The 67385-nt window shown below is 32.2% G+C and overlaps 2 protein-coding genes across 2 annotated transcripts in view; both read right to left on the bottom strand.

Annotated features, from left to right (window-relative positions):
* Positions 1-7102: 7102 nt before the first annotated feature.
* LOC145265391 (S-crystallin SL20-1-like) lies at positions 7103-39095 on the bottom strand. The gene is made up of 6 exons (XM_080121207.1): positions 38921-39095; positions 35057-35152; positions 33875-33990; positions 21316-21351; positions 13142-13249; positions 7103-7307 (listed from the first exon to the last, which is right to left on the bottom strand). Exons 1-6 carry the CDS (start codon positions 39051-39053, stop codon positions 7143-7145), a joined length of 654 nt encoding a protein of 217 aa, XP_079977333.1. The 5' UTR covers positions 39054-39095; the 3' UTR covers positions 7103-7142.
* Positions 39096-57328: 18233 nt separating this feature from the next.
* LOC145265732 (S-crystallin SL20-1-like) overlaps positions 57329-67385 on the bottom strand; it is a 22987-nt gene continuing 12930 nt past the window's right edge. Inside the window, exons 3-6 of the mRNA XM_080121787.1 lie at positions 65207-65322; positions 63869-63904; positions 61963-62070; positions 57329-57686 (exon numbers count right to left, since the gene is read on the bottom strand). Of these exons, the coding sequence (XP_079977913.1) occupies positions 57522-57686; positions 61963-62070; positions 63869-63904; positions 65207-65322 (425 nt within the window). The 3' untranslated portion in view covers positions 57329-57521. The remainder of the gene's footprint in view (positions 57687-61962; positions 62071-63868; positions 63905-65206; positions 65323-67385) is intronic.

Genomic DNA, 67385 nt, shown 5'->3' with positions numbered 1-67385 from the left:
TTTTAACTTAAATAGGGATGGTATAATAAAATTGTGGGGTCTACGTTCGCGCCTGGCCTCCATAGAATGGAAATAGGAACAAACTTTTGCAAAGACTTTTGATATCTATCTGCGTAAGAATACTTTGATAATTATGTTTCAGTTTGAACAAATATGGTAAAAGAAAAGTACTAAAATACTTCAGTTTGATCATTTCGCTAGTGAGAATGATTAAGTGGATTCCATTCCAACGTTTTAAAAATACTAATTGCCTGCTAGCAATCAGACTTTCGGGGCCATATCACCGAAGTTAAGCAAAGTAGATGTTGGTCAGTACTTTAATGAGTAACCTCTTGATAAGACCAGGAGCTGTAATCAGTATTTTGCAGGTGCTACAAAATCCGGCTGCCTGACCTAAAAGCAACAAACCTTCATGTTATATTTGTCTCCCCTTTTGCGAAACTCAAGCATATTCTGCAAAGTCAAAAACCAAAAGATTTTTTTCTATACAAAGCCACCAAACCAAACACCATGAATAAATATTTTAAGATATAAATAACTGGAAGCGTTAAATATTTTAGCAAAATGTAGTCCAAATGATCTATTACTCCAGTTACTAACGTGTAAACTTTCAACTCTTCATATTAAAAACTTTCGTTTGCATATATAACAGGAGTTAGAGACAACTTTCACACCCCCTAATATTTTCATGCAAATGCGATCAATACGCACACACATACACAAAACCAACACTTTTTCTGTTTCTTTTACAATAGCTGTTTATCTTATTTCAGTTGTGTGTTTCAATTTGTGAGCAATGCTAATTTCGTGTATTATACAACTAGGAGGGGTACCTTGCGTTGCCCGCAGCAAAAGTGTAATCCATTTCTATTAAAACATCTATGTCTTTACTTCTGTCTATCGATCTTCCTATCTTTCTCTTCAGCCTAGCCTATTCCTCTCTAGCTGGACATGCACAGACAACTCTCCTTTATATTCTTCGAGTAATAAATCATCATTTTCTTCCAATTGTTTTCTTTTAATTTTACATATTATTCATCCGGGTTAATGACGATTTAATTTTTTTATCCAAACAAGGCACAGTGACACTAAGTTGCTACTATATATAACAGATTTGCAGGTATACTATATACGTTCGCATTACATTTGAACTTCTGCATTTTAGTACAGTCAGAAAAGCACTGATGGGATAGGATTTTGTTGCTTGTAAGGTTTGTCGGATTTCTCAAGGGAATTTACAAGGCCGTAGTAGTGCTTTGAGTCCGTTCAAGCGCTTACTATCAATCAATCAGACACAGGGATACCTCATTTCGGTGAAGGGGCAGAGGTTAGAGTTTAGCCAACCTATTAGGTCAGTGACCTTTTTTAACTATATCTAAGAGCGAGAGACTAGTGGCAGATTCACAAGTCAAGATGTGGCAGCAATATTTCATACATGGGTGATTTAGTGGGTTTGTAGACATACAGGATAATCTCAGGTGTGAGTAATCTTCTAGCACGTTAGAGAGAGCCCACTTTCTTTGCAGCAGCCTTGGCAATTACTTCAATGTATTTGTTCCAATTCATGATGTTTGTGGATGTTAAGCCTAGGAGCTTAAGGGAAGTACTTTCATAGCAATCCGTTGTTGAGAAGGTTTCTTGTAACTATTAAGGGAAATAAGTTTAATTTGGGCGGCATTGAACGCTACCATGCAGTTTCCGTCCCATTCCACTACGGACTGAAGCTCTTCCTCTAGAGTTTTTATTATTTCCTTTGATATGTATTCTTTCGTTTTTCCCTCGAGTCTTTTATAGAGCAAGTGTCATCAGCAAATATGCCCATCTCAGAAACAATTGTATCAGGGAGGTCGTTAATGAATATCAGGAATAATAATGATCCTAGGCTGGAAAGAATATACCACCTGTAAGTGATCATTTTGTATAATAGTCTCGAAGAGTTATCTGGTATTGCTTGCAGCCATAAAAGCTAAATAAAAAATGTTAAATAGTTTTAAGTTTCTCATACTCCCACAAACAGGAAAATTTTTATATGAGGAGTAAAACTAATAAAAACTAGAAGACCTTCAGAGCGCTACTAAAAGCATCAAATGAAATTTAAAATGCCCATATAGTACTACTTAAAAAACGTTTCCGTTTTGTCTGTAGAGAAATGAAAATAGTTAAGAATCGATGAATGAAATGCTGAGTTTGTATTGTTTCAATTTCAAAAAAGAAAGAAAGAGCCAACCAATTTCCTGAGCGAGGCTAGGATCACAGTGTAGTATTTGTTCTGATGCTACACTTTACCTTTTCTGTCCTCAATCAGAGGAGGAGAAATTCTTCATGACAGAGACAATTTTTATTTTTGTTTCCTAATCAGAGTGTTCTTTTTTGGGGAGCTGGATTTTCCCCAGATTAAAAACCGGCCTCATGTTTAGCTCTGCCCTCGTGGGGAGGCAAGTAAATAGGAACGTTAAAAATCATGTTTAATGCTTGATATTCAAGGATACAAATGCCAATTTGATTTATAAATAATTAATCTTTTTTCTAAATTTTAATCATTATTTTTCTGGAGATATCCTTATTAAAATACCAATTTGTAGACGTTTCTTGTGTATTTTTTAAGTTTTAGCTGGGCATAAAAGCATACAAAACTATAGCCAATTTCCTTTTTATTAAATAGACCCTTTGCGACCAAGACCGCCAACCCCCAATATTTCCTCCTGTATCAGAAAACACGCTATGTGATATACGTATATCTGTACGTGATGTTGCGAAGCTAATCAAAAACCTTGATTCGAGTAAAGCAACTGGCCCTGATGGTATTCCAATTATAGTACTCAAAAAACTTCAACCTGAATTAGCGCCCATACTTACAAAACTGTTTAAACGTTGTCTTAAGGAGAATAGTTTCCCATCTCCCTGGAAAATCTCATCAGTATGCCCTGTATTTAAGAATTCAGGTGATCGCTCATCCCCCTCTCAGTACAGGCCAATAAGTCTCCTGTGCGTCATGAGTAAGTTGCTAGAATCTGTGTTAAATACAGAAGTAATCAAACATCTCAACAAAAATAACCTTCTTAGTGACACTCAATATGGTTTCCGTTCTGCTAGATCTACAGCAGATGTCCTTACAGTTATATCGCATAGGATTAGCAAATCTCTCGACGGTGGCAATCTTTCTAGGGCAATTGCTCTTGACATATCTAAAGCCTTTGATAGGGTATGGCATAAAGGTTTACTTCATAAGATCGCTAGCTATGGTATAGCTGGAAAAGTCTTCTCAATTATTAAATCATTTCTTTCTGATAGGTTCATAAGAGTAGTAGTTGAGGGGCAAAAATCAGAAGCTCACAGTATTAATGCCGGTGTCCCTCAGGGATCCATCCTGGGCCCAACTCTTTTCCTGATCTACATTAATGATCTTCCAAATCATATCCTTACATCATTTGTAGACATTTATGCTGACGACACTACCATTTATGGTACCACATCTAAGACAGTAAACGACCAAGTTCTCTCCAATTCTCTCTCCTCTGATCTTGAGCACGTAGTACAATGGGGAAAGAAGTGGCTGGTTACTTTTAATGCATCTAAAACCAAGCTTCTCTCTTTACATCATCAACATTCTAATCCACATTTGTCATCAATTGAAATGAATGGCTCTCGTCTTCAGGAGGCCTCAAGTTTTGACAATCTTCTGGGCTTGACCATTACTCCTGATCTTAAATGGAACACGTATATCAAATCTGTTGCCAAGGCCGCTGGAAAAATGGTGGGATCTTTCTATCGATCCAGTAGATATCTCACTGCTGATGCTATTCTCTACCTATATAAGAGCCAGGTACGTCCAAGGATGGAATACTGTTGCCACATCTGGGCAGGAGCTGCTAGAAAGGACTTGTCCTGCCTTGATAGAGTTCAAAATAGACTTCGTAGCCTCGTAGGAGATGTCCTTTTCTCCTCCTTGCAACCTCTATCTCACAGAAGAGATGTTGCGAGTTTGTCTCTGATGTATCGTTATTTTCATGGAAAGTGTTCAACTGAGCTTCAATCTATGGTCCCCCCTCGCCAAACTTTCACAAGAAACACTCGTCTAGCTGTAAACACTATCAATAATTTCCCCCACTCTTTATCTGTGCCTAAACCTAAACGTAGATTCCATGAACAAAGCTTCTTTCTTAGAACTGCACGCCTGTGGAATTGTCTTCCGTTTTCCTGCTTTCCGGCTGACTACAATATGGTTGTGTTCAAGTCTAAAGTAAATAAGTTCTTGATGAGCCGTTCCATATAAGTTATTAAATTTACCAAATTTTCATTACTAATGATTACTATATTGACCAATTTCTACTGTACACTCTTTAACCCTTATCCTTGAGTGGCCTCTGGGCCTTGATAATGTGGTGATGCCTATGTAAAAAAAAAAAAAAAAATAGACTAACGAAGCAAAATATAACATTACCTATTAAAACCGCTACATCTCTACCTTTTTCCTTTTCCCCCTCATTTTGCCTTTCTACTCCCACATTCTTGTTTTCCCTTTGCTCATCCAATTTCCTTCTAGCTAGACAAACATACACACAGCCGCCTCTCCTTTATAGATTATACTAGACTACATATGACCCGTTGTGTCAGTATATGTTATAGTTAGTGTTGTGGTAGGATCCACCTAATTAGGATACGTGGAGTGTCAACCACATAAATATGCTTGGTACCATAAAGACAGGGAGACCCCACAAGAGACCCAACGAGAGACACAGATAAAAATAAAACTCCTTTATATAATATACTAAACTACCTATGACCCGTTGGGTCAGTATATGTTATAGTAAGCTATGGAATAGTGAGTATATTTATTATACCAAAAATATGCGTGCTTGCGCGTACAACAATGGTCACCACTTTTAGTTATATTACTTAGTACCCAGTAAAGTACTTATTTGCAGCAAATTTAAATGCGATATTCGTTTTCAACATACCCGAAAGCCTACAAAAATCGTAAATTTGATAGAAAATGTTTAGGTGGAAAACAAGTAACAATTCACTAAAGATTCTACTTTTATATTTGCTTTTAACAAAAAAAAAAAGCTACAAACAATTGTGTTGGTTATTTGTACCGTAATATTTGTCTGACGTCACTTCCGTCTAATGGCATTGTAAATAAAGAAGTGCGGCTTTTAACGAAAGCCAGTATGGCATAAAGCATTTATCACAAGTCAACGACTAAAACTATTGCATATTTCTTACATGCATGACCTTAAACGTATTTAAAAAAACATTTGCAAGTAATTTTAACGCATTTTCACTGCCAATTACGGGATCTAATGCAATAAAAAAAAAACTTGGGCAATTATTTTTAAATCGTAAAACACTAAAGTAAATATGTAAGAAAAGTAACTCTCTTGCGTTTGGTTTCAGTTACAGTGAGAAATAGGATTTACCAGTTCAATGGTTTTAATTTCTTCGGTGTTTTTCTTAACCAACCAGTTAACTATAAGAGGTCGCCTTTATTGCATTTGTAACAGTTACTTCTTGTACGAGTTTTTTTATGTTCTATTTATATAAAAAAAGAAGGTTAGATGTTATCATGTGTTGATAGTTAAATAGTTTCTTTTTATTAGTACACTTTCAACGACGGGGAACACTGAATTGAGTAATTTTAACGTCTTTAAACTGTCAATTATAGAATATATAAAATACTTTAAAACAGATTAAATCGTAAAAGCATTCGTTTTTTTTTTTTAGTGTTTGAGAATTATTCCAACTTGCAATGAAAAATACAAATAAAATTCGTAAAATGTTGATGTAAAAAAGTAAAGTTTTGTTTTTATTTGCATATTTTAACCGCGAAAATATTGCCGATTAAAAAAAATCATGAGATTGTTTTTATTTAGTTACGCATGCGCAGAATTTTTCAAACCGAAAGTTTTAAACTGGATGGATAGTTTTAACGCCTAAGCAAGACAAATGTTGTTTTATGATATAATAGATTAGATATATTTTATTTTATACTAGCGGCTGCGCTGCGTCAGCACACACAACGCCGAGTCCAACACAAAATCAAATACACACAACATTAAATACACTCAACATCGTCTTACTATCAACGTTTACCCTGCGAACTCGGAGTATGGGAAATTCCCATATGCATAAAACAAATCACTGAAAAAACAAAAAACACCCTAACTAAGGATAAGGATAATGATTAAACGTTGAATAAAATGATGGTTAAAATTATTACAAACTTGCCAAGATTCGAACCTGGAATCGGCTGATACGTAGTCAGACGCGTTATCCATTGCGTCACAAGTCTTGTCCGTATTCCGAAAGATGTGACCGCGACTGTATACAGACAGTGTTAAATTCCGTTTACATGAGCAGGTAACTTTTTCGACGATTGTAAGAAACGGCCCAAAAACCTTATTTCGGGCTTTTTGTGTGAATCGAGGTTGTACGTTACAGACCATATATAGATCAGGTCAATCTAGGGACTCAGACCTTTCAGGGAATAAAAGAATTTTTCTGTTCGGTGCATCGGTTCGAAAGTTTTATTGGTATAAAGGCACACACACACATAAATAAATAAACATTTAGAATTTTATCAATAGTATGGTTTCCCGGTTCAATTATTCGGAATTCTCTCCTCAAATTTGTACATTATAACACTGACATTTTTTTATGACGAAATTCGGTCCAGTTGACCCTCATATAATTTATATGTTCTTCTAAATTGTACATATTTATCTGGGGTAATACTGATAAAGATGAGAACATTTTGCTTTTTTGTATTCTAGTTTTTTATTATAAACTGGATATACAAACATAAAAACACAAAGACAACTGTCCTTAATGTAATAACCAACTAGATTTTATTTAATAGATGACCCAGCAGCAGTTGACATCCAATACCTGTATTTTAGATGACCAATTTGAATAGCATCGGTTTTATTAATTAATTAGATTCAAGAAAAGTAAAGAATAAATAAAGGCATTTTAAATTTTCAAATGGAAATGTTTATTATTTCGTATAAACATTTTTTTAATAAATTTTTCAGAAGAGAAATCTTGCAGGATCAAAGAAATGACAATGTTACTCGAAAATGAGTATCTTTTCCAACGGCATAAATATTGAACCGATCCAATCCTTCCGTGATAGGTACTGTCTACCAGTTTGTGTTAGAACGCTTCTTCAGGTAACCAGAGATCTTAGGGTGGGCAGCGACACGCTTCCACATGGCCATAAGTTTGGGGTAGCTGTTGAACATAGACTGGTCCTCCATCATTGGGCTCTCCAGGCAACAATAGCACATCATATCGCACAACATCATCTGCAGTAAAAAAAAGGAAAGCATTATATATCAAATAATCTTAATTATCTCCCTTTATTATAACTGTTTAATACATATGATATTAAAAGCGGGTTCTCTTTAATTAAACCGTAGTATTTAATTCAATTTTATCGGTACAAATAACTCTTGCATTATAAAGCACAGTTATTTAAAATGACATAAATGGTCATCCGGATTCTGCATCCGCTTGCAGCTTGTAATGACATATAAAAAGCCTTCTAATTGTAACTGTACGAACGGTCTAAACTGACGATGACCCGTGTAAATAAAATACATATACAGTTTACCATACACACACACACACACACACACAAACATACACACAGATATATATATATATATACACATACATATATATATGTGTGTGTGTGTGTGTGTGTGTGTGTGTGTGTGTGTGTGTGTGTGTGTGTGTGTGTGTGTGTGTGTTTTATTTTTTATTACCGTTTTATCTGTTTGGTTGCATATGTTTAAGATGTTGGACCGTGTTTACGATCTAACAGCCTCGTCGCATCTTATAGAAATGGTTGGTTAGTATTAGGAAGAATTGTTTTTAGGAGGAATACGGAAAAGGGGGGTAGGAGATAATAGAGGGGGAAGGCGAGTAATGATAATATTTCAGTTTTGAAGTTTAAAGTATATTAGGTTGTATTGTGTGGGGGGTAGCAGATTCAGGCAGGCTTGGGTGGATATAGGGAAGGGGAGGGGGAGAGAGGATGGTAAAGAGAAAAGAAAAAAGAGAGGGGGTAAAGAGAGAAGGGGGACGTTTCAATTTTGGGGTTTTTAAATTTTGACTACTTTTTTCCTGTTCGATAAGGTATATTAATAAGGGAGAGAGAGAGAGAGAGGGGGAGAGAGATAGATGGGAGGAAAAGGGGGGAGACGGAGAGGGAGAGGGAAGGGGGTTATTACGACTGTCATTTTTGGCCGTTACAGAGTTACGTGGTCGTTGTTCATTTCATAGTGGGTTGTTTTTAAACAGTTAAGAGTTAATACAGACGTTGACGCACGCATAAGAGCGCATAATACATATACATACATATTACAGACCAATGTGTAGACACATAGGTACATACATATAAAAAACAATGCCTATGCAGATGTACCTGGGTCTACGTGCAGACATATACACATATACACGCAACTCTTGTACACATATATATATATACTCGCATATATATACAGATATAAGTACATGCTCACACATATATAAACATACACACACCCATTCGAGTACATATACGTGGATGTACAGATTTCCAGTAAGAAGTAGATGCATACATACACATACACAGACATATACATACAAGTACACACATACGCACAGGCTCATGCACACGTATACATAATTACCTAAAACTATATATTTATAAAATATAAATATGTAGACCCATATAGACACATATATATACATAATAACACAAATATATGCATATCCACACATGTACATATATACATACGCATACCGGCATGCATACATCTATGCCTAGTAAATAAACTAAAGTTAGGATAAATAAATAATAATAATAATAAATAAATAAATAAGTGTACATGGTTTACAGGTTTTTACTAATTACCAGTTTTACCAAATATATATATATAAATATATATATATGTATATATATAAAGCTTTTTAAAATAGTTAACGCGTTTATTTTTTATAATTTTTTATGTGCTAATAATATAGTTATTAAAATAGTATCATACTTTTTATTATTATAAATTTATTTACTTATATATATACATATATGTATTTATATATATATATATATATATATATATTTTAATAATTATTTGTTTTCATATGTTAGTAAAAATAATACCAAGATTATGTTTACATTTCTGATTGAAGAAATAATATTTTCCATTAGAAACTATGAATTTAACAGTTGCCAGTTTTTTTAAACTTCCGAAACAGCGATATGGTAAACAACTGATGATCCTTGTATCCGATTTAAGAATTTTAACTCAATGTTACATTTTTTACCGTCATTACTTGCACAAAATCGGATTATGTATCTGTCATATATTGTATTTTATTAGAATTTCGAAGAATTTAAGCTACGTTTTTTTTAGTAATCTTATATAAAATTTTTAAAGCTTCTTTAGACTCTCTCTCTCTCTCTCTCTGTATATATATATATATATATATATATATATATATATATATATATAGTTTTTTTTTCCATCCGACTTTTCTTTAATTTCAAATATGAACAAGTAAAGTTATAGAAGAATAAAAGGACACTCAAATGAGGTATAGTTTGTTACATTAAATTTGTGAGTTTGTGAAAAAAATACAAGTGCGGACGTTCTTTTTGCCGCCTGTGTATTTGTAACGTTTAATTGCGTCTATGGAATTGTGTTCTTATAGATGTGTCTCCGAATGTATGTATAATGTTTTCTTTTCTTGTTCTGATAGTATATAGTGTTTTGTGTAGTGTACAGTGACGGCTGGTTTTTGTAGGCAGATGTATATTAACAGCCACGATAAATGATTTATGCACGACAGTTTAACATGACGAATAAACATTTTTTACGTTAAAAAGAATACATCTTCCTCCAAAATGAAACACTATAACACCAAGATATATTTTGCATTTCTAATCTAAATATATTCAAAATCAGTTATGTCTATTTTTCTTCGAAATACCAATGTTTGCCCTCCTTTTTCGGCCCTGTCGGTGGGGCATTAGAATACGCCGACTGCCCCCTTGCAGAGGGTAAAAGTCCCTCAATGGGGGTCCTGGATATGACCTTAAACTTTATCCAGTGGTGAGGCCCCAGCTTGTGGGCTTTGGGGAGTGTGGAGCCACCCTTTAATTGCCATTGCTCCCAGGTCCACTCTGACCCGGAGTGGTAGTACCTGTTAGGGTTCCAACTATGGGTTAAATAGAAACCGACGTGAAAACAACAAATATATTCTATTAAAAAAGTTTTCTTCAAAATCTTTGGATTCGGCATTAAATAACCCGAAAAGGGTTGATATGCCGTAAAACAAAAACAACCAACCAACCCTCCTTTTTCCCTGTTCCCGTACTTTAACAATTTTAAAACCTTATTGGCATGATAATGTAATAAAGATTCTTATGTAACTAATAGTTTGTTTGTTTTTTTTACTTAACAGAAACATTTCTTTGAAAATATATTAAAATGGAAAAAGAATATAGATAGATTTCTATGAGTCGTTCTGTTTATCATAATTGATTATTTTAAAAAATATATACAGTTACTGAATTATAAGTGCTTGGCCATACTTATAGGTAAATGTGCACTGAACAGATACTATAATACTTATAATTAAGTTTAAATTTTGATATATCTGCTTTTAAAAAAAAAAAAATTACATCGTTCATTTCTGTATTACGTTTAAGTTATTTTAACCCCCACTCTTCCCATGTTAAATAATAATTTCGTAATGATAACGTTAATATTTCAGCGTCCCAATTGTTCTTTTGTTAGTTTGTTTTTTTTCGCGTTTAAATTATCCAAATAAACAAGTGTTAATACTGTCTGCTTTTTTTTTTCATCGTTCATCTCTGTATTAAGTTTAAGCTATTTCAAACCCCACCCTTCCCATGTTAAATAATAATTTCGAAATAATAACGTTAATATTTCAGTGCGCAGGTCATGCGCGCATGCGCAACCGAATATCGTAAACCGGAACGTGGGTTACATACATCGTTACAAGTTCATTTGAGTTTTATAATTATATATATATATGCACACACACACACACTCACACACACATATGTATATATATATATATATATATATATATATATATATATATATATATATGTATAACTACTTAATTTACTCACATAAAATTAATATACGAAAATATAGATTTATGCGTTAACTTTAAGTATTTACTTCAAAAGTGATCAATACGTAGGCAGAGCTAGTTAGTAAGTTATAAAATGTATATGGCGATTAGGCGCATAAGCCTGAAAAGTCCTAGAGTGGATGAAACGTGGAATATTCAGTGTAGCCATATGCATTTTATAACTTACTATATATATATATATATATATATATATATATATATATATATATATATATATATATATCATGCGTAATCCTGAACTATTATTCTAGATTGACACGATATACTGAATCGTTGAATGTCTACCGAATTTCCCTTATTAGAAACTGACATGTGCACACACACACACACACAAACACACACACACACACACACACATATATATATACATATATATATATATATATATATATATATATATATATATATATCATATGTAATCGTGATTGACACGATATACTGCATCGTTTAATGTTTACCGCTTTTCCCTAATTAGAAACTGACAAGTGCACATAAACACACACACACACACACACACACACACACACACACACACATATATATATATATATATATATATATATTATATATATATATATATATAATTTTTACTATAATAATACAATACCTACAGACACGAGTGTTTCATCCTTTCGGGAATCTTCAGTACAGTGCGTCACGATTAACACCACTCGACAAATTCGAACCCAGCAACACGAGCTATTTCTGACTCGATTAGCAAGGACCGCATCCAATCGGCTACCATTAACCGTGTGAAATAACGTTGAATTTAAACATTTTAATTTTAAATGTTCTTTACACCAGAACAGTGATTTAATCGTTATACGATGATCTATGCATAAGAGTAAAATTAACCGACTTAATTCAACTGAAAGTGCTCAACGATAAGAAACGGGTTTCTTAAAGGGACTGTCATAATTATGTTTTACTATAATAATTAAACACCTACAGACACTAACGTTTCATCCTCTCGGGGATATATATAGGTATATGAGTCGTAGACGACGAAACACGTGTCAGTGGATAATTATATTTTAAAAAACAATATATATGCCGCTCCGCATTTGAGAGTTTCGAATTGGTTAAAGAGAAAATCATTCCCAACTCGCATTTAGGTAAAACAATACCGATCACGTGAAAATCCGTCGCCTCTGTCGAAAGTTTTAGGTAAACATACATACATACATACATGATGATTGCAACGTCTTGTCAGGCGAGTGCCACTCCCTCAGACATTTAAAATCCAGGAGCCCAAATGTCTGAGGGAGTATCTATACAAATATGATGTTACAGAGTCTAAGCTTTGTACGACAGCTAAGTCTCTCTCTCGGTTCAAAATGTTGAGATCCAGCAACAAGCAAGAGCAAGATAGCCAGCAACAAATTAAACTGCAGACCAGCTTAATGCGGGTACTGGTCTTCCTCTTTATGGTTTTTTAAATCAGAGATTTGCTTCTCCTAGAAAGGTTGCCTTCACCACGGCTTACGGGAGCCCTCTCTACCCCAATACACATATACACACACACACACACACAAATATACACGGTGCTAGTTGGCCGTTGACCCAGAAAAAGAGTTCATTCGCCCTTTGGAAGGTCTTGTTTTTAATCCTTCAGGGAGACTAGCCGCCCTCCTCACCAAACAAGTCTGGTGGGGGAACCAGTTTAGTCGCCGGTGACCCGACCATGAGGCAGGTAGTACTGGGTTACATGGTACCAGTAGCATATGACATGACCTGACATACATACATACATATGACATGACCTGACATACATACATACATACATACATACATACGTATAAACAGACAGGTGAGATTTATATTATAGATGTTGGCAATTTTCACGTCGTCCCACTCGTAATCTTCGATGTCTTTCTCGAAATAAGTTCATACGATATGTGTCAATATTTTCGTTTAAGTTCCCGATTGTGTTTAAATAAGATTTTCTAATGCACTAAATACTTACTTGATCACCCATGAAGAATTGGTTTCCACCGTTGCGCATTTCCAAGGTTCTCTCCAAGAAGGGAAGGATCCTGCGGCAGGTTTCCATGTACCTGCTTTGCATGATAGGCTAAAAGAGAAGATGACAGTCACACATTATATTCGAACAAAATCGCCATAAATTTAAATGCAATTTTTTTTTCTAAAATTAATTTATCAAATTCAAAATGATATGAATATTTGAATAATTTTTAAAAAATGTCAATTTCTTCATCCGTATAAGTAATTGTCATTTTTAAGTAAATATTCCTTAATAAATATTTATGGTTGTGCATTTTTGAGATGAGGATTGCTTATTCGTATTATTTGGATTCTGTGGACTACTGTTCTCATCTTGGGACTTCAACCCGATCATGGCCGAAGGAACAAGAACATGCTACTCTCGTGGATTAAAATTATAGTTCCGTTCAGAATTCCGTGCAGATTCCAACATCAACATCAATATTCTTAAGTTCGAGAAGATACACCTGAACAACGAAACGTTGTGCAGAACAGCAATCGAAGAATACAAATAATAATAAAAAAAATATTTATTTGAAAATAATGTATCTATTTAAAATAACTGAATATATTTAAAATTAAAGTATATATTATAATTAATGTATTTATTTAAATTAATGTATTTATTTAAGCTTACTCTATATCTTAAAAAAAATATTTATATTTAAATTAATGTATTCGTTTAAAATTACTGTATATATTTAAAATGTATGCATTTATTTAAATTAAAGTATGCATTTAAAATTAATGTATATATTTAAAATTAATTAATTTATTTAAAATTAATATACATAGTTAAAATTAATTTATATATAAAAAAACAATGTATATATTTAAAATTAATGTATATATTTAAAATTAATGTATATATTAAAAATTAATATATATATTTAAAATCACTGTATATATTTAAAATTTCTTCATATATATTTAAAATTGATGCATTTATTTTAAATTAATGTATAAATTTAAAATTAATGTATTTATTTTTAATTAATGTATATATTTAAAATTAATATATATTATAAATTAATGAATTCATTATATATTGTTTTATATCTTTAAAATTATTCCATTAATTTCAAATTAATGTATATATGTAAAATTAATATATGTATTTAAAATGAATGAATTTATTTAAAATTAATATAGATGTATAAATTTACTGTATATATGTAAAATTTATGTGCGTATTTAAAATTAATGTACATATTTAAAATTAATGTACATATTTAAAATTAATGTGCATATTTAAAATTAATGTGCATATTTAAAATTAATGTACATATTTAAAATTAATGTACATATTTAAAATTAATGTGCATATTTAAAATTAATGTGCATATTTAAAATTAATGTACATATTTAAAATTAATGTACATATTTAAAATTAATGTACATATTTAAAATTAATGTGCATATTTAAAATTAATGTGCATATTTAAAATTAATGTACATATTTAAAATTAATGTACATATTTAAAATTAATGTGCATATTTAAAATTAATGTACATATTTAAAATTAATGTACATATTTAAAATTAATGTACATATTCAAAATTAATGTGCATATTTAAAATTAATGTGCATATTTAAAATTAATGTACATATTTAAAATTAATGTGCATATTTAAAATTAATGTACATATTTAAAATTAACGTACATATTTAAAATTAATGTGCATATTTAAAATTAATGTACATATTTAAAATTAATGTACATATTTAAAATTAATGTACATATTTAAAATTAATGTGCATATTTAAAATTAATGTGAATATTTAAAATTAATGTGCGTATTTAAAATTTATGTGCGTATTTAAAATTAATGTACATATTTAAAATTAATGTACATATTTAAAATTAATGTACATATTTAAAATTTATGTGCGTATTTAAAATTAATGTACATATTTAAAATTAATGTGCATATTTAAAATCATTGTGCATATTTAAAATTAATGTGCGTATTTAAAATTTATGTGCGTATTTAAAATTAATGTACATATTTAAAATTAATGTACATATTTAAAATTAATGTACATATTTAAAATTAATGTGCATATTTAAAATTAATGTACATATTTAAAATTAATGTGCATATTTAAAATTTATGTGCGTATTTAAAATTAATGTACATATTTAAAATTAATGTGCGTATTTAAAATTAATGTACATATTTAAAATTAATGTGCATATTTAAAATTAATGTGCATATTTAAAATTAATGTGCATATTTAAAATTAATGTACATATTTAAAATTAATGTACATATTTAAAATTAATGTACATATTTAAAATTAATGTACATATTTAAAATTAATGTGCATATTTAAAATTAATGTACATATTTAAAATTAATGTACATATTTAAAATTTATGTACATATTTAAAATTAATGTACATATTTAAAATTTATGTACATATTTAAAATTAATGTACATATTTAAAATTAATGTACATATTTAAAATTAATGTGCATATTTAAAATTAATGTACATATTTAAAATTAATGTACATATTTAAAATTAATGTGCATATTTAAAATTTATGTACATATTTAAAATTAATGTGCATATTTAAAATTTATGTGCGTATTTAAAATTAATGTACATAGTTAAAATTAATGTACATATTTAAAATTAATGTACATATTTAAAATTAATGTGCATATTTAAAATTAATGTACATATTTAAAATTAATGTGCATATTTAAAATTTATGTGCGTATTTAAAATTAATGTACATATTTAAAATTAATGTGCGTATTTAAAATTAATGTACATATTAAAAATTAATGTGCATATTTAAAATTAATGTACATATTTAAAATTAATGTGCATATTTAAAATTAATGTACATATTTAAAATTTATGTGCGTATTTAAAATTAATGTGCGTATTTAAAATTTATGTGCGTATTTAAAATTAATGTACATATTTAAAATTAATGTACATATTTAAAATTTATGTGCGTATTTAAAATTAATGTACATATTTAAAATTAATGTACATATTTAAAATTTATGTGCGTATTTAAAATTAATGTACATATTTAAAATTAATGTGCATATTTAAAATTAATGTGCATATTTAAAATTAATGTACATATTTAAAATTAATGTACATATTTAAAATTAATGTACATATTTAAAATTAATGTACATATTTAAAATTAATGTGCATATTTAAAATTAATGTACATATTTAAAATTAATGTACATATTTAAAATTTATGTACATATTTAAAATTAATGTACATATTTAAAATTTATGTACATATTTAAAATTAATGTACATATTAAAAATTAATTTACATATTTAAAATTAATGTGAATATTTAAAATTAATGTACATATTTAAAATTAATGTACATATTTAAAATTAATGTGCATATTTAAAATTTATGTACATATTTAAAATTAATGTGCATATTTAAAATTTATGTGCGTATTTAAAATTAATGTACATATTTAAAATTAATGTGCGTATTTAAAATTAATGTACATATTTAAAATTAATGTGCATATTTAAAATTAATGTACATATTTAAAATTAATGTGCATATTTAAAATTAATGTACATATTTAAAATTAATGTGCGTATTTAAAATTAATGTACATATTTAAAATTAATGTACATATTTAAAATTAATGTGCATATTTAAAATTAATGTGCATATTTAAAATTTATGTACATATTTAAAATTAATGTGCATATTTAAAATTAATGTGCATATTTAAAATTTATGTGCGTATTTAAAATTTATGTGCGTATTTAAAATTAATGTACATATTTAAAATTAATGTACATATTTAAAATTAATGTACATATTTAAAATTAATGTGCATATTTAAAATTAATGTACATACTTAAAATTAATGTGCATATTTAAAATTTATGTGCGTATTTAAAATTAATGTACATATTTAAAATTAATGTGCGTATTTAAAATTAATGTACATATTTAAAATTAATGTACATATTTAAAATTTATGTGCGTATTTAAAATTTATGTACATATTAAAAATTAATGTGCATATTTAAAATTAATGTGCATATTTAAAATTTATGTGCGTATTTAAAATTAATGTACATATTTAAAATTAATGTGCATATTTAAAATTAATGTGCATATTTAAAATTTATGTGCGTATTTAAAATTTATGTGCGTATTTAAAATTAATGTACATATTTAAAATTAATGTACATATTTAAAATTAATGTACATATTTAAAATTAATGTGCATATTTAAAATTAATGTACATATTTAAAATTAATGTGCATATTTAAAATTTATGTGCGTATTTAAAATTAATGTACATATTTAAAATTAATGTGCGTATTTAAAATTAATGTACATATTTAAAATTAATGTGCATATTTAAAATTAATGTCCATATTTAAAATTAATGTGCATATTTAAAATTAATGTACATATTTAAAATTAATGTGCATATTTAAAATTAATGTACATATTTAAAATTTATGTACATATTTAAAATTAATGTACATATTTAAAATTAATGTACATATTTAAAATTAATGTACATATTTAAAATTAATGTACATATTTAAAATTTATGTACATATTTAAAATTAATGTGCATATTTAAAATTAATGTGCATATTTAAAATCAATGTGCATATTTAAAATTAATGTGCATATTTAAAATTAATGTGCATATTTAAAATTAATGTGCATATTTAAAATTAATGTGCATATTTAAAATTAATGTGCATATTTAAAATTAATGTGCATATTTAAAATTAATGTGCATATTTAAAATTAATGTGCATATTTAAAATTAATGTACATATTTAAAATTAATGTGCATATTTAAAATTAATGTGCATATTTAAAATTTATGTACATATTTAAAATTAATGTACATATTTAAAATTAATGTACATATTTAAAATTTATGTACATATTTAAAATTAATGTGCATATTTAAAATTAATGTGCATATTTAAAATTAATGTGCATATTTAAAATTAATGTGCATATTTAAAATTAATGTACATATTTAAAATTTATGTACATATTTAAAATTAATGTGCATATTTAAAATTAATGTGCATATTTAAAATTAATGTACATATTTAAAATTAATGTACATATTTAAAATTTATGTACATATTTAAAATTAATGTGCATATTTAAAATTAATGTGCATATTTAAAATTAATGTGCATATTTAAAATTAATGTGCATATTTAAAATTAATGTGCATATTTAAAATTTATGTGCATATTTAAAATTAATGTACATATTTAAAATTAATGTACATATTTAAAATTAATGTACATATTTAAAATTAATGTACATATTTAAAATTTATGTACATATTTAAAATTAATGTACATATTTAAAATTAATGTGCATATTTAAAATTAATGTGCATATTTAAAATTAATGTACATATTTAAAATTTATGTACATATTTATAATTAATGTACATATTTAAAATTAATGTGCATATTTAAAATTAATGTACATATTTATAATTAATGTACTCATGTAAAATTAATTTTTATTAAAATAGAAAAGCATAAACTGAAATAATGTCGATATTTACTTTCTTTTGATTTCAGGAAGGTGTGAAATATAAGAAAAATAAAGCAGACATCCGTAGAAGAAGAGCACTCTAGTCTACTAAAAACTGCCTGAGCAGTAAGCAGTAAACTTCTTCACGCCATAAATGTAAGGCAAAGCCTTGGATGGAGAACTTCCAAGGAATACTAAGAATGCATGCATCAGCATGACAGAAAAAAAGCTTCTGAATCAGGCCAGTTACTGTCAGACTGATTGTTGACATAACCATCATCGACTGGTACGTTCGACAGTCTCGCATGTTGCCAAGTTAATGACATAATGTCACCTAGAAGTACAAGTCCACTCGGTATGGTTACGCCTTCGGTCGTGGGAAAAAAGTAACGATACGCATCTTCTGAATGATGCTGCCACCACTTGAACTACTGCGATAGGGTGCAAATCTATAAGGTGTAACATGGATGGAGGAGTTGCGCAGCAAGATATTTGTTCACATTATATTTAAATTTCTGCATGTTGATACGGTCGGAGAAATACGGAGAAATGGTTAGAATTACAAAAAAATAAATAAATAAAGGTGTGAGAGGAAAAAAAATCAATGAAAGGGTGGGATTATGTTGCTAATCTGGTGGATCGGGGTAATATGAAGTAAGTTCGTCGATGCATATTCAGTTGTAACACTTGTAAAAGAAGCTTAGAAATGGAACTGTGGCGATGGGGCAGCTGCTAGAGCTTGCCAGACAGTGTGGAACCTATTAAGTAAGAAACTCTTTTGGGAATTCTGGTCTTGAAATATGGTAAAATTAAGCAAAGGCTATGAGTAAAAAAAAAAAAGAAAACTATTAACCACGCCTTTACTTATTCAAAGTTCTAGAAGTGATACAGAAAAGAAAAGCAAATTATTCAAGGCTGTAATACAATCTTAAAAGAGCCGTCGGATATAAGTATAAACACGATACTCCATTATTATTAACTCCAAGGTCGGACCTCTTTATCTCTAAGAACTAAATTTAAACTGCAAAATGTTAGTTGGTTGGTCATTTTTCTTTTACGGCATATCAACACTTTTCAGGTTATTTAACGCAGAATCTAGTTGTTTTAAAGAAAGTTGTTTTTTTTTAAATAGAATATATTTGTTTTTTTTCAAGTCGGTTTCTATTTAACACATAGTTGGGACCCTAACAGGTACAACCACTCGAGTTTAAAGTAGACCTGGGAGTAATGGCAATTAAAGGGTGGCTCCACACTCCATAAAGCTCGCAAGCTAGGGTGTCACCATTGGATATAGTTTAAGCTCATATCCAGAACCACTGTAAAATGTAATGCCGATAAAAAGACAATATTATAAATTACTATTTTGGTTTTATATTATCTCCCTTTATTTAGAACTCTCATGCTTTAAATTATCTTCCTTAACGAATTATCAGCTATATGAATACATCATAATCTTTTAATATATTAAACTATTCTAAGTTATATTGCGCCTTCTTGCGTTTATATTATTAATGATAGTTAATAGTACTCTAAGTTACACTAGCTCGTAAGCCTCTAACTTACACACATTTCAACACGTGTTAGGTTGTTAATATGTAGGGACAAACAGGTTGTAGACACCGTCGCAAGGAACATAAGAAAGAAATAACTCGACTCATTTATTTCTTAGTGAAACAACCGACATTTATTTACAGGTGTTTTCGTGTCGCTCTTCGGCAACTGTGCTTAACACGTCTATATATATCCTTCTCTAACGTGTTTCCACTTGCACGCTATGTGTCTGAAACACGTCTTCAGTACCTTTGAAATAACGTTCCCTTCTCTAATATGGCCTCCTCTCTGTGCGCTTGTTCTGTTTTTTAAGTTATTCCTTCTTCCTTGCCGTGACGTCATCTCGCACACGGCTCGGTCATTTGAATACAGCTTTTATATGCTCGTCCCTGCTTTGTTACAAGGGAATTATACATCATTATTTTATGCAACTAGGAGAAAGGCAAAATAGGTTAAGAGTATATTGGACTCCTATGTGATAGAAAACAATTATAACTAAAAAAAAAATACATGTATGGACCGCTGGCCACAATAATTGCGTCTAACACTTGAAAGAAAATCGATTTTGGCCAACGATGACGACAGCGCCACCATTCTTTCGAAGAGAGTTTTTTGTTATTAATCGGACTGGAAAAGCGTAAATTGCTCGAAAATAAACCACAAACCAGCACAAATTCACTTACTATATAGTTTTTTTTTTATTTGTTTTGTTGTTTGTTTTTTTTGTTTTGTTTTGTTTTTTAGAAGAACAGCTCTCGGTAACAGCGATTATTTTGAATATCTCATAGAACTTCAGCGTTAGTCAGAGTTTAGACAACAGTCGCTGGCTGACACGTCTATCGCGAAAGAACTCCAGAACTAAAATGAATGAGCAAATGGAAAAACGGAAGTAATACTAATCATGACGTCACCCCTTCACGCTGAGTTATGGCAACAATTTCCAGATGTATACTGTTTTGATGACTAGTAACGTGGAAAATGTTTCATTTATAAGATATTAGTTAAAAAAAAACAGATGCAAGCAATACTTACGGTCATGTTGCCGGCGTTCATTTCAGACTGGTTACCCTGGAATAAAAAGCATTTATATTAATAAAAAAAAAAAAGATATATGAGATAATTTCAAATACGTGTGTATATTTCACGCGTCGTGCACGAGTTATAATTATTTCTTTTATTTACTACTAAGACAAATTTTTATCTATCTATACATATACTTTTTTATTATTAAATATTATTACATGCATAAAAGGTATATCCATGCACGCGAATGTATCTAGCCGTCATCAGCAAGGATCAAACTCATCACACCAGCATCAACAGTTTGGCGCTCTACCAATGATCCACGATGGATCGCCATTTGAGTGCACGTTTTTTTAGCGCTTTTAAATTTAAGATGTGCTATTATTATTAATAGCGATATTAACAGCTTCAAAACGCTCTTATTTATTTATTAATTTTTATTTATTTATTTTTATTTTTTCCGCTACCTAAGCGTTTTAAAGAGCTATAAGCTCTTTTCGTTATGTATGAATATATATATGTGTGTGTATGTGTGTGTGTGTGTGTGTGTGTGTGTGTGAATGCATCGCCCCTTATTTTGTATGGAACGTGTTTTATTTATTTATTATTATTAGACATGTGCATAAAATATATACGTTTAATAACATGGCTATATATATATATATATATATATATATATATATATATATATATATATATATATATAGCTAGATATGTTATATATCATTTTGAAGCGCGTTTTTCGCTTTATTGAATCTTGTTATTCGTTGCAGTTTGTTTGTTTTTTTTGGAGGCTTTTCAACAGCATGGACAAAATTAAAATACGCGCAATTTTCTTGTTCCAGTTCAAATTAGGCCGAAAAGCTGTCGAGAAAGCGCGTAATATCAATGATGCGTTTGGCCGAGGAACCAGAAACGAACATGGACACAACGTTGATTCAAGAAATTTTGCAATGGTGACGAGAGCCCTGAAGATGAAGACAGTCGCGGACGACCGACTGCGGTTGACAACGAGCATTTGAAAGCCTTAATTGAAGTCGATCTTTGCAAAACCACACGAGAAGTTCCTGTTGAACTCGAGGTCGACCACTTAAAGCAAATAGGGAAGTCAAAAAAGTTGCATAAATAGGTGCCGCATTAATTGAAGGATAATTTTTTAAAGAAATGTCGTTTAAGAAGCCTTCTACGTTCCTTCTGCGCAACAAAAACGACCCATTTCTCGAGCGGGATGTGACGTATGATAAGAAGTAGACCTTTTACGACAACCGACGACGTTCGGCACATTGGTTGGATGCTGGAGAAAGTTCCACACCACTTCCCGAAGCCGAAATTGCACCGGAAAGAGGTTATGTTTACTGTTTGGTTGTCTGAGGCCGGTCTCATCCATCACAGCTGTTTGAATCCGGGTGAAACAATTACGGCGGAGGAATATAGCCGACAAATTGACGAAATGCACCAGAAGCTCAAACGTATGTGCCCGAGATTGGTCAATATGGCAGGGGTCAATTCTACTCTATGACAAAGCTCGCCCGCATTTTGCTCAACTGACCCTGCAGGAGCTGAACGAATTGGGCTACGAGACTCTGCCTCATCCGCCATATTCTCTCAACCACCGATCATCAATCATCTCGAAAACTTCCTGCTTCAAAAGCCAAGATGATGCCGAATCGGCTTTCAATTACTTCAACGCTTCCAGAACTCGGGATTTCTATGCTAATGAGATTAATAAACGTGTTTCTCGTTGAAAAATGTGTCGATTCTAATGGTTTTTATTTAAATTAATAAAGTTTATTATGAAAGGAGTTATGATCTTTTGAAGTTGAACATCAAACGAGGAACTTTTGTTTACACCAACCTAATATATATATATATCATTTACGTGTTACCATTAACGGTTTCCCGTTGTGTTGGGCTTGAAACCGATGGTACCAATGTTTTCCTGAACTTCTTTATAATTAATAAAAAAATATTTAGCTCTTATATTGAAAAAGGTTTTCTTTGTAATCGAGCACTTTGTCAGAACTCTTTCCCCAAAATACAGTAAACAAATATATATATACTAGCAAAGATACCCGTGCTTCGCACGGAGCTTTGTTGCGCACTCGGGTATCAAAATCTGTGGGCACCTTTCCAGTAAGTTGATGTTGTAAGAGCAACGATTGCATAAGGTGATTAACATTTTAACTACCTCTTGTAGTGACTGAAATTCAATCAGGAACTTCACAAAACATTTTCATCAAAAAGGAAGGTTACTTGATGTTACATAGTAAATTTTTCATTGAAGTAATTTTCAACTCTTGCTTAAATTTTATCTTGCACATTCAATACTAAAAACTTACCACAATCAGATCATGTCAGTTTTTCCTCATATCCATTTCTCGAACTTTTCACTGAAGAGCCTCAGGGTAAACTACATTTCTGCTGCTTTGATTTGGAGCCAGAATGTAGAGTTTTTCTGAACTTCCTGTCCGGCTGATGGAGACGTAGAACATACCGTGACTGAAGCAGTCTGATGTCAAGTCTACGCCAATGGTGTTAAATGTCTGACCTTGACTTTTGTTTATGCTCATTGCAAAACACACCTTCACAGGAAATTGGAGTCTCCGGAATTTAAATGGAAGTTCTGAGTCCGATGGAACTAAGGGGATCCTTGGCAGTAGAACGGTTTCGCCTTTGTAGGGACCACAGGAAATGGTGGCCTCAAGTACATTGGTGTGCAATCTGGTGATAACACCTCTGGTTCCGTTTGTTGTTTTTGGCGGTTCCAAGGATCGAAGAATCATGATTGGCGATCCAATTTTGAGATTTAAAATGTGTGGAGGCATTCCAGATATCTCCAAAGAGTTTAAAAACTCCACAGGGTAGTGAACAGCTTCATATTCATTAGTAGCCGAATCAACTGACTTGTATTGCTTTGTGTCTCCTGGAAATTCATTCATTATTGAATTGTTCAAATGATTCACATTGCTGTTTAATGGCGAAATAATAGCCCTCTCAGCAAGCCAATCCGGTGATTTTCCATTGTTTTGCAGGTCTGGGTACACTTTGTCTTTCAGTTGCTTCTGATTACCGACACATTTACCAAGCGCAGTTGGAATCTTAATTGTGTCAGGTGAAGAAGTGATAGGAAACTGACCATTACCGATTTGGAGAAGCAATTTTGAGAAGTCTGCTGTAGCTGTGTTATCAGAGATATAGGCTCTCATATTAGTAGTCAGTCTCTTCACTATAACGTGCCTCCAGAGATAGGATTGTTTCAAACTTGCATTGACAATGTTAGCCCTTGTGCGATTTTTAACCACTGGGAGGATTTGACGGAAATCACCGCAAAATAAGGTTGGAATGCCACCCATGGGATTCTTGTTTCCTGTGATGTCTTGCAGTGTTCGGTCAATTGCTTCATAAGCACTCTTGTGCGTCATTGGGGCTTCGTCTACAATGATTGCAGAGGTGTCTCTAATTACATTTGCCAAGGCTGAGTTACCAGTAATTTTGCAAACTGGCTGATCCATTCGATGAGTATCCAAGGGTACTTTAAAAGTGCTGTGAAGAGTGCGGCCACCTTGTAGTAGAGTAGCAGCAATGCCACTGGATGCTGTTGCAAGCACAATCTTTCTCATGGATCTAATCTTTGCAAGGATCAAATTGATTACAAAAGTCTTGCCCGTACCACCTGGAGCATCAAGAAACATCATGTTTTTGTTCATTTCACCTTGTGCTTCCAACATTGCCATGAATGAATTGTAAACTTCTCTTTGAGAATCGGTCAGTTTTTCTTGCATATTTTTTGCTTGTAGGGAAAGTTCTTCAAGATTATAAGTAACTTCACGTTGATACTCTCTCGCGAGTCTTTCATCTCTCCCTTGCGTTGGTGCAGGTAATCCATAGCTTGCCAATGGTTGACCGCACATAAGGAGAACTTTTTCTTCAATTAGACAAAGAGTTTTATTGAAGATGTCCTCATTAAAATCTGCTTCTGGATTGTTAACTTCTTGCCTGTATCTGTGAAGAATGTCTTCAGATATTACATCACGAAAAGCCATCCAGATCTCAAGAGGATTTCTTGGCTCACAGGCTGTTAAAATTATCACAAATAGGCTTCGCAAATTTGAAGGTGATTGAGTGGCACTTGCCTCTCCTACTGCTTGATGCAAGTGATGGTCATTTTCTAGAAGGCCTCGAGCAAGGCACGCTGCTCTGTATGTTTCAAACACCTGACCATTGTATGCTCGCAAATTTTGAAATGAAGTTGGACCAGCAACCTCATTGAGCAACAGGCGTAAGAAATAACACTCCCCTGCTTTTGGACTAATCGTGTAGATTCTCCCAATGCATGGTGCCTTCCATACATCATCATTTTCAGTACCTTCAACTTGTACCCCACGCATTCTTCTCATCCGTTTCTTTGTCGATTTGTTCCAAGTGTAAAACTCAGGGACTTCTACGTATTTGAGACCCCTTGCAAAGTCATCCTCATGGCAGAGTTGAAAAAATGGTGTCAAAGTTGTGGCAGGCGGTGGACCTTGGGCTCGTTCCAGAGCAGTATCAGCTGAGAACATGACATGCTGCCCATTTTCAAGATGAACAGAAAGTTGTACAATTGGGGGGAAATGTTCATGGATGGGATGTTCCAATATCCTCCAGGCCGCCTCTGAACTGCCGACATACCTTGCATTCTGGAACTGCTGGATCTCATCCACAATGTGACTTTGTACTTGGCCTTGTTGGTTAGCTGCTCCATCAGTTCTTTGTAGTTCAAACACTGCTTGATCACATCCTTTATTCACGTATTTGAGGACATATTTGATGCTTTGGATCGAGCTGCAAATTTCTACGTTAATGTGAGCGTTGAACTGCTGAAGGAGGACCTTGTTGTACGGAACAATCCACTGGTTTGTTATTTCTTGATTAACATACCGACCATTTCTCTTCATCCTTATTGTACCAGTCTGGCCTCCATCTTCTGGTTTTCTTCGCCTGTACTTGGGGTAAGAGTCTTGGCCTTGCTCGGTACACTGAAGAAATTCTTTTGGGTATTTTTTGGAACATTTGTTGTCAATCGTACATGGACAATTTGGATTAAATGGTCCACAAGGTCCATGCACCATATGTGCCATCACTTTAGCATGAAGATCAGGATCTTCCTCTTTGTCAGGGATCTCTGCAGATATGCAGAGATCCATTTTTTCTGGTAGAAGTTTGTCCTCTGGGGCCTGCCAGGTGAGGATGTGTGCATGCAGCAGTCCTCTTTTTTGATATTCAATACTGTACAGGAAAGCCCTCAACCTGCCAAATCCTCCCTTTTTAATAAATTCAAGTAACTTTTTTAGCTTCTGCCTGAAAACCCTGGCAACAATATCTGGACGATCCTGAGGGTCTTGCCCTTGAAGACAATTTTCTGTAATTTCTGTCCACTTTGGATTTGTTGTGAACGTGATGAAGAGGTCGGCTCGGCCCATTCGCCGAACATATGCCATGGCATCACTTTGACGCTCAAACATGTATCGAGGGCCTCCTGTATAAGTTGCCGGAAGAACAACTCGTTGACCAAACTGTTCTGGATTCCCATCCTCCCTAAGAATTGAATCTCTCAAGTTGCTATAATTGTCAGCTCTCAGGGTCTGTTGCTCACGCCTCAGGAACTGTAAACGTTCTGTTTCAATCTTGCAGTACACATCCACCAGCCATTGTTGAAATAGCCTTCGGTACCAGAGAAAATAGTTTCCAGGCCGAGTCATTAAATGGTACGAATAAAATTGCTGTTGGGTAACTTTTCGCCCATTGGATGCCTTCATGTAGATGTTGTAAGATGGAGAACCATAGGGGTACATTAACGGGTACATTAAAGTATCGTAGAGGGGATGTAGTTCGGAGATCCATTTTAATGTATCATTTCTAAAACGCAAGACAATATCCCGGTTAGCTGTTGGTTCATTCTCCATTAATATTCCAATCTCATACGTTGTTGTTGGAGCATTGAATCGCCGTGGATGCTCTTCTTGCGGCCTTCGGTCTTCCCTTATGACAACTTTATGTTCTACCAAGTGTTCTTCTTCAATCCTCTCCTTTGTTGTTTTCAGCTGACAAATGAAGCTGTTGTTCTCATGTAAAAATTCAGTCAGACTTTGGAGAATGTCTCTATTGAGTCTACTGTCACGTCCCCGATTATGTAGTTCCTCTTCCAGACTATCCAAGAAGTAGACTTGAATAAACTTTGCTGTTTCATCTTCAGGTGGTAAAAGACTCCCAATCTGGTGGCAAACCTGGCCTCGAATTCTAAAAGAAGGATTCCACCCATGTACTGCCACAATTTTGTGACCAAATGATGTCATTGCAAAACAATTGTTATAACTGCGTAGATTTTGCAGAAAATCTTTAGAGATGGGACCATTGCCGGAGAGCAAATCTTGAAGCAACTGAGGCAGTGGTGGAAAGCTATCAAGCACAACTTTGCCAGAAGAACAACAACAACCAGGGGTTTCTCCTTTAAATTTTACAGCTGAGCAATGTTGACATACTTTGTCCATTTTTCCTATATCAGCTGTAGTGAGAGAGTCATTTTTGTTGTAGAGCAATCCTTTTCTATTGCAGTGTTCTATTTCATGGTGTCTCAAAGCAGTCATTCGTTGTCTAGCTGCCTCGTTTTCTGTCAATTGCTGGGGCAAAGTCATACTCTCTCTCCATGCAGCCTCTCGTTGTTGCCCTTGGTATAGGCGAAAGCTTCGTTGGGTTTCCGATTCATTCTGATGTCGTTGAGCCACTCTCAACTGACCTTGTGTACGTCTACTTACCTCATATAATTCATTCGATCGTAATATTGCTTCTCTTTCCAGTGCATATCTTTGCCTTTCTTGAATTTCATCTTGTGATGAATTTAACCGCCTTACAGCATGTCTAGTTCTGTCAGCTTCACGTTGGGTTTCTCTTTCCAAATCTGACAGTCTTGCTCTCCTTTCTCTTTGACGTATCCTGTTAAGTTCTAGACGTCTTTCTCTATCTGAATTGTTTTCATTGGAGCGAACTGCAGCAACTCTTAGTCTATTAGCTTCCAATCTTTCCATTCTTTCTTCCTCACTTTCGTTTCTACTTCGTTTGGGTGGCATAATTTCGGTTTTAAACGGAATTGTTTAACGATATTAATGATTGTAAATTAATTAAGCGTAAAGGAAATGTATACTAACTGAAATGGACGAACTATAAATAATATTTCTGAATAGTACAATTATAAACAATTATATTGTACCTATTTACTATGCCTCCCCACGGGACAGAGTTAGACACCAGGGTCGTTTTTTAACGTGGAGAAAAGGTACAAAAATAAAAATTGTCTCAGTCGTGAAGGATTTCTCCTCCACCGAAAGAGAACAAGAAAATGAAGTGCAGCATCTGAAGAACAGATACTACACTTTGATCTTGACCAAAAGGAATGAATAAAAGCGACCTACGTGTGACTCATTACTTCCGGGTGTAAACGTCACAGTCTAAAAGTAATAATTAAAAAAAAAAAGTAAATGTAAAATAAATGTAATACCAACTTAGGTTAACTAAGTAAACAGTACAATTAAAACAGTTCTATTAAAACAAATAATTACTAAGATCTATGTAATTGTTAGTCTCATTGTTATGGTTTTAAAGAAAAAAATGTGTAAAAAAAGTTCTGCTTTTGTGAGTACGTGTATTTCTTTTAAATTACATAACCTTTTTATTTTATTATTTATATCTCTTTTAAATTTATATATTTTGTTAGTAAACTGGAAGAAATTCAGTTGAATAAAACCTTGTTCGTGTTCTTTACGTTAAACTCATATTTTTATAAAAGGTTCATCCGGTTTAAAGAAAGCACTAAGTTTAAATAAGACTGGAAATAACTAATTCAATATATAAATAGAAAAATGAAATAAATATAAGCTTTAAGTCTTAAGATAGTAATAATCAAAATGTAATAAATTATTTGTAGTTCAAATCTATGATAAGACAGGCTTTCGAAATAGGCTCGACCAGAAAGATTAAATTGGAACGAAATTATAATCTCCGTGCCATTTTCAAAACAACCCCACAAAAGTAACGATATCCTGCAGTTGGTTAAAATGACAACGTTGGTTGTAAGAAAAATGTAAAAGAAAATGCGCTTATCTGTTTATTTTGACCTGTTTTATTTAATTAAAAAAAAATTGGCTATAACTGGAAGAGAGCGTTATGTTTTGGGGGTTGTTTAAAAAATAGAATGGAAATAAAGTTAGTTCCGTTTTAATTGTCTTTAATTGCGGCAAGCGCTAACAAAATCGAAAAATCACTGTTTACATTCGAAATGTTAACTTTTATAGGTTTACAGGTTTGCTGACAAGGCTGGGGGTGTTTAATACAATTATTTTACTAAATTGATTTTTTTCATTTAAAAATAAAATTATTTATTTTTTAATAAAGTTTTATTTTAAAATATTTGTTTTTGTTTATTTATATAAAATTACGATAGTTGAATTGTATTCTTTCAATTATATTGGCAAGTAAAATATAAAAGATTAAAACGGAACGAAATTGAAATTTCCATTACATTTTTAATACAATCCCAAAACATAAAGCTTTGCTCGCCAATGAATGTTTTGATAATATACGTAAAGTTAAATAAATCGAATATAAAATTAAATGAAAATATATTAAATAATTAAATGTTAAATAGATTTTGTAAATAGTACAGTTGAAATGATTAGAATATTTCCAATATGTAATAAGGTCGAGGTAATTAGTTAAAGAGATTTAATATAATGTGATATGCAAATGAGCATAAGTCATTCGATATGGGGGTGGTTTGTAGACTAGTATATAATGAAATTAGGCATAGATTCTTATGTCTCCTATAACAGAAACATCCTAAAATGGGTTCTAATGTTTCTCTACCAGGAGAGATTTACCCTCTTACCTCCTTTATATTTCGTTGATGATGGAGAGCTGTACACACAGACAGAAACACACGAACCCTATTACTTTATAAAGATATAGATATATATATATAATACTAAAACACTGTCGTTCTTGTTTGTTTGCTTGCTTAGTTGGGCAATATCCTCCTCCTCCTACTACTACTACTACTACTACTCTGCCTCTTCTTCTTGCTACTACTATTACTTCTCCTCTTTACAACTACTACTACGCCTAATCTTCCTCTTCTTCTTCTTACTACTACTACTACTACTACAACTACTACGCCTCTTCTTCTTTATCCTACTATTACTACTACTGGTTGACATCTATTTTCCCTACTACTACTCTAAACAGAATGACTCATAGAAATCTATCTATATATTTTTTTCATTTTAATATACTTTCATAGAAATTTATTCTGTTATGTCACAAAAAAAAAAAACTATTTTCTTTACGTCACAAGTGTTACGCTCGTACATGAATTCCACAGCTAATATAACATACTGACCCAACGGGTCAAGGGTAATCTAGTATATATATATATATATATATATATATATATATATATATATACATATATATATATATATGTTAATATATATATATATCTTAATATATATATATATATATATATATATATATATATATATATATATATATTAAGATTCCACTTTTTTTATGTCGTACGTAAGATCTTGGTAAGTTGTTACCTATGCCGTCTCAACTCTGTTTTATCCAGTATAATTGAGGAAACTAGCTTCTATCAACGCTGATTCCTTCTTTTTCTCACATAACACAATATCACTTTACTAGCACAGTTTTTTTATGAATAGGAATGGCATAATCATAGTGGATGACGTCTGACTTATTTCCACCTGTTTTGTCTTGTATCTGTCCTAGGCACTTGCCGCTACATACGATGTTCAAAGCAAGCATCTCCACACATTACACAACAATGTGACTGTTCTCTACTTGTCTGATTCATTTTATTTTAATCAAAGTTCTCAGAAATCAAGGACCCCTTTCCAGGGTCTAACACTTGATCTCTATATTAGATACATAGATATTCAAATATTTTATTAAAATTATTTTTACCCCCCCCCCCTAAAAACTTAGCTATTAAAAAAGTTAAGAACATAATTTCCCTCGTCCTAATTTACCGGTAAAATATGATATAGTATATCTTTCTGTGGTCTTTTAGCCTTACTTGATTCTGACACAATAATCGGTCTAGTCAGGCAGAGCATACAGGTTCGTGCTGTTACTTGAGGTAACATCACTTGGAGAAGGTCCACCTCCTCGTAAAAGCCGGTGTTGGTTAGAAATACGGTGAAAATCTTATTAGGACTACTAAAATATGTGATTTGAATATTTATCTAGAGTTTAATTGTAACAAAATTATCATAATATCAGGTTAACTTGACAAACCGCTGTATAGACACCCAAAGAGAGCGTCTCGTAGGCATTCAAGTTCTCTCCAGCAGGCACTTAAGTTCTCTTTATGAATGGTGGCCTTTGTTTACTTGTAAACCAATGTTTTTGCTATTGGCGATTGACAGTGGGATAAACAACATGGCCAGAGAGAAAGGTAAAGACCGAAATAAATCTACAGCACAAGAATATTAGAGATGGCGATTGTCTTTACATAAATACCTGTTACAGCATGAATTACTACAAGTTTTACTAGGTAAAAAGTGTGACCACTAGAGAATTTGCTTTCTAAGTCGGCTGACAATGACAAACGTGCCAAGTCCACTTCTAGACTGCCATCAAATCAACAAAAATGCATTCATTAAATGAAATCGACAAAACAGCTCACTGAAGTTATATGAATAAACCTCCAAATTTGAAACGACTGTGTTATTTTATTCCTAAACAAATATCGTTCACATGCTCTGGTTACTGTCGTAGAAATACCGGTTTCTTTTCTGTTTTAATCACTATAAAAATGGATTAGTTAAATAAGAAGAAATTGCAACATTTATTAATTATAATTGATAGCTGATAAATCAAAAATAAACAAAATAAAAAAAACTTTTTCCAAATGCAAGAAAATTTTATTTTATATCAACATTATAATTTTTTTTTTTTTTTTTTTAACATTTTATAATATTTTGTCGATATCTATCCATAAAACAGTCCATAAAAATACAATCATTTGAGGCCCCTAGCGTTGCTCTGCGGCTTGTAGTTTCGGGAGAGATAGAGTTTGAAAATATGGAGACAGACAAATGTAGTAAGTTATACATATATAATATAATCATACGCTTAAATATGATATTTTAATTTGTCCAGATTTCGTATATATCATTAATGAGTCATGATTTCAAAAGTTAAAAAAAAATTGTGTACCATCAGTTAGAATCGAAACCAAAAGCAAAACTGTAATATTCAAAGCTGGTGATGTTACCACTATACCAATGTGACACGCTTATGAACTAATTAAAAATTTTCAGTGAAAAGCAATCCAATATGACGGGTCCCCCCCCCTTTTTTTTGTATTTTACTTCAGTAAACTTTAAGATATCAAGGGGCGCCTTCCTGGAGCTAACACTTGATTCTGTTATGATTTAAATTTATATCCGAGGGCTCTTTTAAGAATAGATACTGTTCCCTTCATGGCTGCTATCTGTATTTCTTCCAGGGATTGCTTCTAAGTATCTATGAAGATTCTTTTTTATTAAGCCAGTTGCTCCTATCAAAACCGGTATAATGTTTATTTCTTTCAGAGATCATGTCGTTTTTAGATCATTTTTTTAGGTCCTGATATTTTGTTATATTTTCCCGTTCAGTTCTATTAAGTCCGAAATCATTTGGGACTGTGACATCGACAATGAGTGGAGTTCTTTCAGGCTTGTTCCATATAACAATATCTAGTTTGATGGCCTTGTCTTTTATGTATCTGCCTGCCTGTATGTCTTTGTCACAGAACACAGTCCACGTGTGTGCTTGCTGGTGAATCATTACTTAATAAAAGTGTTCGAAAATAATATATCTTACCATTAACCTAGAATCAGCTGCCTCTCCCCAAAATTTGAATGAGTGTTAACATCAGCCATTTTTGCTGGAGTTTAATCGATTATGTTAAAGCGATCGATCGCTATTTTTAATGCACTCGTGTCCGGCTAACTAGAAGTGACTATAACATAGATAATAAAAGCTTACATCTACTTTCAACACTTTAAAATTATACAGGTCGGTTAAAAATGATTTTTTTTACGTTTGGTAAAAGTTGTTTTGTTTGTTTTTGATTCATATACTATGCGACAGGATTCATTTGTCATGTCCATTCCAAATAAGGCATATTGCCACTTGTCCCTAAGGGGAGCATATTTAGATGAAATTGTCGATATGCCGGCCCAGACTACATCAAAATGTATGCATGGCAGTATAGTAAAAGAAGCAGGAAACAGGGAGGGAATTCCAAAACGCAGCAGCCTGAAGGAATAAAAATAAGAGTAGAAGCCTTTTAGGCATCTAAGGACCGCCATCGTGAAGAAGTGGGATTTTGTTGCAAAACGGGTTTGTCGGAGGTGTGTACGTCGAGGAGGTACAAGTGCGATGAATTGAAATAACTAAACCAGTGATTAGTTAAGTACTAATAAATATATTAATGGATCGATATTGGTAATGTGATTGATAGACTTACCCAGAAGCGGCCATTCTTGGCGTGGAAGTACCTCATGTAATCGTGAAGAATTTCATAGAAGCAATCGCAAATGTAATCAACTCTGAACATGTCCATGTTGTTCTTGCCATAGAAACCTGTGAACAGAGAGAGAGAGAATCATAACTTATAAACTCAATTTCTAACTTAAGGCATGGAATACATAGCGTTATCATGTCACATTTTTTTTCCTTTAGCAAGGTTGTTGTTGTTGTTGTTGTTGTTGTTGTTATAAGAACCGTTACAGACAATTCACTAAACGAACATAATGTAACGAGCTAAATAAAGCATTTCAAGGTAAAATTTATAACCAACAATAAATGTTAGATGCATAAATTCTGACTCAGAAAATAGCAATTTTTCCTCCTTTGTCAAAAAACCTCGTGAGAATTAAAACAACAAAATAATTAAAGCAAGAGTCACGATGCTGCCTGAAGTAAACCAATCACCTATGTTACTTTTACACCTATAATATTTTTAAATATTCATCGGGAATGTGAATTAAAATAATTAAATAAACGATACAGCCAAGTCTGCTGCAAATAAAATGGGTTCCCTCTACCGAGATAAAAGAAATTCCTACACCTACCCGTCTTCTATATATCTACAAATCCACCAAATGCCCATCCATAGAGTATTGTTATCACATATAACCTTGATCACCAACTACATGTGATCTATTTTTGTACAAAGTTTAAAAAAGAGCCCCTAGCACAGTACACCCAACACTGTCTTCTCTGTCCCATCTCGGTGTTATGATTTCTCATGTAATGTATTCCAACAAATCTACCACACCTGTACCTCCCACAAAAATTGCAACGAGCGTTAGAAAAAAAATCCTACTCCTTTCCCGTAGATGTCCGAAGATACGGGACAGCATTCAACTCTAATAGTTATTAACTCGGAATGTTTTCTTCCGTTAGAATTCGCTTCTTGGTCCCTGTTTAATAAACTGTACCAAGTAAAGAAATTTTAATGTAATGTAAATAAATATCTCGCAGCACAACACGCCACTTATGATTCGCCTTTTAATTTTGTAGCCTGATCAAATTATTCACTTACGTCTTCGTGCCAATATACATTTGTTTGAGATAAATAAAAGTAAAAAGCAAAAATAAAAAAAAATAAAAAACTACAAGAAAATTACTACTTAAAATAACTCACCATGTTCTCTGGCCAAATACCTTGCAATGGCCATGGTTTCGGGCATCTTGTTCTGGCCATCGATGTCCAAAACAGGGACGCAGGAGCTGGGCATATCTTGAAAAGAAAAAAAGAAGCCGTAAATTGAAAAACCTGATACATAAATTATCTTGTAAGATTTTAAAAGTTAGCTATATATAGCATTGAAGTTGATACACAAATATTTGATTCCGACTAGCCAATTTAAACATGTTATGAAGTCTAACCACAATAATTTTAATATAGAATTATTCTAAATTATGATTGAGAAATCGAAATGAGCAAATGAATAATATAAAAGAGTTGACTTCCTTCCAACTATAATTTTTATTTATTTTGTGTATTAGTTTAAAAATACGTAAACCAATAAAATGAATAACTTTTCTCTCACTCGAGCTACGACGATTATATATATATATATATATATATATATATATATATATATATATATATATATATATATATATATATATATAGGAAGACTGAGTTTTTGTATCCATGGTAAAAAGGAAGAGGGAGAGAAAATATTCGATGGACGTTGAAAAACAGTTAGATAAATAAGGAGATAGAGTCGGCCGGCTAGGTTTCACCATCACTTTTCAAAGCCGAATCAAGTTTATTTTATTTTATTTTATTTGTTTTGTTTTGTATATAAACGACTAAAATAAAATCCAACTATCGAAAAAAAATTGGAGAAAGACTAAAATAAATCTTTGTGATTATTGTACAATGGAAAGGAAATTCGATTCGGCAAGGAATACATTTTTTTTTCCTAATAATATTTATTAATAAAAAATAAATAAAAAGGTAGCGGATATAAATAAAAAAATAACGGCGTTTCTAAGTTGTTAATATCGCTTTAAAACACCAACAACAAATCTTATATATATATATATATATATATATATATATATATATATATATATATATATATATATATATATATATATATATATATATATACCAGGTTAAAAATACTCCAAGGCGAAAACGGAATTACCGAGATTATTAAGAGTGTCCAATATGCTATTATTTCAGACTAATGGTCGGTCAAAACAAGAAATTTTCGTCAGGCAACTTAATAAATGGCTGTTTCCATAGAAGAAATCCTTCCTCAACTACATACATAAACACACACACACATGTACACACACACATACACACGCGCACACACATATATAGAGAGAGAGAAAGAAAAAGGACCAAACCGTATTATGTGTTCATCGACGTTTCGTCTTTATTTCGAGACTTTCTCTGGATGAAATGGAGACGAAACGTTGATGAACACATAATACGGTTTGTTCCTTTTTATTTCTCTATTTTGTCGGAATACTATTTCCATTATTTTCATCAGATATATATATATACATATATATATACATATATATATATATATAAAATTTTTATTTATATAGGCAAATATAGTTGCTGCACTGAACACGATAATGTTTCGGAGCAATTGGTTTATTAAAACCCAAAGGCTCTTCGTCAGGCAACATAAATAAAGTTTATCCACTATTTATCGTAACATTCTTAATAATTTCGTTTAATTCATGGGCTTTATCTCCTGAATACCTTTAACTTGGTATACATATGGTATACATATATATCAGACCGGGTTTTTTTGGATACGAAGTCGATTACTACTGTCGGTTTGTGTACAGAAAGGTAAGATGGTGGAAGAAATAATATAAACTCTTTAAGGTCATCTCGTCTGACTTTCTTAAGAAAAAGATACTTTTAATACGATCAGAAAAACCCGTATCTATTCGGCTACCATTAACCGCGTGAAATAAGGTTGAATTTAAACATTTTAATTTTAAATGTTCTTTATGTCAGTCAGACAGTGATCTAATCGTTATACGATGATCTATGCATAAGAGTTAAATTGACCAACTTTATTCAACTGAAAGTGCTCAACGATAAGGAACGAGTTTGTTAAAGGGGCTGTCATAATATTTTTTACTGTAATAATTAAATACCTACAGACACTATATATACATATATATATATATACATACATATATATATATATATATATATAAATTTATGTATGTAAATTTTATGACTCGAAAAAGTTAATCTTCAAATATAGAATTTTTTTATTGTTTGAAAACAATGAATAAAATTTAATAAATCTATTTCCTTAACCCATGAGTTTTCGATGCTTATTCATCGTCTCAGATAAAAAATATTAGCAAATGTTTTTATTGGTTTTCACCTTATTTGCTAAAAGCAATACACGTAGAAAATTAAAGTTTTTACAACATTTTAGATACATAGAATGAGGGAATTGGATAATGAGGCAGAAAAAAGATGTACTTTAAATCCAAAATGAATGTTAAATCTTGAAATGGAAATTCCTGATTGTAAGGAGGTAAAGAGATCTATGGCATCTTGCAATCAATGGATTTGCATAGCAGTAAATATATTTCATTTTATTAGTCTCAAGTATATATATATATATATATATATATATATATATATATATATATATATATTTATAAAAGTTACAATAAGTTTACTAAGGTAATCAAAATGGTAAACTTAAAATATATTATAAATATTAAAGAGTTAATATTTACAAGTAAAATAAACTCAGCCAGATGTAAAAAGCTCAATAAAACCAAAAAGGAAATAGAGCTTATAATATTTAATATATTTTTTTAAGCCTTCATTTTTTTGATTCATCCAGCCTTGACAGACGTGTTTTAAATATTATCTCTAGTGCTTTTCTTTTAATGATTTGGAATTCATTCCATTTGCGCTTTTTTCCAAGGAACTCTGCCTTTTGGATGATTTTGGACCATTTGGAATTTACCCATTTGATTGAAATTTTAAATTCGACCGTTTTGGATTTTACCATTTTTGGATTTTTACCCTTCACCGGACTATCCATTCATGTGAAATCTTTTTATTATTTTTCTTTTGCCTCCTGTTCCCCTTATCTAACCCTTTTTTAACCAAGTAAGATCTTTGACTTACTTGTAGTTTCATTAAATACTTTTATATGCAAAATCCGATCCTGCATTTTGCTAATTCCTTCCCTCTGATGAGAAGGAGAGTATTTCTTCGAAACTCCGCCGATTAAGGACTATCCACTTATCTTGTGCTTCCTTTTTTAAAATTAAATATGTTTTTAACTCTTTTTCAAGATGTCTTTTAACATATTTTATTAATCATTTGTAAATATATATATATATATATATATATATATATATATATACAGAGAGAGAGGGGGGAAGAGAGAAAGAATCAGGGAGAGGCTATGCGAATCGAAGAGCGGTCTCTGTATTTTTAATGAAACAATATTCTTAACTACTTATTTGTTCTCTAAATTCTTTTCACCTCGCTTAAAACAGCAACAATAGCAGTAACAGATTAAAATTTAATCTACCATTTCTGTAGTTAATTCTTTCGGTGTATTCGAAACTCTTGTGTATGTAATTGACATTACTGCACATCAGATCTCAGCGCGGCCACTTCCATTGAAGTGTCGAGGGTGTTTTTAGGTATATCGGCAAAACCAACTTCGAAATCTCGTAGCAATAACTTTCTCTTTTTATTACTATTTCTTGCTCACAGGAGTGACGTTAATACACTTTATTCCATAAATATTTTCATGACAGGTGCTCGACTGAGCTTCAATATACGCCCACCTCCCGTAATACATACAAAACAAAAGCTTACCCAGCCACAATCACTGTCAAAAAGTGTCATATCTCTCATACCTAAACGAAACTTTCCCGCGAAAAGTATATTTCCGAGAATGGGCCGATTGTTGAGCACTGTACTGCTGTTCTGCTTCCCAATTGATTATAACATGGACAAAAAAGTAAGACTTACCATTCCTGTATTTGTCCCATTCGTTGAATTCGAACCTCTTGTCAGTGTATTTGACGTCGGCAGCGGCCATCAACATACGGCAGATCTCGGCACGGCCGCGGCCATTGAAGTAGTACAGGGTGTAGTTAGGCATGTCGGCTTTGCGTTAAGAGAAATTCAACAAAGTTGATCACAGGAGACGATGACTGCTTCTGATGTTGCTTTTCGATTTGGCCACGTCTTTTATAAGACTTTCTGAATCAAATGACTAATTATCTGCTACCTGTAATTAACGGCAGGTGCAAAATTTCAAACCAATCATTATTTACACAATTTTGAAACTCTTCGCAGCTAATCTATTAAGTTTTTACACAGGTAAATTGTGCTAATTCGCTGCTTAAATTGCAGAGAGACGCACAACTCGCGACGATCTGGATTAATCACAAGTTGTTGACATGTTTTTCTACATTGTTTTGTATGGACTGCATTCGAAAATATCTGTGTAATTAGGAATTTGAAAATGAAGTGTGCAACAGCATAATGTCAGCTTGGGATTGTGCCATGCAAATGTCCAAATTTGAAAATAAGCTACGAAAAAGTTTACTTTATTCTAAACTAACCAGGTGGAAATAGGTGCGTAAGTAGTAGTAGATTATTTGCAAGAATGTCAATGACATTAATAGAGGTTTAATAAATATTAAAAAAAATATTTAAATATCAACACACACATACTGTATATACACACACGTGCGTACCACACACACACACACACAAACACACATACACATACGTATATATAATATATATATATATATATATATATATATATATATATATATATATATATATATATATATACTAGCAGGGAGACCCGACGTTGCCCAGGATTGAATGACGATCAATGATTATTTCACACTCCTATATTTTTATTGTCATGGAAATCCGTGAAATCGCTTGGGAGGAAGTTTCACATGCCTCCATGGTTACTTAGTCCAAACTATATGTAATTCTACACTGCACTCTAGAGAACCCACTGTTTCTTTTATAAAGTTATGTCATATAAACTTCTTTCCAGTTAACGAAAAAATACATTAAGAAATTTACGTACGAGGTTTGAACCAACAGACCACGTCAAGAAAGAAAAAAAACACATAACATTTCAGGTCTTATAAAATTATTTGCAGTTAACTAAAAAAATACATTAATAAATTTACGTGCTAGGTTTGAACCTACTGACCACGTCATGACAAAAAAACAAAAAACGCAATCAACTTGAGCACGGTAGAATTTTCACGGCCCGTTGTTCTATTATTGTTGCTAATAAGCGATGACATGGACAAAATGGCTTTACTGATACTAGCCAGATTAAAATAACGGTTTCGATCATCGATTATCGGCAATTTTAGGGGGTATTCTGTGACAAAACTTAACTAAGATCACTCCTAGACATTAAAGTTCAGCAACTTTTAAAGAAAATCTGTTCAGCCGTTTCGGAGACTATAAGGAACGAATTTTCACATACACACAGACAAAGTTGTATTTATATAATTGTAGATATATATATATATATATGTTTGTGCATAGGCATTTATTCATATTTACATATATACATGTGTGTGCGCGCGTGTGTGTGTGTGTACGTGCGTGTGTGTGTGTGCGTGTGTGTGTCTGCGAGATCACGATTTTCGATCGTTCGATCGGTATAAATCGGCTTATTAACGTTATGCCTGTATTTGGCTTTATAAATGCTAAATTTCATTTGATTCTCATGGCTATTTCAGGGGGACTAGGGGTAAAGTTTTTTGTATAATAGTGTCACTTCCTGCACGGATGATTGCGAAAGCATGAAACACTAATGTTTGTAGGTATAAAACGTAATTATTCTTTATTTATAAATATATAAATAAAAATATATGTGTGTGTATGTGTGTGTGTATTTGCGTAGAAAATTATAAAGATATATATTATTTTAACTTTATAAATTAAAAGTTTTAAAAGAAATAATTGGAGTGGTAACGAATCCAGAGACACTATTACATAGGAGGACTGGGGAAAAGAAATGAGAAAAAATGCGGTTTTGATATTTAATAGTCAAAAGACTATATATATATATATATATATATATATATATATATATATATATATATATATATATATATATACATATATATATATATATATATATATATATATATATATATATATATATTTGTGAATTATTCCATGGATGTCTGCCTTTGGATTATTATGGACCATCTTCTTCAAATTACGGGATATCTTTGGATTTTACTTGTACAAATGGAAATTCTTTTAACTTTCTTGAAGTTTTACGTTTGGATTTTACCGTCACTGGATTTTTTATCTTCCACCAGACTATCCATTCATGTGTAATCACCTTTTTCTTTACCATATTCCCTCTGCTTAATTTATTTTGTTTTCAAGATCTTTGACTTACTTGTTGTTTCATCAAATACTTCTGCATGCAAAATCCGATCCCGCATTTTGCTAATTCCTACCCTCTGATGAGAAGGAGAGTATTTCTTCGAAACTCCGCGAATTAAGGACTATCCATTTATCTAGTGTTTCCTTTTCAGATTAAATATGTGTTTAACTCATTTCAAAGTGTTTTTTAACATATTTTATTAACTGTTTGCTCATATATATATATATATATATATATATATATATATATATATACTTCAGAATAGTTTTTTTAACAATCAGTTGGTATGGAAACCTGTGATTATAAGGTTTACAAAATATTACTGGCAGTAATATTATATAAGTTATCCCATCTAAATAAGAATTGCTCGATATGCAATATTCAATAAGGGGTTTTTGAAATTCATTGAATCACAATTATATATATATATATATATATATATATATATATATATATATATATATATGTATTCCAACATAGAAACCCGACGTTGCCCTTAATTAAATGAGGATAAACAAATATTTCAATCTCCTATATTGTTATTGTCATAGAAATCGTTTAAATCGACTATTTATCAAAAAACTCGATTGATTGCCCGCTCGAGTTGGGGACTCATCGCGGCGACCCAAGAGGAAACTCCACATGTTCTCCAGCAGTGACTTAGTCTACAAGACATTCTACTCTACATTGCAACTGTAGAGAATCTAGTGTTGATTTTATAAAATTATTTTTTATATATAATGACTTGAATTAAAGTTAAAAATTCAAAAGTCAAGTATTATGTTATTTTTTTTGTATTATGTATTATGCTCTAAAGAGGAGCATTCTTTTCAGACGCAGCCTTTTATATCAAAGAACCTACTGCTGATTTTATATGCTTGATTAATATGCAGTGATGATGGCTTGAATTTAAGTTTAAGCTTGCAAGTCTTGTATCATTGTACAATCATACTTTAAAGAGAAACATTCATTTCGAATGCGGCTTTGTCAAATCAAAGAACGTACTGTCGATTTTGTATGTCAGGTCTTTCGGTATGTGTGGTAATAACATTTCTCAAAAGCGCTTGTAATTTTAGGTTGGGTAAGGTGTTAATTTTGGGCAAAAGCCCTGGGTCCTTTTTTATCGGATATTTTCGATTATTGATTACCGATACTTATCGAATATATTCTGATACAGAACATATCTGAGAACACTGCCAAGCACATAAATTATATCCGTGTGAAAGTTTTGAAGATCGTTTTACAGTCCATCCGTACTGGTGCTGGCATAAACTGAAACTGCATTATATGAAAACTAATCATATATGCAAAATAAATATTAGGGTAAAGTTTTATGAAATGCAGAAAAGAAATGAAATATTAAAAATATAAAATTAAAAAATTTCAAAGCGTTATTTTTTTGAAATTTTTTTCAAACTTTTTGTTTATTATGGAAGCTTTTTATACCAGTTTATCCGTGTGGCACTATATCTCAGTGCTACGGTTTCTAACTCACTCTACAGCATGGTCGAGTAGTGATTTAGCCATGAGCGTAGAGATACAGAGAAATGCATTCCCAGAATTCCCTTTCTAGATCGACCTCTTTTTTGTCCGGGCCGTCATGAGGTGAGCACGCATATATCTGTCTGTCCGTAAATAGGGGGGAGCACCCCCTCCCGCAACACTATTTAGGGTAGGTTAGTTAGTTTTGAAAAGCCTATGTTTATTGTAAAAAAATAATTATAATTTGTACATTGTAAAATATTGTAAAATATTTATGTATAGAAATAAAATAGTTAAGATTTCTCATAAATATTACGATTGTGTCGTGTTGTGTGTTTTATTGAGTCTGCCATGAATGCCTCCATCAAACAACAAAGTGGTCCGGAGGACGAAGAAAGAAAATTTCAACCAGAATGTCACGAGGGTGAAGAGGTCATCTTGAGAAAGTAAAGGAGCCACACCCACATCCAACATGATTTTCTTCTTGTTACACAGACCCTAATGACTGGCCATCTTCACATCTTCATAAGACCACTTCTAGGACAATTAGTGTAACATGTGAACCTGGTCACACCCCAGTGACCGGCTGACCGTGTTATATCCGCATGCAATGGAAACAATGTGCTCGATCGATTGCATATTATTATTATTATTATTATTATTATTATTATTATTGTTGTTGTTGTTATTGTTATTATTGTTATTATTATTGTTGTTGTTTATTGTTATTGTTATTATTATTGTTGCTGTTATTATTATTGTTGTTGTTATTGTTATTATTATTGTTGTTGTTGTTATTGTTATTGTTATTATTATTATTGTTGCTGTTATTATTATTGTTGTTGTTGTTATTGTTATTATTATTGTTGTTGTTGTTATTGTTATTATTATTGTTGTTGTTGTTATTATTATTATTGCTATTATTATTATTGTTGTTGTTATTGTTATTATTATTGTTATTATTATTGTTATTGTTGTTATTGTTATTGTTATTATTATTATTGTTGCTGTTATTATTATTGTTGTTGTTGTTATTGTTATTATTATTTTTGTTGTTGTTATTGTTATTATTATTATTGTTGTGGTTGTTATTTTTATTATTATTATTATAATTATTGTTATTATTATTATTATTATTATTATTATTATTATTATTATTATTATTTACTACCTACGAATTCGATTATATTCATTTTGGATTTTTAATTTAAATTGTTTTCTCAACATTATAATTTGGACTACTTCGTATGAGAATATTGAATCTTATGATCGATTTGCCTTTGGGAACAAACTAACCACTGCATATCCTTTCATCTTAAGTGTTCATTTTTTCTCCAATTTTGTGAACTTTTCACATTAAGGTTTTTGTGTATTGATAAATTTTTATATAATGCAGTTTGAATTTATGACAGTACCAGCAAATTTATTGCTGCGCTATCATAATTATTTACTTATAAAAAGGCATATCTTTGAAACTCCACGTATGAAGGAAGTTTTAGTAGTTCTATTTAAGTATCTTATCGAAAAATTAACTCTTGTAAATTATAATTTAGAGTCTTAAATCGTATTATTTTCTGAAAAGCTCTATTGCTTTATTTTGATTGTGTTGAGATTTTTTATTTTGTTTAGATTATTATATAAATATTAGTATTTATATTTTCTAAAGAATATATAAATATAACTTTACTGAAGCCTTCTTTAATTTGTATTTCTTAATTATATATATACTAGTAGTACCGCAAACCGGCGTTACCTAGAAAGAGCGTGCCCCCTTAAAAATTTAAGTACGGTTATTGTTGTTGTTGTTGTTGTTGTTGTTGTTGTTGTTGTTGTTGTTGCTGCTCAACCCCCAACCTCATGTTACGAACGGATTTCGGAATAGACATCCCAACTCCTCATGGTAATAACAGCTATGGGAATGGATGCCTTCAACCTCCCCTTGTCAAAAACTGGTGGAGAGAGGTGATGTAGTAAGGATATTGAGCAACCGCCACCCGTTAAATAAAAAAAGCGAGGAAGTAAAAAAAAAAATTAAGACGCAGTAGGCAGCCTGGGTGGAGAGAGGTGAAAAAAAGCAGCAGACAGGCAGGTAGACTTGAACCTGTAAAACAAAGGAGGAAAAGAAGGTGAAAATTGCCATCCATTTAGCTGTCGCAGCCGCGTCTTACGACATCGTGGGCGGTGGAAATAATGTTAGTCATCGGAAGGCGTATGAAAACTTTAGAGAGAGAGAAAGATTCGTGGTGTTTTTAATAATGAAAAACAGGAATACTTTATCGGACAGTTTTAAATATGGAAATCCCTCTAAGGGAAAATGTGGCTCATTATTTTTGTGTTGTTACGCAGTTGTTAAAGCTTTTTAGTTGACAAAAAAAGTTATCACGAGCGGTTCACAGAAACATTTGTATCTTTTTCTTCTCATTTGTTTGGTGTTGGCAGTGGGTGCGAGAGATAGTTTAATAGGTGTTTCTGCAGTTCAAGGTGGATAGTTTAATAGGTGTTTCTGCAGTTCAAGCAACCGTTGTTCCATAAGCAACTCGCTGACATTTACCGTTTAACATTGTAAAACATTTTAAATTCTGTGTTTACATTTTGTGTGTGAGGTGTTTTGGTGGCAGCGAGCATGACAAAACAGTTGAAGCTCTGGTAATGTTGACTGATTACTTACTGTCCTCCGCGACTAAAAATAGTTCACTTCACAGTTGTATTAAGAAGCAAAAACTTATTTAAGAACGAAAACATGGAATCCTATCCTAAGAAAATGAAACGAAACTTCTTCCCTGTATTCTAAAGTTTTTTTTAATTACTGCAATACTTGGTTTCAATTATTTCACTTTTCACTGCAACAAAAAGTAAAGCAGAAAAATAATTTGTAATAAAATAAATTAGGTGCATTCAAAATAAAAAAAATAATATACCGTTTAGGTGAATTCTATTAAAAGAAATTCTTTTACCTTCCCGGAGGAGTTTTGTGTTTTAATGTATTAAAATGCTTTGTCAAACCAGTAACCCTTGATGATTTGAAACAAGTAACCCTTGATTCTGTAATCAAATATTACGGTACATCAATGGTCACTACTTATAAGATTCATAAACTTATAACATGTAACAGTTAAAATGCTTACTATCTGGAAACTACTTATTTGCGGAAAATTAAAATGCGATATTCGTTTTCAGCATTGCCGACAACATGTAAAAGTTGTTAAGTTGGAAACCACGAAAACTTTTACAAATATCGACAACTATTCCCTCCTGTTCTTGCGTTTGCGTTTTATTCGTCTACTACAATGACTAAATAAACCCCCTATAACAGTTACAAATTCCCGCCCCCCAAAAGTGGCCAACAATTGAGTACTCATTTCACATTAAATTAATAGAGAAAATGATCTCCCCTTTTTAAAACCATTATTTCTTCATATGTTTGAAACTATTTGTATCCTGCAATTTTTAACGTTAATGTCGTTTTCAGCGGCCCTGAATAGTAATAATTTTAAAGACTGTACCTCAAGAAAAAAAAATAATAAAAATAAACAAATGAAAATAAACCCAAAAACAAAAAGAAAACACCCATGAAACAAATTAAGCCTTTTTGTTTCGTTTCAATAGTAAAAATGATAAGGAAAAATAAGAAATTAAAACTGCTATAATTCGACAATAAAAAGCTGTGAAAAATGGAAAAAAGAAACACGAAATGTTTACAAACCGCAAGGTGTATGATGACTTTCGACAAGGGGGGGGAAGTATGAGTATTTAAGTTGTGACGAGCTAAATTCTTTGCGTTTTCAATAACGAAAATAAGGAAACACGTCATCGGACATTTATATATATGAAATCCCCACCCCCTAAAAGGACACGATTAAAGAAATGTGGATCATACTCTGAGTTTTATTACGTAGTTTTGAATGCTTTTTAGTTGATTGAAAAAGAACAAAGTAATCACAAGCGGTTCACAGAAACAGTATTATTTTTTTCCTTTTTTTTGGATGAGGGAACTGCAGTTTAATTAACCTTTAGTTCCGTAAGTAACGCGCTGACATTTATCGTTTAACATTTCAGAAAACCTGTTTAGTTTTGGGGGGTACGGCACGGAGGTCAAAAGAAAAAAAAACAATAGAAGGTGGTGCAAATCATACCGTTAGTATACCTTTGCAAAATCTACATTTAAATCTAGATTTATGGATGCTGAATATGGTAGTGTTTAATTGTATTTCTCTAGCTATGAGCGAGGACAATAATTTAAGGTTTTGGAAGTGTCTGTTTAATACCGGGATTAATTTAATTCTGGAATAGGAGAATGTAACGTATCATCCAATCAGAAAGACAGGAACATGTTTGGGGAGACGTTCTCATTTTTTTCTGTGTGTAAATTTACGTGGTGTAGAAACTACTTTGTCCATAAGTGATTGCAATGATGATGCTTTCAATCCTAAGATAAAATTTAGGGTCTTATAACGAATGAATGTGATTAAAATGTCGTTATATAGTTACATAAAAAGACATCATAAATTTGTATATGGCATCTGTTGCTGTAAAACTACGGGAATTCGGCCCAGAGGGGAAAACTGATATATATATATATATATATATATATATATATATATATATATATATATATAATTTTTGGATAATTTTCGACCATTTGTAATTTACCCATTGGATGGGAAATTTTAAATTCGACCATTTTGGATTTTACGATTCTTGGATTTTTTACCCTTCACCGGACTATACATTCATGTGAAATCTTTTTAGCATTTTTCTTTTACCTCCTATTCCCCTTACCTTACCCTTTTTTTAACCAAATAAGATAGATCTGTGACTTACTTGTAGATTCATTAAATACTTTTATATGCAAAATCCGATCCTGTATTCTGCTAATTCCTGCCCTCGGATGAGAAGGAGAGTATTTCTTCGAAACTCCGCCGATTAAGGACTATCCACTTATCTTGAGCTTCCTTTTTTAAAATTAAATATGTTTTTAACTCTTTTTCAAGATGTCTTTTAACATGTTTTATTAATCATTTGTTCATATATATATATATATATATATATATATATATATATATATATATATATATATATATATATATAAAGCAAATATTATAAAATACAACGGACCCACTTTGCTTCATGATTCTTGTTTTTAATTTTTCGATTTTCCGTATAATCTTTTTTGTATCAAAATCAAAAATATTAATAAAAGTTCCATAATTGTTGCTTTCACAAGCGCTTTCGATTCGTCCACGAATCATCATCAGGTGTTGAAGTAAAAGTGCGAAAGAGGCAAAAATGAGAATTAAAAGTGAAAACTAAAATATACAGTAAACGGCGATAAGTTAAATATATATAGAGTCGATAAAAAATCGATTAAAAATATAGGTCGATTAAAAATTCGAGTATTAAAATCAGCAGGTTCGTAGACGCTGTTAACAAAGTCTATCCAATACGAACTACGCAAGAAATTTTAGAACGCTACTGCTTTTCTCGAATGCAATATCATTTATGGTGGGTTGAAGAGTTTTAATCTATGACGCTCCAAGAATTTTTCCAAATGAAAAATCGTCCATAGTTCTAATACTTCAATGTTTCGTGCTTACACAATCAGCAATGTAAAAAGTGAAAATAACTGTTAGTCGGAAGATTTGAAAGCAGTAATCCTTGATTCTGCAATGAAATATTCTACCTCTGCGCTACGTTAATTTCTACAATAAATTAGGATTTTAACAAAAATTTAGTATCTGTGAAGATTAAGTCGCCGGATTTGAACAGTAAACAGTCAGAGAGTATTCCACGACAGGTGTTCAGATTGTTGCATTTACTTAATTCCCTCAGGCAGGCTCAACTTTATTTCGTTAAGGGGCTTTTAATAAATATATAATTTTAAATAAATATAAACATTAGTTTTATCTTTACGGACACTAGTGTTTTGTACATACGCAATCATCAGTGTATAAAGTGGCAAATATTGAAAGTATTTACAGACATAAGATAAATATTATCGTAAAATTTGAAGGGATCAAGATAATCAATAGGACAGTGCACTAGATAACGTAATGGAAGAAATAACAAAATTTGATGATGAAAATAAAAATTGAAGAAATTGCAATGTTTATTAATACATCAAAAATTCAACTCAAGAATCAAATGAACCAAATTTTTATTGAGTACAATCTGATTAATAATTTGATTTGTAAAATTTTGATATAGTCTATTACCTTATTCTTTTATCCATTCACGAAATACTAGTTTCGGTACAATTTCATTAATTAACTAATTAATGAACTGGTTAATTAATTATATTAATAATTTTATTACAAATTTATTTGTTTAAAAAATTAATTGATTAACTAGTTAATTAATTCATTTTTGATCAGTTATTCTATTAAAATTCCCTAACTAATTGATATAACAATTAAGTGATTGATTTTGTGCTACGAAACAGATACTGTCAAGAATTGTAAATGTCAACTTAAAAGAATAAATTGCAAGGTGGTGAACATCATGAATTTGGCATATAGACTTTTGTTAGTAATTCATTATATATATATATATATATATACACACACATATATATATATATATATATATATATATATATATATATAGAGAGAGAGAGAGAGAGAGATTTATATGAAATTATACTGAGTTCGTGAAATTCAGTAAATTTTCATATACCAATGAGTTTTAAGCCAAAAATGGATCACTTAAAGAGTAAGCTACAAAATTATCAAATTTTATAATTGAGAATTAATATAATGCGTAAGCAAAAGCAAGACTTCAAAACAAGGTGTTGGTGGCAACAAAAAGTGTATTTCAATTTACGTTACAATTGTTTCCATGTCCAGTTCGACAATTTCAAGCATTATGTCGTTTGAAAAATTTCAAAACCACTATTTCTTCAGATTTTATGAATAAGCACACTTTTGGCAATGGAGCATTTTTTGAAGAGGAGGAAGTAAGGGGGAATCCCTAGCTAGAAAGGCAGGCGAGAAACATCTACCTTTGTTGTGGTTACGGAAAATCCCATTTAAATATTAATATATCGCCTAATTTTCGTATCCTTATTTAAGAGCAGAGTCATGACAAATTGCTACAGGGAGCCCTAAGCCATTTAAAGGATTTTTTTTTATTATATATCCCATTCGTTGGGTTCCTAAATTAGATCTTATTATTTCTTTGTTACCCAATACTTAATTTTTAAAATTTTTGTTTCGATATTATGGCCGTAACAACCTTGCAAAAATGTTACGGTTAGTTTTAGTTTCGTATTAGTGGCAGGTAATGTTTATAGATTATCGTTATATTTGTGCTCAGATTTAAGACCCTTTTAATTTCAAAGTTTAATTGAATACGAGCGTAAATAAAATGGGTGTATTAAAGATATATATAAAAAATCCTCGTATAATATTACGGGTGAAGTATTCTAATCTATTTATTGTTATTTAATGTTTTAAAATTCATTGTTATTCTACTTGAAAAATGTTTTCATATCGTTAAGTAGGATAAAATGAAGGGAGATAATCCAATTATATTGTTAAGTATTGTTAGTTAATTTTGTTTGAAATTGGGTCGATTTGTATCCTATAATGGTCAAAGGGAGGTAATTCAGGCCGTTTGGTGTTTTTGGTTCATTTATTACTAGAAGGTGTCTATGATTTAATAATTAATTTAATAATTGGTTTAACTTAATCAGACAGATCCAGAACTTGCTACGATGGCTTACTTAACCAATTAAGTATATAAATTTTGTTTGGATCTCAACGAATGGTCTTAGCCCATGGGTTTAACCCGCCTCTGTTACTAATCACTTAATTCATGCGTTGTATTTTTGGGTGTCTAAATAAATAAAATATATATCCTCTAGTTATTATTCTGACAGCAAAACCACCCATGGTTACAAGTGTGTCTACTCCTGCATTTATGGGTAAAAACATTTAGAACAGGAATCGCTGTAGGTAAATAGGTAAGTCAGTATGGTTCTACCAACTTGGGGTGTATGGATGACAAAATTTGATGAAATTATATTCACATGAATTTTGCAACCCCCAAATTGCTAATTTAATTTTTATTTTTAAATTGCTAAGTTGTTTTATTGATTCGAAGAGGGTAACCCTTATTTCACCGTGCTATGACTGAATACAGGGATGCTCACCGTTATGGAGAAAAAACATTCTTAGATGAGCTGTATACCTTATTTGTATTTCCTATCCGGTTAAGAAGAATGGAAGTTTTATTTGCATGTGGGATTTGGATCACCTACAGCAATCCCTGTTCTAAATGTTTTTACCCATAAATGCAGGAGTATACTGTATTTTAGACCCTGTCGAGGAGCAGCAAGAGACTAGTAACAGATACACCAGCCCAAATGTGACAGCGGTACTCCATACACGTGCGAATGGTGGCTTTTTAGAGGGGCAGGATATTTTCAGGCGTAAGTAACTTTCTAGCACAATAGAGAGAGCCCACCTTCTTTGCAGCAGCCTTGGCAATGATCTCGATGTATCTATTCCAACTCATGTTCCCTGTGAATGTTAAGCCAAGAATCTTGAACGAAGTGCTTACTGGTAAAGTATCTCTACCCATAGCTATTAGTGGTTGGTAAAGTTTTATGCACTTATTAAAGGAAACGAGCTTTGTCTTTACAACGTTGAAAGTTATCATCCATTTCTGACCCCATTCCACTACGATTTGAAGGTCTTCCTCTAGGGTTTCGACCATTACCTTAGATATATGCTCATTAGTTTTCCCCACGTGCCTGCAATAGAGCGTGGTGTCGTCGGCAAATATACCCATCTCAAAAGCAATTTTATCAGGTTAGTCATTTATGAATATCAGAAATAAGAAAGGTCCAAGGATCGATCCCTGAGGTACACCCGCATATATATCAAATGTTTGGAACATACGACCATCGAGGACAGCCTGGAATCTTCTCTCAAATAAAAAGGATCTAATTATGCTAAGCATTCGTCCAGTAATACCATAGGGTTTTATTTTTATGAGAAGACCATCTTGCCATACCCTGTCAAAAGTATTAGATATATTTAGGGCTACTGTCCTCCCCTCCCCTGCCTTATCCAGTGCCTGGTATAAAGGTTCAGAGATTACAGTTCGAATATCTGCAGTAGAACGGGCTTGCATAAATCCATATTGGTTGACTGACAGAAGTTTAGCAGCTGTACGGTGGTGAACTAGAGCTTATATTATTAAGGACTCAAATATTTTGGCGAAAAATGGGAAGAGGCTCACTGGGCAATAATTTAATGGGTCAGCAGTTTCGAGTTTTATAAACTGGTACCACAGAAGCATTTTCCAGCAGCAAGAAAATAAAGATTCGTGAAGGCATTTGTTAAAGAGTTTAGAGAGAATAGGAGCGACCTCAGCGGCTTCAGCTGTGTGAAATTATATTAAAATTTTTAAAAAATATATAAACAGATTATTGACTTGTTCCAACATTAAACCTTAATTATACTCCCAGTATATATATATATATATATATATATATATATATATATATATATATACAGGGTGACCTCCCAAAAAAACAGAAGACATTCAATTGTTTTTCTGAGCATTTTACAGTCAACGGAGAGGAAAAGGCCAAACACCCTAATGTTTTGATGTAATGTTTTGAATATAATAAACTAGTTATGACCAAAGTTTCGTTTCATTCGGACAAAACAATAAGAAACGGGGCCTAATTAGAGTTGGGGCCAGTTTTTTGGGGTCGCCCCTCTCTCTCTCTCTCTCTCTCTCTCTCTCTCTATATATATATATATATATATATATATATATATATCAAATATATATATATATATTTCATATATATATATATCAAATATATATATATATCAAATATATATATATCAAATGAAATATGAGGAAAGATAATCACACACACATACTGAGAGTATAATTAGGTTTTATGTTAAAACAACTCAAAAATCTGTTTATCTATGTTTTTTCCATTTTAATATATTTTCACACAGATGTTTCTGTTATGAAACAAAAATATATCCTTTTGATCCATTTACGTAATTGTTAAAATGTTTTCTTTCCGTCACAAGTAACACGCTTATACATTAAGTCTGTATACTCACTTTTCCACAGCTTGCTATAACATGTCATGGATAGGCTAGTGTATACATGTGTACGAGGTGCTTTCAAAAGGTTTCCAGACTTTTTTGGACATTAATTTAAAATTGTCGTTCACTCTTGAAAATTCAGTATCTTCGTGCCATACATCTTATGAGACGATTGACCATATTTTTATAATTCCAGGTTCAAATGAACAGCTACAACAGGAATTAGAATACACTCTACTAAAGCCTGATTGTCACTGCTGGTGAATTTCATGGGAGGAGGCTAACTGGGCGATAATTTAATGGGTCAGCAGTGTCGCCAGAGTTTTATAAACTGGTACCACAGAAGCATTTTCCCAGCAGCCAGAAATAAAAGAGAGAGAACAGGAGCGACCTCAGCGGCTTGTGAAATTATATTAAAACTTTTTAAAAATATGTAAACAGATTATTAGGTTGTCCCAACATTAAACCTAATTATACTCCCAGTATATATATATATATATATATATATATATATATATATATATATATATATATATATATATAAAAGGTGACCCAAAAAAAAACAGAGGACATTCAATTGTTTTTTCTGAGCATTTTACAGTCAACGGAGAAATAAGGCCAAAGACCCTAATGTTTTGATGTGATGTTTTGAATATAATAAACTAGTTATGACCAACGTTTCAGCTGGTGAATTTCAAATATGCAATCTGGACGTACGGTAGTTAGAAGAAGGATATGTAATAAGGTTCTGTCTTAAACTTAGGAAAATGACGCAGAAACGCATGGAATGCTTTAGACTGCCTTTGGACCATTTTTAATGCACTACGCATCAGTTTTTGAGCGGCATAATTAATTCAAAGAAAGCAGCGAGTCGGTGATGGATGATTAGAGGTGTGGAAAGAGAAAGTAAGTCAGAACACAAGAGTTGATTGGCCAAATAAAGAATTTCATGGATAAGGATCATCGTATGTCTATAGATTCAATAAGCTTGGTGTCAGTGTTTGAACTTTACACGCAATTATTCGCGAGGAATCGAAGATGCGGAACATTCTTGCGAATGTACCTGTTCACAACTTTATCCTTTTCACAGACTATTTGACTAAGATAAGCATCAAAACAGTTCCTCACCCCCTCCATTCTTTCTTATCTATTTTCTCCTCTACATTTATTGATTCCTACCTTCTTTTTTTTGTTTTTATTTCGTACTAGTATATAATCATATATTTTTTTATCATTTCTTATTTATTCTTTATTCATTTTTCCTTTAGATATATACGTGTATATTTCTTTATATATTTCTCCGTTTTTATATTTTCATATGTTTCTACGTTTTTTTTACATAGGAGTCACCACTTATCAATGCCCAGAGGCCACTCGAGGATAAGGGTTAAAGAGTGTACAGTACAAATGGGACAATATCGTAGTAATAGTTAGTAGTGGAAATTTGGTAAATAAGATTACTTAAAGGGATGGCTTATCAAGATCTTGTTTACGTTGGACTTGAAGACAATTATATTGTTGTAGCTAGAAAGCAAGCAAACGGAAACGAGTTCTACAGGTTTGCAGTTCTGAGAAAGAAGTTTTGTTTATGGACTCTACGTTTAAGTTTATGCACATATAAAGAGTGGGAGAAATTATTGATGGTGTTTTACGCTAGACGAGTGTTTCTCATTAAAGTTTGGCGAGGGAGGGCTACAGATTGGAGCTCACACGAGCACTTACAATTAAAATAACGATAAAGAAGAGACAGCAACGTCTTTTCTGTGAGAAAGAGGTTACGGTAAAGAGAAAAAAAGCATCCTCTTCTATGCTACGAAATCTATTTTGAACTCTCTCAAGATCTTTCTTGCAGCTCCTGCCCAAATGTGCTAATAGTACTCTATTCTTGGACGTACCTGACTCTTAGATAGGTAGAGAATTTCATCAGCAGTTAGATATCTACTGGATCGATAGAAGGATACCATCATTTTTCCAGCGATCTTGGCGAGGGATTTGATGTAAATGTTTCATTTCAGATCAGGAAGCTTGTCAAAATATGGAGCCTCCCCAAGACAAGACCCACTCATTTCAATTGATGCTTGATTGGGATCAGAGCGTTCATGACGGAAAGATAGTATCTTGGTGTTAGATGCATTAAAAGTAACCAGCCTCCTCTTTCCCCATTCTACCACGGGCTCAAAATCAGGAAGATCATTGATATAGATCAGGAAGAGAGTTGGGCCCAGTATCGACCACTAAGGGACTCCAGCGTTAATACCGAGAGCTTCTGATTTCTGCATCAACCACTACTCTTATGAACCTATCAGAGAGAAATGATTTAATATGAACCTATTTTTTCATTTCTAATCTAAATGTTCCTTAGCCGGCATCTGTTTCTACATCTTTATATTTGTGTAATGCTATCTTTTCTCCTCTTATGATTAGAAGTTTATCTTAAAAATGTCATGGTCGATAGAGGTTTTCTTTATTTTCCCCTTTTTCCTTTCTTATTTATCTGATGATATAATAAAGTATATGTAACTTTCATTCTTCATATGTTATATATATATATATATATATATATATAGAGAGAGAGAGAGAGAGAGAGAGAGAGAGATAGACAGAATAAGTGACAAAAAGTTATATTCCAAAATTCCTGATGTCGACCATCCCACAACTCATTCCTTCAATTCAGTTGACCTATACAATTCTTGACAGTGTCTGTTTCGTAGCGCAAAATCAATCAATTAATTTATCAATCAGTTAATCCACTATGCCCTTAGCTCACCAGGAGAAATAGCAGCAATCAATCCGTCAAAAGGAATTGAAGTGTGATTTGACATGATTAAAATCCGAAAATTAGAAGAAAAATAAAGCGGGAGAAAAGATTCAAAGTTCCCAAAGAGAAACAAAGCGTTCGCTGTTACTTTTTTGCCAGCACAAAGAAGGTTTACGCACCGCGATAGAGACAGATTCCAAAATCTTTAAATGGTTCTGGAGTCCGCTCTATGTAGCACCTCGAACCATTCTATTTTATATCTATCGGCACAGCACGACTTGTCAACCAAATGCTGGCCAACAGCAAATTAGAATGGTTCGAGGTGCTAGATAGAGCGGACCCCAGAAACCATTTAAAAAGTTTTGAGTCTGTCTCTATCGCGGTGCGGTAACCTTCTTTGTGCCGGTAAAAAGAAACAGCAAACGCATTGTTTCTCTTTGGGAACTTTGAATCTTTTCTCCCGCTCCTCCACCTTTCCCTCGTTGTGCCAATACTGTAATCGTTTTTAAACGTTAATAAACTTAATTTTAGTTGTCACCGTACTTTTGGCACATTCAATAGTTCCCCATTATAACTCTTTAAACTTTCGACATAATATTATTTTTTACGCTATCGATTTCCTCCTGATGAGATGATAGCCGAAAGAGCTGTAGAGAAAATTCTGCCTATTTTATTAAATAAATTTGTATAAATTCTGTACCTCCAAACATTAATATATATATATATGTGTGTGTGTGTGTGTGTGTGTGTGTGTGTGTGTGTTTTAATTTTTTATTACCGTTTTATCTGTTTGGTTACATATGTTTCGGATGTTGGACCGTGTTTACGATCTAACAGCCTCGTCAGACCTTACAGAGATGGTTGGTTAGTAATACTAACCAACCATCTCTGTAAGGTCTGATAAGACTGTTAGATCGTAAACACGGCCCAACATATCTAACAGCCTCGTCAGACCTTACAGAGATGGTTAGTTAGTAATACTAACCAACCATGTCTGTAAGGTCTGACGAGGTTGTTAGATCGTAAACACAGTCCAACATCCGAAACATATGTAACCAAACAGATAAAACGGTAATAAAAAATAAAACACATATTTGCTCTGCAATTGTATTGAGCACTCTCTTCAGATTTTTACTAATTACCAGCTTTACTATATATATATATATATATATATATATATATATATAAGACATTACACTTTTCTCTTCTAAAGAGTAATAGCAAGCTTTGCAATAACACGTTGTAACGAATTTTTCGTTTTTCTTAATGGTTATTCCTTTTACTTAGTTCTTGAAATCTCTGGAAACCGACCTTTTTTTGACGCATTCTACATACGTTTAAGTTGAAAAGTTAATATACAGTTTTTATAGTTTATATAGTATTCATCCGGTGCAACGCTGATCAACTTTGATGGTCTTGGATATGTAATTTGCTACTTTTAGCTGCATACGTACACACACGGAAGACCGTGTGTGTATGTTGAGAGAGAGGAATGGACTGAGCAGAGGAAAAGGCGGTGGTGCAGAGGAAACGGGAAAGAGGGTGATATATAGAGAGAGAGGTAAGTATACATAAACGAAATAACAGTTTTAATAAAATATGTTACACTTTTGTCCTGGACAATGCCGGGTGGTCTTGCTAATAATAAATAAGTAAAAAACACAATGTTATTTAACAAAAGAGTTTATTTCATGAAGATTATTAAGTTTGACACAAATAAATGCATAAAAGTTTAATACAAATCTCCCTTTAATTATTTAACCCGTTCAAATTGTGGATCCATTTGTGATAAATTGATTTCAAATCGATTATTGTCGATTGGAATCTTTAATCAAAAATTTCGATTCACGCGTGGTCCGTTTACCAGTTTGTGTTGGAGCGCTTCTTCAGATATCCGGAAATCTTGGGATGGACGGCGATACGTTTCCACAGGGACATCAGTTTCGGGTAGCTGTTGAACATGGATTGGTCCTCCATCATTGGGTTTTCCAAACAGCAATAGCACATCATATCACACAGCATCATCTGGAATTAAAAAAGACAGCCATATTTCAGAGACGTGTATTCACAGATTTTATGGACCAGTCGACCGTAACAATATTTAATGCTGTGTAACAATGGTAGTTGTGATTGATTATAATGAATATATTCATACCACTAGACCCTCTCTCTCTCTCTTTCTTTTTTTCTTACTTTCTGTTGAGCAACTACAAAAAGTAGCCTCAAACCTTATAGACCCAGCACAACTTACTAAACTTTACCCCTTGCATATCACCGAAATGTTGCATTGATATGCTAGATTTACAAGTACTTCCACGGAAAGTGCTCCGACAAACTTATTGCACTCGTATCCTTTCTGCATAAATACCTCTTATCAATCCTATAAGCAACAAAATCCCAACCCTTTAAGTATATATGCCCCCCCACAAATCCCAAAAAACTTTCTATTGTAATTGATTCTTTCCTCCGACTCTCACCTTCGGAATTCCACCTTTGTTCCCTGTTTCTTCGAATGTCGATCGATCGAGGCCTCTGTTCAGTCTCGAAAGATAAAGGATACCGCTGTAGGGACAGTTTCGCGTATACTTGTGAGGCAAGGGTTGCGCAAACTCTGACCGCATCTCTCCTGAATCAACACTGTTTGGGTCCAGTGGCAAGAAGACCAAGACGACTGGAAACAATGCCGAGATAAGCGGAGAGCACATACAGCACCTGGAAGTCCTAAATAGTCACCCATTTAGTACTGACCAGGCTCAACGTTGCTTAACTTTGGTGATCCAGCGGGAGCCGTGTGTCAACGTGATTATGCTTCGATTGTATTTACATGCAGAATTTTAAATGTAGTGTGAGGTGTTTAAAATTATTAATGAGATGTTTGGATGCGAAAATCTATTCATAAGTACTTAATTAAATAACTGTAATAATATTTAGTACGGTCAAACACATGTAAGTAATCGAAATATCATGAAGACAAATATGCTTTGTGGAAAAATAAAGTTAAAATTGGTAATTTCTACGTAGGGTTAAAATGATGTGGAAAATTCCATTTAGAAGTTAACCGTTCCTTTTTTTACATAGGCATAACCACTTATCAAGGCCCAGAGACCACTCGAGGATAATGGTTAAGAGTGTACAGTAGTCAATTGGACAATATAGTAATCGTTAGTAATGGAAATTCGGTAAATTTGTTAACAAGTGGAACGGCTCATCAAGAACTTGTTTACGTTGGACTTGAAGACAACCATATTGAAGTCAGCTGGAAAGCAGGAAAACGGAAGACAATTCCGCAGGCGTGCACTTCTAAGAAAGAAACTTTGTTCATCGAATCTACGTTTAGGTTTAGACACAGATAAAGAGTGGGAGGAATTATTGATAGTGTTTTCAGCTAGACGAGTGTTTCTTGTGAAATTTTGGCGAGGGGGTTCCATGGATTGAAGCTCAGTCGATCACTTTTCATGAAAATAACGATAAAGCAGAGACGAACTCGCAACATCTCTTCGTCGAGATAGAGGTTGCAGCGAAGAGAAAGAGATATATGTCAAAGGCTATAACGTAAGGAAGAGTTGTACGGGATGGATTAGATTCCAAGTTTCCGACTCTGAGATTTTGTCGTCAAAGTAATTAAAGACGGAGAGAAACGACATATTCTTTATTGAATATGTACTTTCTCTTGGTGTATTCGCTTCAAAGTAAGAAGTAAAGACACATCTCTGGGCAACTAATGAAACCGGTTCCTGTTCTATTTGCTTCTCTCTATTATTTTAGAATCAGAAAGAAGTTGCCGCTATTGTATTGTATCGAAACGAGATAATTCCTGGAAGGTTTACTCTAAATGAATGCGAGATTAATGCGAGACGAAAAGTGTGTGTGTGTGTGTGTGTGTGTGTGTGTGTGTGTGTGTGTGTGTGTGTGTGTGTGTGTGGACAGAGTTTGGAATTTGATTCATAATGCAACAAGAAAATGTATACGATGTTGTGAAAATTGTAAAAATTAACAATGCTGATTTTTTTATGGAAATAATTCCAGACAACGCATGAAGCCACTGAATGTACTACTACTTCAATGTAAAAAAAAAGTAGGATGAAAGGATTTGGATTCAAAGAAAAACAATTCATTCTCCTTTGTCGAAATAAACTCACTCATGGTAAATAAGAAGTAAATGACAAAATAAAGAAAACGAAAGTTATGAGGTTGATAAAAGTAAACCAAAGGTCCACTTTTAACTATCCTAGGTAATTTATAAGATTTTTTTTAAATGTAGATAATTAAAACAAAACAAAAAAAAATAATAGCGGGCAAATGTCAGGGAGTATTTTGAAACTGGGCACAGAAAACGTGTCTTCGACACGACTATCCATATAGCGGAAATGAATTACCTCAGAGTGCTTGAAAGAATACAAGCGAATTTTTTACCATTGAAAATAAAGTGATCGATATACCTGTTCGTATGTGTATTTTTTAAAGTTTTCAATTGTAAGCGAAAAGAGTTCTTTAAAAGAAGAACAAGTAAGTGTTTCGTTATTTCATGTTATATAACGTGTTCCCACAAAACGTTATTTCATGTTATATAACGTGTTCCCACAAAACGTTATTTCATTTTATATAACGTGTTCCCACAAAACGTTATTTCATGTTATATAACGTGTTCCCACAAAGCGTTATTTCATGTTATGTAACGTGTTCCCACAAAACGTTATTTCATGTTATATAACGTGTTCCGACAAAACGTTATTTCATGTTATATAACGTGTTCCCACAAAACGTTATTTCATGTTATATAACGTGTTCCCACAAAACGTTATTTCATGTTATGTAACGTGTTCCCACAAAACGTTATTTCATGTTATATAACGTGTTCCCACAAAAGGAATGGGGCTAACTATGATACATCAGGTTAGAGAGAAGAATGTTAAACGGTAGATGGAAACGTTTTCTAGAATCCATCGTGATTTTAATTCACATAGCGACATGAATGCATACAAAAGTCATCGGGTCGACAATTGTATTCAAAGGTCTTCTCGATCCTGCACTGTACTGAGATCGGATGTGATGAAAACTGGGATAAAGGAAGGTAAGAAAATGGCAATCATGTTGTTGTTTTGAAGTCGACGACAGTATGATGTCTTTAACCATAAGAAAACAATAATCTCCATCCCAAGAATCCACTCACACCCTCTTACTAGGATAAAAAAAGGATCACCAACACAGTCAATAAACGTTCTTTCTATTAAATCAATTACTACTTTCTTTTTGTGCTATTGTGAAATCTAATATATAAAAGGCTATATGTTTGTCTCTCTGTCTGTCTGTCTGTTTCCATGTTTTCAAACTGTATCTCCTCCGAAACTAAAAGTCGCAGATCGGAGCTAGGGGCATAAAATGATTGGATTTTTTATGAACCGTTATTTTATGGTTCTTTAGCCAGTAAAGATCGTTATGCATTTTGTACGTTCTTTTTAGTTTATTTTTAATCAATTTATGTACGTGTCACGTTGGGTTAGTGTTAACGTCACTAGCTTTGAATACTACAGTTTTGCATTCGGTTTCGATTCTAGCTCATTACACCCAAATAACTTTATTTTTACTTTTGAAGTCAGCACTCTATAATAATATATACGAAATCTGGATAAATTAAAATATAATATTTAAACTTATCTTGCCGGCAAGTATTAGTTACAGGTGTCTCTTATTATAGAAGAACGACAGACACGAGATCTAATTAGAGGATGCGGTTGTTATTGTGGCTGACATACAACAATAAAATACGTTATGGAATTGTGTATTGGGTTTGTATTACTGTACACATAGATTCGAAAAAAGAGTTATAAATATGCAAAATATTGTTTAAAACCCACCGAATATGTCAGCCTATGTTATGGTAGGATATATTAAGCAAGTTTCTTACAGTATTTTGTCTAGGTTTTTATTTATAACTCCTTTTCCCAAACTTACCGTGTCAAAGAGAGAGTCAGGCGCCATTTTTAATTTTCCAATACATCGGTAAACACTGTATGTTTTCGAGCTGAATAAACATGTTACATTAATTAAAAACACTAAAAAATATCCAGTTTGGTAGAAAAGTAACTTATCTTGCCTTTGATGATAGTCATTGGTTATATATTTGTTTTTTTTACAATCTTTTCGACTCTATGTGTACAGTAATACAAACCCTGTGTATTTAATTAATTGTGGAGTGTAAGATATTGGGAATACTTAAGAAAATGCAACCGGATAAATAGTTATCGCTCCTCAATGCAACAAAGACTTATTTTAACTTGCTGATGAAATAATATTTTCACACCTGGTCACCCATGAAGAACTGGTTTCCACCGTTGCACTTTTCCAGGGTTCTCTCCAAGAAAGGAAGGATCCTGCGACAAGTTTCCATGTACCTGGCTTGCATCATAGGCTGAAAAATAAATCACAAAATTATCTCTTTTTTCCTTTTTTTTCTTGTCCTGTCAATTATACCATCTTAGGAATATATTATTTCTTATAATGAACATAGTTGAAAGAATACTACAAACTGAAATTCAGGGGAAAATTTTGTTCTAGTCATCTTCATTATATACAAGTAAAATACCCGTCCCAGGACGAGTATAAGGAAGAAATAGCATCAGTTTTTATATTTTCTTTTGCATGCGATGCATTCCTTTTGTCGCTTGATTTTAGCATAGTTGAAGAAAGTGCATTAGAAAATTATGCTTAGTCATCTTTATAATATACAAGTAAACAACCCGTCCTATGAAAAAAAAAAAAAAGTAATGAATAGCGTCAGTTTAAAAAATAAATATTTAGTTTTAAATTTTTCTTATTTATAATACTTTTTTTTAAGGCAAAGACACGGTTATTTATTAAGTACTCACAAATATCATTTTGAGTACTTAATAATTTCTTTTATTTATTAGTACTTAAAAATGTCCTTTATTTGTGAGTACTTAATAATTTCTTTTATTTGTGAGCACTTAATAAATAATCAGGTTGCACTCTCCCTATCATTTGAAAATTTTAGAAACTACCTATATTAAGTCCATGAGACATTCTCTTTGCAAACACAGAGAAAATCCTTTAGGACATAATGTAGTCTCCATCTGTTTTTTTCCTTTTTGATTATTTTACCCCAATATGATCTCCACCATATTTTTATCTCATATATATATATATATATATATATATATATATATATATATATATATATATATATATATCACTCTTAAAAACACATTTAGTATCAGCAGATGTAAAAATAACATTTCAAACTCTCATTTAAAAAAAAACTTTTTACGAAAATATCTGAAGAGAGCGAAACAAAGCTTGAAACGCGTTATAAAAATATTTTCAAATAAAAATATGATAAAAGGCTGAAAAACACACAATTGTTGATGGCTACACTCTTTTAAATATATAGTTTTCTCTCGTTGGAACTACACAATCATCACTTTAAATATATATATATATTCTTAATCGTTATTCGCCTCCATTTTTGCTCTGTTACATGAGGTGCGAAACCGCTCAGTATTCTTTTCACTTTTTATTTTTTAATTCATCATAATTAATAAATGTGGTCTGTAGATAGCTATTATAAAATCGTGTACTTCTAATATATATATATATATATTTATTTATTTATTTATTTATTAGTGATAAAATGATTCTAATTATTTTCGATTCCGATACAATTACCGAATCTGTACTAAATTTCCGATTCTGAAGCAATTACTGATTCCGATTCCGAATCATATACATTCCTAAATATTTAACTATACAGTTGCTTAGCTTTTCCCGATAATCCTAATAAATCAGATGTAAAATGTGCAGATATTTTCTCAAACGTTAAAAATTTGTGAGGGATGATCTATAGATTTTGGTTTTACTATTAGTTTAAAAATAAAAATATGTAGTATTTCATCATTACTACCAGCAGTGGAAGAATTTATTTTAAATAAAATAGAATGAACAAAACACAATTAAAGGAATCGTTTCTGGCACCGGAAAAAGGCACTTTTTCGATTCAGATGTCTGAAAAAGTTCCGATTATTCCAATTCCTGATTGAAATTCCGATTAATTGTCCTAACACTAACACACACATACACACACAGGTACACACGCACACACACACACACGCATATATATATATATGTGTGTGTGTGTGTGTGTGTGTGTGTGTGTGCAGAAAAAGATACAGATTATAAATATTAATGCTTACAGTTATGTTGCTTGAATTCATGCTTGAATCATTTCCCTGTAAAAAAAAAGAAATGGAACAGTGATGTTAATTAACAGTATGATCTTAAATGGAACTCAATAATATGAACACGAAATTCTATACAATTATATTGAGTTTGTGAGTTTATCTGCTAATTAGTTTGATTTCAAACTTGTACGAAGCAGCAAGGTTTCTAGCATTTGAATATTTTGAGACAAAATAAGGCTGATTCAGTTCTTTGTCTCATCGCATATTTGCCCGCATGAAACCACTTAAGATTTTAAATCAGTTTGTGCTATACGAAGTTCCTTTAATAAGTTTCCAGTCTTTTTCGTATGGGCATTTTTATTGATAGAACATACATGGAACTCTAGTCCCCTTTTAAGTAAACTCCTTTAGCTGCAATTCACTTGTTGTACCATTCCAACAACTTCCAGAAAGCCCCATGGAAGTCCTTTTGGGTGAGGATGTCAATGACCTTCGTCACAGCTTCTTTCATCTTCTCTATTGCCTCATAACGACAACCTTTAAGGTTTTTCTTGAGTTTGGGAAATAACCAAAAGTCACAGGGTGCAAGGTCTGGATTATATGGAGGCTGAGGAACTGTTTCGATGACCATCTTGATCAAATAGTCTGCGACAAAGATGGAGTTGTGGACTAATGCATTCACTCAAATCTTCCGCATCTTCAGTTCCTCGCGAATAATTGTCTAAAGTTCCCACACTGAAATTAAACTGTGCAATTATTGTCTCTATAGACTCACGACGATCCTTATCCATAAAATTGTAAATTTGTTCAATCAACTCTGGAGTTCTGACTCTGTTACTCCTCCTACACCTCTCATCATCCCTCACAGACTCCTTGCCATCTTTGAATCTCTTATGCCACTCAAAAACTGATGCTCGATTCATGCAAGATGGTCCAAAAGCAGTCTGATGTATCCCATATTTTCTGTGCCATTTTTATCTAACTTTAAAACAGAAATTTATTGCATATCGTTCTTCTAAAGCCTCATCACGTCCAGATTGCATTTTTGAAATTCACCAGCTGTGACATCAGGCTTTAGTAAGATGTATTTCAATTCCTGCTGTAGCTGTTTATATGAACCTGAATTCGTAAGAATTAATCAGTCATCTTATACTGAATTCTTTTGGTGTTCGTTCTTTTCGTCGTTTGCAAGCTCGCATATTTTTTCTATCTCCTTTGCCCTCTTGTTAGAAACAGTTTTCTGTTTTCTTCGATCTTTAAAAATTCTAATGTACTATTAAACCCAACTAAGTATCGTCCTATAAAGTAAAATTCTGCGCCCCCTATGGAGTAAAGCAATTAGGGACTTACCCAGAAGCGGCCATTCTTGGCATGGAAATATCTCATGTAATCGTGCATGATTTCATAGAAACAATCGCAGATGTAATCGATTCTGAATATGTCCATGTTGTTCTTGCCGTAGAAATCTTAAACAATAAAAAAGAGGAAAAATAAGATACATATACGTACGTATATATATATATATATATATATATATATATATATACATATATATATTTATATATATATTAGAGTTAGAAGAAAACTACAGCATAGATTTACACAATATTATCATTATACATCACTTTTTAGGCCTTTTCAAATGAGGAGGGCTAGTCACGTAAGTGATTTACTCTGAAATGAGAAGGTTACATTAGTCTGTTATTCATTAGGAAAAACAGAAAAAGAAGAGAAAAGGAAAATAAAAGAATGGAGGAATGAAATATAGTTTATAAAAATAAACAAAGACGTAGAGAAAGAAACCAAGGATGGAGATGGGATGATAAATTGTGATTTTTAGGAAATAGAGAATGAAAATGGAAGAAAACGCGTGAAAACCAGAACGAGAAAAATACACACACACCTACACACACACACACACTCATATATATATATATATATATATATTATATATATATGTGTGTGTGTGTGTGTGTGTGTGTGTGTGTGTGTGGCATAATTACACTGAAACACCGGTTCTTGGTAGATTACCAAAAGTTAAGCAACGATGAGCCGGGCCAGTACCAGGTGGATGACTATTTTTGAATAATAGTCGCTGTATGTACTGCGTCAGCACGTAAACATTTTCAGTTTATTATCGGGAGGGGCCACGTTTAAACCACTGGAAGAGATGCAGCCTGAATCCTCGTAAAGGCATGCATCTAGAAGGAATACTCTTATGTGAAAACCTGAGGTCTACAGTTCGCTCCATACGTCGCAACCAGGTGCACCGATTGACGTCTATAAAAGCCGTCAGCACTATAAACAAATGATCTGTGTGGATTCGGACAACTTAACTGTTGTACGAATGTCATAGCCGGTGCATCCAATAAGTTCCCAGACCTTTTTTGTACAGGCATCTAAAACTGTTATATACTCTTAAAAATTCAGTGTATTATTTGAATATATGTTATGAGAATACTGACTAAATTTTATGATTTCAGATTCAAATGAACAGCTACAGTACGATTTGGAATACATCCTACTAAAGCCTAATTGTCACACAGCTGATGAATTACAAAAATACAATCTGGATATGAAGACACCTTTGAAGAAGGATATGCAATTGAATTATGTTTTAAACTTGAAAGAGATGACACAGAAACATGTGGAATACTTCAGACTGCTTTTAGACCATCTTGCATGAAACAAGCATCAGTTTTTGAGTGGCATAAGAGATTTAAGGAAAATAGGGAGTCTATGAATGATAATCGGAGGTGTAGGAGGTGTAAGAAAGTCAATCTATTAGAGCTGATTGGCCAAATAAATAATGTCATGGATAAGGATTGTCATGTGTCGATTGAGACAATGAATGCACAGTTTGATATCAGTGTGGAAACTGTAATCAAAATTATTCGCGAGGAACTGAAGATTCGGTAGATTTGCGTGAGGTTTTTTTTTTTTCAAAAGTTGCCCAAAGAAGATCACAGACTATTTGAACAAGATGGGCATCAAGACAGTTCCTCCCCCTCCATATAGTCCAGACATTGTAACTTTTGATTATTCCCTAAGCTCAAGGAAAATCTTAGAGGCTGTTGAGGCTATGAGAATTAAGGAGATGAGAGAGACTATCATAAGGGTCATTGACTCGCTCACACAAGAGGATTTCCATGGACTTTTCCAGAAATTGTTGAAACAGTATAAGAATTGCATTGTAGCCTAGAGTTTTATGCGTGCGCTATCAATAAAAGTTTTATTGCTTACATTTTATCCCCATTGACCTTGCCAACAATTTTTTTTTTAATATAAATTATCATTCATTGATTTTCTTCTTACATTAAAAACAATATTTAACATTGATGCAATATTTACCTTCTTGATTTCTATTTTTAATTTGACTTTCGGATAAATCGTCTTCTCACCAAAACTCACAGTAAATCTTTTTCTTTTTTTTACCTCACTCATATTACAAAAGATTGTATTTTTCTTACATTAAAAATTAGGAGATTTATTATTATTTGTATATATATATATATATATATATATATAT

The sequence above is a fragment of the Euprymna scolopes genome, chromosome 40 (assembly GCF_053919585.1).
Source record: "Euprymna scolopes isolate OS-2025 chromosome 40, ASM5391958v1, whole genome shotgun sequence".
Classification (NCBI taxonomy): domain Eukaryota; kingdom Metazoa; phylum Mollusca; class Cephalopoda; order Sepiida; family Sepiolidae; genus Euprymna; species Euprymna scolopes.
The sequence above is the reverse complement of the archived record's forward strand: the minus strand, read 5'-3'. Positions and strand labels throughout refer to the sequence as shown.

Coding starts and splice junctions, on each gene's coding strand:
- LOC145265391 (XM_080121207.1), bottom strand. CDS start 39,053: ATGCCTAACTACACCCTGTACTACTTCAATGGCCGCGGCCGTGCCGAG. Junction 21,352..33,874: donor CCAAGAATGGCCGCTTCTGG/GTAAGTCTATCA, acceptor TTTTTATTCCAG/GGTAACCAGTCTGAAATGAA. Junction 7,308..13,141: donor AATTCTTCATGGGTGATCAA/GTAAGTATTTAG, acceptor TTTTTACTGCAG/ATGATGTTGTGCGATATGAT.